The sequence below is a fragment of the Sparus aurata genome, chromosome 14, assembly GCF_900880675.1.
Source record: "Sparus aurata chromosome 14, fSpaAur1.1, whole genome shotgun sequence".
Taxonomy (NCBI): Eukaryota; Metazoa; Chordata; class Actinopteri; order Spariformes; family Sparidae; genus Sparus; species Sparus aurata.
Window position 1 is genome coordinate 23,401,709 of NC_044200.1, and position 72,089 is coordinate 23,473,797.

Here is a 72,089-nt window from a genome sequence, read left to right on the forward strand (position 1 = left end):
ATGTCATGGAGACGATTAATCTTCCAGATTTTATATTTTAAATAATTCAGGAACAAACTGTTGAATGTGGTGTGTGTCGGCCTTCTCTTAATGTTGTGAAACTTTAAAGGCTTTGTTGAAATTAACAATAAATTATGATTTCTGAAAGATTCCTCTTCATGAAGCTACAAACATCACAGTTGGTTTTACCAAATGCCTCGATATCAACACAGCAGAGACATTATTACGTGGATCAGTGACGTCTTTTATATCATAACTTTTACTCCAAAATTTGCGAATTGGGCTTCAGTATCTTGCTCAAGGACACTTTGACGTGCAGCTGAGGATCTGAACCAGCAACCTTCACATTATGTAAAATGACTGAAATGTGAAATGATTAAGTAAGAATTTAGAGTACATTTTTGTTATGTTTTTTTGTTTCTTCTTCTTCTTTGTATTACTGATATTTTGGGTTATTTCATGGATTGCACAGGAGAGGCAAAAATCAGCCTCGGCTTCAGCCTTTTCCTTTTTCGGTTACAGAGTTTGTTTAAAATGTTTTGTTGTGAGAAAATGTTACGTGGAAGTCTGTATGGTAATATTTGCCAGTTGATTGCACATAATTTAAGTATTTTATATTGTAGCCGAAATAAAACTATTCATCATCAAAAAAAAAAACCAACATTACGACTCCTTTCTACCTCCTGAGCTTCAGCTGCCCTCCAACCTGTTGATGTTAAATGTTATTCTCCAGGTCCGACATGTTTTACATGTTTTCTGTTTACTTTTTGCATTTGTTTTTTTCATACTACTTCATTTTCTGTACTTTAACTATGTTTTTGTCACTTGTGTGTTTTAGTTCAGTTTGTACAGCACTGAATTCTGAGAATTTACTTTTCTTAGAATTAATTTTGGAATTTGGGACCAAAAAAAGTCAAGACTCACCTGCTGTCAAAAAATAAAATAAATAAACTAAATAGTTGAGTTAAAATGCATCCTGTGAGGTCACGGTGACCTTTGACCTCTGATTAGCAGAATCAGTTCACTGTCGGCTCGTTTCTCATCATTATATAAACTGAATAATGAATCCGGAAAATGATTAATCAATAATGATGATCACTTCTTGCAGAGCTCCAGACATGCACAGACATGATGATGATGATGATGATGATGATGATGATGATGATGATGGTGGTGACTCCAGCAGGATGACTTCAAAACACATCACATTTTTATATTTTATTTAAGGTAAAAACAGGAATATAAAACATTCCCGGTGTAACGAGGATCGTTTGATCTCTTCACTCTTCAGACTGGACTTTCTCACATCACGGTGACATCACAGGAGAGGCCACACCCCCCCCCACCACTCCCTCAGCTTTACATTGTTTGTTCTGTTTATCGTTGAGAGGGGAATTCACAGTTCAGACCCGGTTTACTGTGTGTGTGTGTGTGTGTGTGTGTGTGTGAGTGTGAGTGTGTGTGTGGGCGTGTGTGTGTGTGTGTGTGTGTGTGTGTGTGCAGTTGCCAGGTAAGGAAGTGATGACGCTGTTTGTTCTTCCTCTCCCTCGACCGCTGACATCAGCGCTCTCGTGGTTCATAAAGAAAAATGTAAAGAAAGCGGAGCGGCGGAACATTTCAGGAGTTTTGTTGTGAATTTCCAATTTAATTAATTTGTACCTGATTCACAGGAAGTTCACAGCACGAGGGTGGAAAGTTCCTGCAGGTGAGTACTTTTACTCAAATACTGCAGGTAACTTTACGTGAGTATTTATATTCTCTGCCATTTTATAGTTCAAATCCACAACAATAATTTTGTTACTTTTAAATATATATTTGTTGCTTGTAGTTTTGTGTTTAGTTAAGATTTTGAGTGCAGGACTTGTACCTGTAACAGATTACTTCTACATTTTGCTGCCGATGCTTTTACTTACAGGACAGTTCACCCCAAAATGCTATGTTAAATGGACAGACCGCTCAAAGTGCTTTACAACACCTGTCATATTCACTGACGGCGGCTCATCAGGAGCGATTTGGCCTTCAGTATCTTGCTCAAGGACACTCTGACGTGCAGCTGAGGATCTGAACCAGCAACCTTCCAGTTACTGAACGACCCCTTTCTGTGTTGATGTTAACATGTTATTCTTCAGTTCCGACATGTTTTATATGTTTTCTTTTTACTTATTGCATTATTTTTTTTTCATTCTGCTTAATTTTCTGTACTTCAACTATGTTTTTCTTACTTCTTCTTACTGCTTCTAAGAATTCTGAGGATTGACTTTTCTTAGAAATAATTTTGGAGTTTGGGACCAAAAGAAAGTCAGGACTCATCCACTGTAAAATTAAAAAACTATAAAAAATAAATAAATTGTTGAGTTGTGTAAAATGTGTCCTGGATGTCACCGTGACCTTTGACCTCTGACCACCAGAATCAGTTCATGTTAGGACGTCACCGTTTCTCATCATTTTATTGACATTTTTATAAACTAAACGATGAATCCTGAAAATGATTTATCAATAATGATGGTCATTTGTTGCAGGGCTTCGTTCAGAGCTCCACACATGCAGAAATGCAGAAAGGTGATCAGGTGGAGCTGGTGGCGGCAGCTGGCAGGACGCAGTAACCCTGCAGGAAGGTGAACATGATGTCGATCTCTCCCATCGCCTTGGTGATTCCTTCGTCTCCCATCTGAAACAAACAGACACACATAAGAAACACAAACTTACACATTTTTAAGGCGTCAGTGGAACTTAAACTTTTTTCATGAGGCTTTCAGAAACTTTGAATCCATGTTTGTGTATAAACACTAATATTTCTGACACAACATCAGGACAATTTTTAAGCTGCATTAGTGGCAACAAAGGTCATTATATTTTCAGATTCTGGGTCATTTTCCATACGGGTTTGTGGGACCAAACCCGACATTTTTAGAAAACTGACCTCAAAATATCTGTGGATTGATTTTCTGATGATGAATATATAAAAATGTAAGAACATCACACAGATAGTTCTCATGTTCAGTGTTTGAAGCTCAGTGGTAGTTTAACAACGTCTCATTCAAACTACATTTGAAAAAGTGACATTTTATTTTGAAGAGCAAACTTCACAATAAAATACTGTAAACACACGACGGAGCTGATTCATGTCTCGATGTATCAAAGTGTTTTTAATGAAGTCGATTCTCACCGCTTGGACTTTTCCACGAAACTCTGCAACGAGGGGATGGTCACGAGTCACATTCTGGAGAGACAGACAGACACAGGAGGTTAGTTCAATAATCTGCTCTCTGGTGTGATGAGACGGTCGATCGTTCTCATGTCTGCTGGTGGTGTGGTGATTTGTACACTTGAGCACAGATCAAATCAAATCAAATTAGTTTTATTTCTACAGCCCAAAATCACAATCACATCGCCTCAATGGGCTTTACAATCTCAATAAACAGCACTGCAGCTTTCATGCTGCTGAATCATCGTTCACTAAACAACAAGGCACTACTCATCTATGACCTCATCACAGAAAGGAAATTTGACTGTCTCTGCCTAACTGAGACATGGCAGCATCAACAGGACTTCTTTACTCTGAATCAAGCCACTCCCCCAGGCTATGTTTACATCCAGAAGCCCCGCTCTGAGGGCCGTGGTGGTGGGCTGGCAGTCATACATCGAGCCGACATCCTCATTAAAAAACTTCCAGTGCTGAATGTCACCTCATATTGAGTGTGCAGCCTTCTCTCTGGCTGGGCATACACAGCTACAGGTTGTCCTCATCTACCACCCTCCAAAAGCCTCCTCCACCTTCCTGTCTGAGCTACTCACCTCCACCTGCTCCATGTCTACATCTACACTCCTGCTTGGTGATTTCAACCTCCATGTGGACTCCACCAGCTGCCCCTTTGCCTCTGAATTCCTGTCACTCCTGGATTGCTTCAACATCACACAGCATGTTAAAGGTCCAACCCATGTCAAAGGCCACACACTGGATCTGGTGTGCTCCACTGGCACAGCTCCCTCCCATCTACAGTACCTGGACCTCGCTGTTTCTGACCACTATGCCGTCCTCTTCACTTCAGCGCATAAGTCAAAACATCACATACAGGAACATCAAGACAGTGAACACTCTGGCCCTGACCAACATCCTGGAAGCCCACCTGGCCTCTGATCACTGCGACTCCTCACTGGATGGGCTGGTGGTCCACTATAATGCTGCTGTCTCCTGGGGTCTTGACTCCCTTGCCCCTCTTAAAACCCGGACTGTCTCCTTTACCCATTCTGCCCCCTGGTTCACCATTGAACTCCGCACCCTAAAGACTACTGGTCGCCGCCTGGAGAGGCTCTATAAAAGATCTGGCCTCACCGTCCTGCATGAAGCCTACAAAGACCACGTTAGGTCTGACAAAGAAGCTCTCTCCAAGGCTAAAGCAAACTACTACACCATCCTCATTGGAGACCAGCAAAATAACCCCAGAATGTTACTCTCCACCATTAACCGGCTCCTTAGCCCTCTCGATGACCCCAAGCTTTCTGGTGCCCCTGACCTCTGCTTCAAGTTCCTGGACTTCTTCCAGGAAAATGTGGTTACCATTCACCAGCGACTCCTGGCATCTGCCACCACCCCACCTTATGCACCTCAGACACGGACTGATCCTCAAACTGTTTCCCTGCCCCAGTGCTCTCTCTCCTCCTTCTCTCCTCTGGACTCTATTTCTGTAGCTAAGTTGGTCTCCCAGGCAAAAGCCTCCACCTGCTCTCTGGACCCCATGCCAATAACTCTGGTGAAGTCTTCACTGCCTGCCCTATGCCCCTTCATGATGGACATTATCATCTCATGCCTAGAATCTAGCATGGTACCGTCCATCTTCAAAACAGCTTCAGTCACCCCCATCCTCAAGAAGCCAGGTCTGGACCCAGATGACTACTGACCGATCTCCAACCTTCCTTTCCTTAGCAAAATCCTAGAAAGAGCAGTTGCTGCCCAACTCCAGCAGCAATTTGAAAATTGCTTGTATTTCTTTGATTTCTTTTTCCTACTGTTGTGTTGCTGTTTTGTTTTATTCTTCTTTTTTTTCCCTATCTTTATCTGGTTTTTCCTTTTTCCATTCTTGTTATTTTAATTGCCCTATTTTCTAACTGCTCTAACTTGTCCATAGCTGCCTATGGACAAGTTTTGCGAATTAGCACTTGTGCTAAAACACTTAAACAATGCATCTGGTTTGTCCAATGTAATTGCTATGTCCATTTCAAATAAACATGAAAAAAAAATAAAAAAAATGTCCAACCATGAGCTCTATGAACCCCTTCAAACTGCCCTCATCAAGATCACCAACGACCTTCTCATCGCTGCAGATTCTGGCCACATCAGTATTCTGATCCACCTGGACCTCTCTGCAGTCTTTGGCACAGTCTCCTACACCATTCTCCTTATACGCTTATCTGACTACCTTGGTCTCACCGGTACAGCACTCTCCTGGTTCCAGTCCTATTTAACAAACAGGAAACAGTTTGTCATCATTGGAGACTCCAGTTCCACCCCAGCTCCAGTCAACCAGGGTGTGCCTCAAGGCTCTGTGCTTGGACCCCTCCTCTTCACTATCTAGATGCTTCCCCTTGGTCAGATAATTTGCAAATGGTCTCAACTTCCATTCCTATGCTGATGATACTCAATTATATCTCTGCACCAAACCATCCACCCAGCTACCCCCACAGTCACTCATCAACTGCCTGCATGATATAAAACTATGGATGACAACAAATCTACTCAAACTAACCAGCAATAAAACAGAGCTCATGGTTGTGGCCTCCAAGGCGCTGCTCCAGAAGGTTGAAGATCTTCTCCTGGACGTGGACGGCTGCACTATCTACCCATCCACGGAAGTCTGCAACCTAAATGCCATCGACAATTCCACGCTATCTTTTCAGTCACACATTAAATCCATCACAAAATCTCCAGACTCTGGCCCTCCCTCTCTGAATCAGTGCCTGAGACCCTCATCCATGCCTTCATCACCTCCCGCCTGGACTACTGCAATGGAGTCCTGTCCGGACTCCCTTCCAAAACCCTTGACAGGCTCCAGTATGTGCAGAACTCTGCTGCCAAGCCCTGGCAACACATCACCCCCACTCTCATCCGCCTTCACTGGCTCCCAGTTAAATCACACATCACTTGCAAAATTCTCCTCCTGACCTATAAATCTCTCCATTCCCTCCAGTCTCTGACACTGCGCTGATCAGGCACACACCAGCTCTCCATCCCTCACACCCAACTACAAACCCTCAGCGACAGAGCCTTCTGTGCGACAGCCTCCACTCTCTGGAACACTCTCCCAGCTGAAATCTGCAAACTGACTTCTCTGGAGACTATCAAAAGAGACCTAAAAAACATATTTTTAATAAAGCCTATCAGCTCTAGATCCAGTCCCATCAAATCAAACAACTTTTCTATTTCTTTATCTTATATGTTTTTTTTTGTTAATCTGTTACTATTTGATGAGGATGGTTTTAAAACCGATTTGATGGAGCTTATGGTAGATAATTTAGTAATCAGAACAAGGTACCTTTTAGTAGTAGTACGTTTTGGCCAGTTATCATAAACCTGTATCCCAGTCAGTGGTTCATAGCTGTAAACCTACTGTACATCTCATCATTACTCCGCTGGGGTAAGGGACCAGAGACAATTACTCAAGACAGATAGCTGTTTGCGTGCTAACTGCTCTTCATGCTAAGCTAAGCTAACATGAACATTAAGGATCAAGGTGTGACGCAGCTGAATAAAAACACTCACGCAGCCGCGTTCCTTCAGGTCCTCACTGACGCGGCTCAGGTCGGTCCTCAGCGTGTGCATGCGGTCGTGGTGGTCGCTCTTGTGTTTGGGCAGAACCTCGTTCAGGTAGAACTCGAGGTAGTTGGCGTGGAGGCAGCAGATGGTCATGTAGTCCTGGAGGACGTGGAAAGGTCAGAGGTCAGGCTGGGTCGAGGCTCAGCGGACGTAAAGCCTCCCGAGTGTTCGATCGCGTGAACGTGTTCTCACCTGGTCGGTTCTGATTCGGGGCATCAGAAAGTGAGTCAGGTCGTTCTCCGGGTTCATGCTGTATGCCTGAACAGACAGAAGACAAGATTAGATCACATGTTGACTCGCCGCAGCCAGAATTTATGATTCAAAGAGTCCAACTCCCTCTTTAGATGAACCACAGGTGTCGATGATGAGATTCAAGAAAATGATAAACCTCATAAATTGCCTCAGATTAATAAAACCTGCCAGATTCATGACCTCAGTGCCACATGAAGACGATTCTGAATGTAAAGACACTGTATGTGTAGATTTAAAGCAGATTTCTCATATTAAAGCTGCAGTACTGGGTTCTGGTTCTACAGTACAAAGTTCTGTTTAATCATCACTGCTGCAACATGAAGAGTCGATGAGTCTCCTGATGGTTTTACTTTTAAAAAATCTTCAAATTCTTTATCTGACTCTTTAAATGATCTCATTCAACATTTAAAGTTAAAAATTCCTGACGACTCACATGCCGAGCCACTTCTGTGACGGTCCGGTACATCTCCGGGTTCTGTAGCGGCGGGCTGAGCTTCTGCTGCACGGGGTGCGCTGCCGCCTGCTCGACCCAGCCAATCAGAATCAGCGGAAGGAGCATGACGACGGCGGGACGGAGGAAGGAGACGAGTGTGGCGAGCTTCATCGTGGAGATCGACAAAAAATGATCTTAATCCTTTCAGACTGAAGAAGAAGAGAGTCGGAGTGTTTTCACCTGCAAAACAGAAACAGAAGAAAATAAGTTTAAAACAAATAGTGATATGTTATAAATTATTATAATATAATAATTAAAAGTTTCAGATGAAGTTTCTGCTCGTGTGTCCTCACCTGTCAGAGGATGCTGCTGTGGAGACGACTCTGTGCCCTCTGCCTTTATACAGATCAACCCTCCGCCCCCTCTGCAGAAATATGGGACAGGTGTGTGTGTGTGTGTGTGTGTGTGTGTGTGTGTGTGTGTGTGTGTGTGTGTGTGTGCACTCCCTGGTGGATTATTAGCTAAAAGTCCACTTTGTTACATAAACAGAGAAACCAGCTGGTGAAAGAAGCTCTCACCTGACCGTCCCAGTTGACCCGCCGCTGTGGGTTCAGTAACAAAGTGTTAAGGAAGCTTTTGCAGGTTTTAAAGATGCATTTTCAGACTTTGTGCAAGTTTTCAAAACAGCGTATCATCTGCAGATAATGAGATCCAGCACGTTGTCTGCAGACGATATCCATTGAGGGAATAAAAAGGACCCGTTATTGACCCCTGGGGGACTCCGCCACAGAGCAGGAGTCCTTTTTGACAGGTATTCTTTACACTGATTCAAGTCAAAATCATTGTCTGCTCCTGTGAGGCCGTAACAGAAACGCCCACTCTGCTTATTGATCAGTGCCAGCACAGCAACAGCCAGTTTCCCTTCAGAAATTGGATAAACAGATTATTTGCTCTGTGGAGAGAGCAAACAATCTGCTGATCCAAAGAGCAACTCAAATCCTCGTGTTTTCACAGATGGAAAAATCCCCTTTTTTGGGGGGGAGGGAAAGAAAACTTTTTTCAGGAGGAAAGAAAACTTCTGAGAGACATTTTACACATGAGAGACATTTTACACATGAAAAAATGAAATTCTTTCAACAGAAAATTACCCCCCACAAAGGTTTTGAAAGGAAAACATGTTTAAATGTGCAAAACTGAGTGAAAAAAATTGGGGAGAAATTTGTGACTTTTGTTTTGAAGAGGGAAAAATATATTTCCTTGCATGGGAGGATTTTTTTCATGTCTAAATATATATATATTTTTCATGTCAAAAGTTCTTTTTCCTTCCAGGAGAAACTAACTACCAAAAATAAATCTTACATTTTGTAATTAATTTTCATGTGCAGAATAAAGCAGGAACACAGTTAAATTGAAACTGTTTCTCCTGTAAAATACTCTTTTCTACACATGAAAAATGATCTTGTCACTTTTTATGATTTCTTTCAGTTTGAAATGACAAAAACACATTTGAGTTGATTTTTCTTTCACTTTTATGATTCTGATCTCAGTGATTTCACAGTGAAATATACAAGATTACTACATTTATAAAAACATCTATCACAAACTGTGGTGTAAAGGTCATAATTATAAATTCATCTATAAAAATAAACGACTCTCACTATTTAAATAAATCTATAAAAATACAACACTGATTATTGTACAACAATGATTGGTCGACTAAAGCTCTACAGACAACACGCTGGTTTCCATGGCGACAGCAGGGACGTGGTCATCTCTTCACCCAGAAGTTCTCTCGTCTCTTCTGAGCGCGCTCCAACACAGCGGACGCCATGGAGCAGGAAGCTGCCGAACGCCACGACATCACAGACAGCCGGTCGTCTAGGCAACGAGGGGGGGACAGATTTTAAAAGTCTAACAACAGACGTTAAGTTACGTTTGTTTTTCATTTAATTTTCAAGGATTTCATTTTATGCGTTCACCTTCATCCGAGCCACAGCCTCCACCTGAACACTGACGCTCCCTGAACCTCAGACCCAGCTCACCTGAGGGGACAGAGACAGGTACAGGTACAGGATCAGGATCAGTAAGGACGCTATTGCAGTTCTTAGTTGTTGCTATTGTTGTTGTTGCTGTTATTGTTGACTGAATTTGTGTATAATATGTTTACAGCTTTAATGATTTTCTTTGTCTGAGGTTTGATTTGATAGTTATTAACAAACTGTCTGAGTTTCTGGACACTAATAAAGTTTTATTTAAATGTGTGTGTTGTGTTTATAAATTAAAATCACGATCACATTTACACACAAACTTTGGAAGAGACGAACATTTCACTGATTTCTGTGTTTTCTTCAATACAAATCAGTGTTGAGAAGCTGAAGCACAAACTGCAATTATTAATCTATGGTTTATTATATTATTATTAATTAGTTAAACTTACAACTTAAATATCATTAAGTAACATGAACTTAATACTTTCACAAATTCTGATTAAACACTAGCAGTGAGGTCTATTTGACATTTTTGCAGAGAAATTTACTTAAAAGCATGAGTTAAAACTTTTGTGAGGATTTTATAAAGACAATCGTGTGTAATCAATATCATTATCAGTTAATCAATTCATCATCAACAATCAAATTGTTCTCAACTATTTTGATAAATTGTTGATTTTCGTCTTTTTATTTTATGATATAATTTAAACCAGATAATTGATCAGAGGAGATTCATCAATAATGAATTATTGGCTGCATGCGTTATAATCAATGATATATAATTACTGATATCAGCGTCCGTGCTGACTCACCGTTGTGTTGGAAGTCGGCGTGTCTCAGGGAGCCCTGGATACCGTGTGGGGGCGGGGCTACGAGGGGCGGAGCTACAGGGGATGGAGGCGATTGCTTGGTCCTGACTGGTTTAGAGGCAGGACTGCTGTTGGCTGGCTTGTGATTGGGGGAGGGAGAGAGGTGGGTGGAGTTATTCTCTGACCACGCCTCTTTCTGTTTGACCAGCACGTTGACTGCAGGCTCCGCCCCCGCTGCCATGGAAACAGCAGAGCCAGACCTCTGAACACAGAAACAGTCGTCTCATTTACCGAAAGTAAAGTTTTTATTACATTAAATAAACGTGTGATGATGATAGTATCACCTGTTTGGACGGAGAGGATTCGTCACCGCTCTTCACTTTTCCCACGAGTATGGCGCCTCCTGGAGGACGAACAGAGAAACAGAGGTAACTAAAGTACATTTACTCGAGTACTTTACACACTTTACTTCACAGAGGGGATGATCGTACCGGCAGCAGGCGTGGTGAGGTCGTGGTGGGTTCTCTGGACAGGCAGCAGCTTCAGCCTCGGAGTCGGTAACCTTCCCTCCTCCCTGCACGCACAAACACACACACACACGCACGCACACACACACACACACACACACACACACACACACACACACACACACACACACTATCAGTTATCGGTTCCCTCTTTTAATAACGTTGTGTGTTTGAACTCAGAGACTCTGAACAGAAGCACTCACTCGTCTGGATTCTCTTCTTCTTCTTCTTCTTCTCCTCCTCCTGTCCAGGCGGTTCTCCTCTCAGCAGGAGGTCCTGCTGCTGTGTGTGCTTTAGTTTGTGTGTTTCTGTTCGTCTCCGCTGATCCGAGAACAGACGACCTCCTGCTGGACTGACCGGAGCGGCTGACGGCGACAGACACAGACAGACTTTTAGACATCAGCTCAGAGAGGTTTACTGTCGCTGCTCGCTCAGCTCGCTTCGTCTCTCACCTGGCCAGGTCCAGCGCCTCCACACGGGAGGAGGTGCTGCTGCTGTGGCGGCTGTTTGGAGCGTGACAGAGGTCGAAGGTCAGGCGAGGGGTCGGGGGGTCGGTAGCCGAGTCCGTGGTGTCTGTCGGCTCCCACAGAGCGTTGTGTTCGGACTGCAGCTGGCTCAGGTGATCTCTGGAGAAGTTAGCTCCCCAGGCTCGTTGGCGGTGCAACAAGGCCTGCTGCCTCAGCTCCTTCACCTGGACAGGACACACAGAGCGTCACTGACCCAGTTTTATAGTCTCAGAACCAAGAATGGAGGGAGGGACAGGTATCCTCAAATCAGCAGGAGGGTAGTTAGTTTACTTAGGCAGCAACTGAAAGCCGAAATGACCAAAAAAGATGCAAAAAAAACAGCTGATTTGAAAAAACTCGTCAGGCATGTGTGAGTCAACCAATCAGAGTGGACTGGTTGTTCAAGAAGGGGAGGGGCCTTAAAGACACAGAGGGAGAAAAGAGCTGCTGTACGAGACGACTGATGTGTTTCTGAGCATTAAAGCATGAAAACCCAAAAGTAGAAGTAGAAACCCAAAATACAATTCTGAAGCTGAACATGAGAATAAAACGTCTCCTTTTATATCATAAACGGTGTCAGACGGGAAACATGATAAATATGGTTTTATACACTGAGGTTAACAGCTCATTTGTAAATAGATTAGCTGTAATCAGAGCTGTACGATCATCAGATCTTAAGTTGCTGCGGTAATAATTATTTCTGCAGGCGTGCTGACTCAGCGGACATAAATCAGCTGTCAGTTCTCACAAAGGAAATCAGCAACGTGACAGCAACAGAAACTAATGTTTATCTGATGCTCCGCTGCTGCTGTTCAAACACATGGCGACTCTGAAAGTGTGAAAATCTGTCAGTTTCAGAACTCAGAACTCTGTCAAATATCACGTCTGAGGACAGAAACGTGTCGGCTGGTGAAGGTGAGCGAGTGTAAAACAGTGAAACACACAGAGAGGAAATGCTGAACGACGAGATGGAAGAGGAGTTCTGAGAAATGAAAAAGAGGTGAAACCACATTTTATTCATCTGTTGCTCTCAAATCAGGTCTGAGACTAAACTGGTTCAAATCCCGGGCAAATTAAAGATTATGCTTTGATCTACAATCATGTTTCAAACATCTGAACTTTCTCCTCCTCACAGCTTCAGAACAGCTTCGTTACTTTAGTTTGATGCATCTGAGGTGAATTATGGATTATTGTTATTTCCCAACATCAGCAGACGGATGTGGACCAATCAGAGCACATCGTTTGGTCGCATTGTCGGCTGTAATAACGGCACCGCTCAACCTCCTGCTGCAACAGGTGGCTGATGTGAATATATTGTCAAGTTTCGATGCTGTAGCATTAGCATTTTCTTTCACTGTTACTCAGAGGCCAAGTTAAGTTCAGTTCCAGACAAATTACATTCTTAATCATCAGGGTTAATTTTATTCATCTATAAAATCATGGAAATTAAAGTGTTACCGTCCAACTCAACGAACACTGATTACAGAATATAAGATAAAGAGAACCCGTGTATTAAGCCAGTGTTTAGCTTAGCTTAGCACAAAGTCTGACAGCAGGGGGAAACTGCTAGCATGTACAGACCACAGCTTTATGGAGTCCGCACACTCTCAGGTGAAAAGTTAAAAACAGCCTCTTTGTCTCTCCTCTCTGACTACGTGTGTTGTATAGAGATGACTGTTGGAAGAACATTATTGATGTGATACGACAGACTATTACGCATGATGGAGCATGTTGTGGTGAATTAGAACAGATTGGTGTGACGAGATTACGGCAGATTAACTGACGGGAAATAAATCGAATGAAATTTATCTCCACCGCGATCAGCTGCAACAGCAAAATGGTGCATTCAAGAACCCATAACGTTGATACGTGATGATAAAATTAATACAGAAGCCGTTCAATAAGGTCTGATTACTTCTTCCTAGACGTCATTACTCTAGTTCGACCACTTAGACGTTTTTAAGTTAAAGGGCAGTTCCATCAGCATTTCCTCAACGGGAAAACATACAAAGTTCGTTGGTGCAGGTGAACTTATGTGAGGTTGCAACCAAAATAAACACTTTCAATTTTAATGTCACAACCACCGATTACTCTCATCATCCATTAATCTTTAATCTTGGTATGTAAGCTAATCATGCTGTTCAACAATATTTGCAATTTGTCAAACTGCTTCAAAAGTCTTGTGCTTCTTGTTTTGCTCGACCAAAAGTCAAAAAACCAAAAAGATTTATTTTACACAGGAAGAACCTGAATCCAAACTCTGAGACCAGAGGTGTGAAGTTACCAAGTACACATATTTTGTTTCTGTACTTCAGTGGATGATTCAGGTTTCTGAACTTTATCTAACTTTTGATATTTCCTCCCTTCATCTGAACACAAATATCTGAACTGACAACAGCCTCGTTTGATGCATCTGAGGTGAATTATGGATTCTTGTTATTTCCCAGCATCAGCAGACTGATGTGGACCAATCAGAGCACATCACGCACGGCAGACGCAGCGAGACGAGACAAAGACGTAAAAGTGGTAAGAAGGCGTAAACAGACAGAGAGGGAGACTGGAATGTGGAGAAAAGGCGTGTTAGTGTCTCGTATCTGCAGAGAGTTTCTGATTTTCTCTCTTTGTTGCTGCTCGGGACGCTTTACCAACCCAACATGTGTCTGTTTGACGTCCTGGGAATGAGACTCAACAATCAACTGTCTTTGTGGTGCGTTCAGGAACAGCTGGGACAAATCCTACTGATTCTACCTTTAACTTTAATAGTCTTTGAATTCTATTAATATGACGTGAGCTTCAGTTAGCTTTGAGCACAAATGTCCATCAGAGGGAGTTACCAAAATTGCAGATTCTGGTAAACAACCTGACCCCGGTCCACACCCTGGATAACCCCGGCCCAGTTTTCACAGCTAACCTCAACACGTCTTTGATCTAGACCTCAACCCAGAGACGACCCATAAGCCTGACGCTGCACGTCCTCACTGACTGTCACTCAGCTGAATGACAGCGACTCAAGAAGGTTTTATGATTTCCTCTGAACTGTTCTGACGTCAGCTCGTCGCCACAGAGTGAAACTGTTCACGGCCAGAGTCACCGCAGGGACGGAAAAAGAACCGGACGGTTACACTTCGCCCACACGTCCATCGACTTACCGAAAAGAGATCGTGCACAATTAAAAAAAGCTGCAGCATCGTTAGTTTGAACCCAGTTAATGTTGTGTTGTGCAACAACAAACATTTAATTATCTCCACAGTCTGACTGACGCTGAAGCTGACTGAACAAACCGTCCGGTCAGAATGTGTCGAGAGGTTTTAACACTTTACATGAGTGAAGGTGGAGGTTTGGTTTCAGAAGTGTGAGGTTGTGCAATCACACAATCACAGTCAGCTGAGTTCATGTTAATTAATAACACACATCTTAACAGCGCAGTGGTCCTGTACAAACTGTTCTACAGTTATATCTATATTCTTTTCTTCTGTTGTTTTGTTAAACTTTTTCTTTTCTATCGTCTCGTTTCATCACCTCTCTGCTTCAGACTCTTGCACTAGAGTTCAAGTTCGTTTTCACTGCTTCATGTTTTTGTTCAGTTACTGGAGTAGAAACACCAGCAGAGGCAGAGAAACAAACCCCAATAACTTAAAGGAGCACTTCACCTAAAAAGAAAAAACTCAGTCCTCCTCTCCTCCATCTGATGATATAAGTATATATACATATAATTTATATATAATATTATATATATGTATATATATATTTTATATATATATGTATATATATATATATATATATATATATATATATACATATATATGTATATATATATATATCTATATATATATAGATATATATATATATATATATATCTATATATATATATATATATATATATATATATATATATATATATATAAGACCACGAGGCTCTGTGATAGATTTTTCCCCCCCATGTCATCAGACTGCTGAACTCTAAGTTATTCTTTATACCTTCAACAATGTCACTTTCACTTATTTGCACTTTCAGTTAATTCTGTTTCTGATATTTATTATTCTTATTGTGGTATTTTTTTGATATACTATGTGTTCACTTGCTGCACAATGAATGACAATAAAGTCTGTCTAAGTCATAAAGTCGGGTGAAGTGTGGTAGTCCACAGAACAGTTCTGGAGCTTCACAGTAAAACAGAGTTGTAGCGTTCTGCTGAACAACTGAAGCAGCTGAGACTTGATTTGAAACATCAGATGTCTCCATCAGCTCGTCTGCTGTGATCACAGTCTGCAGCAGAGAACACATCACTAACTGATCTCAGACCAGACTGAAGATTCTCGGTCGAGCTTGTTCACCAACTTCAGACTCTTTTATCTCAGCAGCTGCAGTGAAGACTTCAGCTTATATTCAGCTTTTCATACTTCACCTGACGTTCCATCAGCATGGAGGGAGGAGATAATGACTGAATTGACATTTTAGGGTGAACTGTTCCTTTAGGCTTCCTGTCATTCATAAAATGCTGTCGACGTGTCCACATACTTTTGCCCAATCAACTAAAATGTAAAACTAAGTCATCGAAGCGTTTCCCTGCAGAGGCTGAAGAAATATACTTCATATTCTGTCGATCCTTGTGATGTTCTGCTGTTTGTCTGAAGTTGTTTGATGCATTCGGCTGAAATCTGCAGATTTCATGCAGAAAAGTGAAAAAGTACCTCATCGTGAAAAACACGTTTGCCCCCTCCTCACAACACTTTCCACAAGACGGGTGGGAAGATACCTGCGAGCCTGTGACTAACAGAGAGACGTTTCCCTGAAGTGAAGCTCTGTGGTTTAACCGCTGACACTCAGCACCCGGGTTTTCCATCAGCAACACACACACACACACACACACACACACACACACACACACACACACATACATACAAATGGGGGGCGCATAAAATTAAAATCTGTCAGTCTGAAAAGTTAAGAAGTGTCACAATTTTGATCCTAAATCAAGAAGCAATCGAATTGAGCTTCCAATTTTAATCCAAAGGGAAAAAGAAAACATGTCAAAGACGACACAACTAGCTTAGCATTAGCCTGCAGCTAGCCTAGCATTAGCCTGCAGCGTCCCTTCCAGACTCTTCCCTGCATGATAAAGATGATCAGCTGACTGTTACTGGAGGAAACTCTGACAGTGTCGGACATGTCAGTGAATTTTCTTTTTCAGAGATCCTTTATTGATTTGTTTGTGAGGAGGGTTCACTCCAGACAGATTTGAGAAACTGAACTTTGTAACAAACTGAATTTCTATCTTTTGTTGTTTATGGCTGAACGACTGAAGGCTGGAGTTTGCTGTTGTTTTATTTTTTGTCTAAAAGTCACCAGGATGAGGTCAAGCTGTTGACGTAAAGAAGAGTTTGGAGATAAAACCGGTGATCTGTTGATCTTTACACATCCAGATGTGACAATGGCAGTGCTGGAAAAAATGCTTCATCTGAAACTGAAATACTCCTCTTTACCACAGAGCTCCAACAACTAGAACACACACACTGTAGTAAGTTTGGACTATGTTTGAGTTGAGGAGCTTGTGAATGACAGCAGTCTTAATCAAACTAGGGCTGCACAAAAAATCGTTAAAAAATCGCGATCTCGATTCACACATACACGTGATCTCATTTCTACACACGGCGATTCTGAAGCATTTTATATCTCGAGCCGAATCACAAACAAATGCTCCTATTTTCCTCCCGGATTTTTTGAAGCGCCCCCAAACGCAGCACTGCCGCTGCCTCCTCCCTCAACCTGTGGTAAAGCGTCTTTACAACACGTGATTCAGTGAAGGAAGCCCGCCTGCAGTTGAGTGTTTTGAAGGAGTGAGTGCGAAGTCCTTTTGGCGGCTAGGTCCGTGGTTTTAGACAGAGGGCTGCAAATTGGGGGTCTGTTTTGGTCCGCTGATTTGCCGCCTCGGAGGGTTCCGCCTCGCCTGCTAGATGAGCAACTGGACAGCCGCTGCATCCGGGAGATGCTAGCTTCTCCTGGATCTCTAGCTGTATGGTTGTGTTAGCTTGTTGTTGTAGCGACAAGCTAGGAACAGTCGTAACTTTCAAATTAAAAGCCCTCCGCTTAGAACCCAGTTCTAAACTCCAATGGGGTGCAATGTAAAGCTCTTATTTTGAAGACAAATTCATTGTCAACTGTTCACACAACATCGAGCTTCACGTCACGTCACATGTTTACGCCTACCTCTGAGGCGGCTTTTGGAAAAGGAGGAGTATTATGCCTCCGTTTTAGAAAGCCGATCACAGCAGCTATCACATATCACCTAGCCAAAGATACGGCCCTAGTACACACTGCACAACATGAGGTATTAAAGGATGCCCTCTCATCTTGGAGACTAACTTTTTTTTTAATTTTGTAAAAATCATTTCTCATCCATTAATAGAACTTGAACAAAACAAAAAAACTTTGCTTTGGTAGAGGCATAGTAGTATGCCTCTTCCATACTACAATGTTTTTTTTTTGTTTTGTTCAAGTTCATCAGTGCAATAAACATTTTGTTAAAAAAAGTCGTGCCAGAGAATCGTGATCTCAATTCTAAGCAAAAAAATCGTGATTCACATTTTTTCCAGAATCGTGCAGCCCTAAATCAAACCCTCATTAAGATCTCTGAAGGTGTATTTCCTCTCTCTTTATGACACATGCTAACAGTTTCCCCTGCTTCCAGTCTTCATGCTAAGCTAGGCTAGGCTACACATGACCTGGTCCTCCCTCTGTGCTGATATGTAACTAACTCATCATCTGACCTGCAGCCTGTGTAATAAAGCCAGTCAGTGGCCCCACCCCCCATGATGATGCGTGTTTAACAGGACTGAACCTGACCTGAGGGACGGCGCCGTCTGCAGCTCCGCCTTCCTCCAGGATCCTGTTGAGAGGAGAACGAAAGCTGGACTCATACTCTGTCAACATCCTGTCAGACAGACAGACGACTTCATGAACGCAATGATTCACAATAATCACAAACACAAACACACACAGACACATACCTGTGTCCTCTGTGCACCTGAGGACGAGGAGGAGGGGGCGTGTCTTCGTCTCTCTGAGGGGTGGGGATATCAGGTAGGGGGAGGGGCTTCTTCACTGACTCCTCTTTTCTGTTTTTGTTGGTCTGGAGATGAGAGCAGCTGAGTCAGGACTTTTATTGTGAAGGAACAGCAGAATTACACTGTCACCCATACAGTGTGTGTGTGTGTGTGTGTGTGTACCATGTGTGTGTGGAACAGTGGGACCCTCTGATGTTCCAGGTGTTTCCTGAGGCGGGGCCCGGTGGGCGGGACCAGACCCTGGAAGCTCCGCCTATACTCCGTTTCCACGGGAACGGGGTTCTTCTTGAAGGGGGGCACAGATCTGCTGCTGGAGTGAAGCAGCTGTCGAGGGGTCAAAGGTCACATACACACCAATCAATTAAATCAAAGAGCAGAGAGCTGAATGAGTCATTAACCACTTTTACAACTCACTACAAGTTTTATCAGTTACTCAACAACCAGCCGCCACCATTGATCAGTTATTCTTCAGTTGAGTTGAACCAGCACACAAACAGTCTGCTGCCCCCCAGTGGACACACAGCTGAACTACAGGTGTGTAACCTGCACTTATCAGACGACACCTAACAGCTGCAGCAGGTTTATTATTATCATACAGTGTCAGCAGCATTCAGTGGTCCAGCTGGAATAAACAAAATGTGGGACCCACTCATCAATACATTGATCCATAATGCAAGGCGTTTTTAATATGGTTTATCTGGGTCAATAAAAGGCTGAAAAAAATCTGTGCTGCAGTTCTCGCTGAGTATCGATCCAGTGATCAGCATTTTTCTGATTACTGGTACTTCGTTATGTTCCACAGCTGTCAGACAGTCAGTATGAGTTTCACAGTTTTGCAGTATTTAGGTGTTTCAGCTGGTCTTGTACCTGTTGTGCCGTCAGCATCGGTGAAGCAGCCGCTACAGGTTTCTTCCAGCTGAACTGTCTGTTGTATTCTGACCTGTGACTTCCCGACCTTTGACCTCCAGTCTTAACCCCCGCCCTCCATCGCAGAGCATGCTCAACCTACAACACAGCATGAAGGCAGCGCTGTCAGCTGATATTGTTAATCAATGTATATTTTACAGGGAGACACACCTGTGGAGGAGGTGCTAACTTGATTTATAACTATATTTCAGCTCACCTCATTGGCCGAGGGCTGCTGTCCATCAGGTGCTGCTGTCACAGGTCGGCTGAGCTGTGGTTGGCTGTCAGGGTTGGAGGGGTGGGGCTTCACTGAGGAGACAGAGGAACAAGTGGTTTGAGACAAAACAAAGTGACTGACAACAGAATCAAAGCATGTGTGAGAAGATAATGAAAGCAATGTTATGTGAAGGGTGCGTACCAGATTTCCCAGCAGCTTCTGGTCCTGGGTCTGCAGCAGGTCGAGGTCCTGCAGGAGGTCCTGGGTCTGCAGCTGGTCGAGGTCCTGCTGGAGTTTCAGGGTTTCCTCTCTCTCCAGGAGGTGTTGCAGGTTTTGGTTCCTTCCTGTGAGCTGAGCGACTTCTGGAGGCTGGAAATAAAGAAGAGGAGAAGAAAACAACATTTAAAGAAACTCTGAATTTTCATTAGAGATATTAATACAAAACAGAAAAACCCTACAAAAAAAAAACAGGTGTTTTTCATTCAGCACCTCAGTCTTTACTCTGTCTGAGGAAATTCTGTTGAGTTTGTGATGAGACTTCCTACCAGCAGGCGGTGCTGTTCTGTGTGCAGGAGGTTCTGGTGGACACAGCAGAGAGCTGCAGGACTGAGCAAGACCACCAGACCCGATCCTCCGCCGACGCTGGAGACCTGGTTCTCTGCTGATACCTGAGAAAGAAACAAGCAGAAATGTTCGACTTTCACAATTACAACAAATATAAGATCAAATTCTTTGTTTTTCTTCTCTGTTTACTTTTGTTGATCATGTGTTCGAAATCAATCTCAGACTTTCAAGTGTTTATTAGAGCTAGCAGGTTTAAACTCTGGATTTCGAGATTTTGTGATGTTGCTGAGTCAAATTCTCATTATATTCTGCTAATAGGAATTTATTCTGCATTCATACAACTGATAAAAAAGGTCAGTTTTAGCTGCTTTCTGGTTCCTTGTATGGGAAAGCAGAAAAATAAAAGTACAAACAAAGACAGAGAAACTGTTTGGAGCTCGTATCCGGGTTCTTACCCATCTGATCAGAGCGCAGACCAGCAGATGGAGCGCAGCGCTGAGGAGACACACTTCTGGACCGGGACACCCTGTAGCTCTTCTGATATTCACTCCGACACTGAAACAAACACACAAACATACAGAGATCGCAGTGACTGGTGGCTCTTTACCCATTCAACTTGTGTGGTTCAACTTTATTCTAATTTATAGGGGAGAACAAAATGTTTCCAGAGACCAGAGTCTGTTTTAGTGTTGATAAAACGATGAAGCCATGAAAAACAAAGAATTCTGTTGATATCACATATATGAGTATCGGCACAAATGTTGTCCAATATAAAACATATTTTAAGATTATATAATTAGGTTATAATGCAAAATATGATGCATGGGGTAGTTTGTAATTAATTCAAAACCCCTGAAGAAGTCATTTGTTAAACTGTCAAATATTCTCCATCTGTTACATATCTTTCGACGTGTGTATATCAGCCGATATATTGATATATTGGTTTGTGTTGCTCGCTAATCTCAGAACAGCATTAACCCCAAAACTCAAGTATCTGTTGTGCTGTTCTGTAGATGAATCAGTGATGAGATAAAGTCACCAGCTTCAGCCCTGAATATCATGAATGACAGCCAATGCTCTTGTTTAGCTAAATGCTAATCAGTATGGATCATATTACAAATCGACCATTAGGTTGATAGCTAACATTTTAAACAGAGCAGAAATGATGAAGCTAGTTTATTATGATTTCATGTGTGGCTGTAACAGTATCAGTCACATGGATGATAGCTCAGACAAACAGTCAATGTGAACCTGATTAGCAGGATTAGCTCAATAAATCAGATTACATCACATTACTCCTGACTCATCAGGCTCGTGCAGGGTTCTGTCCGGTCCACCTGGTCCTATCAGAACCCACCAGTCCGTACTTTAGTCTCCAACCACCCGTTCATGAATATTTCAGTCACCAGTCTGTGAAGCTACGTTCGCTAGCATTAGTTTGTTTGGCTATCCTGTAGCTAATGCTAACACCTGTTGCTTACCTTGAAGCGGACGGTCATGGCGCGCTCACCGCTGACCAAACACCGCCAGAAGTCACTCCGCGGTCATCACGGAAGGAGCTGAGTTCGTTAACTAGCTGGTTAATACGGTGAAAACTAGCTAACTAACGTGACTAGCAGTGCTAACAGCTGCTCCGCCTGCACTCTGCTTCAGTTACAGGAACAAGCTGCCGCCGTTGCCATGGCAGCTCAGGCGTCCCGCGCAGGCGCCCTGGCGGTCAACACTGTGACGTCAGCCGAAGTGGACTCTTTGTGTTTATCGTTTTATTTTTTCATTTTTCATCCATTTCTTCTTTTTTCTTGCACAGCGATGGAAAGTAACTAAGTAAATTTACTCAAGTACTGTTTTCTTTTTTAGAAAAACCAAAAACATTGTTTCCATGAGTAGTTTAAGATTCATATACTGCTGAATTTAGCACCTAGACTACTTACATGCATAATATAAAGTACTTAATGAGGCTAATTGACGGTTTGATGTTTTATTTTTCTGACTCTTCATCCTCCTGTAGTTGATCTTCATACAGATTACAGTTTACAGTATCTGTTTCCCCTGTTTTATCTGTATCCTAATGATGTAATCTGTTACATGTACTCTATTACTCCACAAACCTGCTCCTGAATGAACTGCAGACAGCAGCTAACAGCCGCTTGTAGGGTCCTCACTGATGCATTCACTTGTAGTAGGAAATCACAGCTCTCTGATCATCTCGGACCTTTAAACCACTCAATTATTTTATTGAATGCAAATTGTGTGTTTGTGTGTCCCAGCACTCCCTCTCTCTCTCTCTCTCTCTCTTTCTCACTCACACACACACACACACACACACACACACAAACACGCACATACACAGGTAAAGCAGGTAAAGCAGGTAAATCAGCTCAGTGTCACCTGAGAGGCTGAAAGTGTTCAGTCCGTCAGACTCCATGTTGAGAGCAGAACAGACAGAAGAAGACGGAGGAGGAAGACTAAAGTGTGAGGCAGGTGAGTGTTAAAACAAGGTGTTTGTGATGTTACTGTGAGAGTGTGAGTCAGTTTAGTCTCTGTGGACTGTAGAGGAAACACATGTTAGAATAAAGTCAACACTTTGATTCTTCTGTGGACACAAAGTCCTGATAGGCTGAATAATACACATTAAAACTACTGGAACTAAAGACCAGGAGCCCAGAGGTGTGTGTGTGTGTGTGTGTGTGTGTGTGTGTGTGTATAAATAAGAGTCCTATAACTAAATCAAGAAGTTTAAAATATACGTTCGATCCAACAGAAATAAAAACAGTCGGACTGTGAAAATCCAAACCTAACCCTTTCCAGAACCTGAACCTCTTCTTACAGAATTCCTACAGGAGTTCGAGAGATGTGCAGGATTTTATCAGAACCAGTAGAATAAAAACAGATTTCCAGCAGCACGAGGAAATCCTGACAGAACCAAACACTTTTCTTAAAGGATCCCTCAGAGATTTTTAGAGATTTATGGGAATCCAAACAGATTCTGTCAGAAAAGTTTAAAGTCCGGTTGGACTTGTTGATGAAGATCCGGTCCTCTCTGTTTCACTGATTCTTGTGTTCTGAGCTCACAGTTCATGTTTCACCTCTCAGACCTGAAGATGGGTGTTCAGTCCAGCAGACAGAGAGCAGAACCTCCAGGATCCATCTGTCCGTCTATGAAGAGTGACTGCTCCAAAGCTGAACCACTAACCTTCAGTAGTGAACCTGGACCATCAGGCACAAAGTAAGAGCACTGAGACGACTCATTCAGTGTTTGCTGGTAATGTTTTGCTGTAGAGTAACATCAGGCTCCAGGACTGAAGAAACACTAACATAAAGTCTTTGAAAGTCTCCTGAACACTAACATGTCTGAACTCAGTCAGATCCTGGAGGACACTAACAAATCTCAGCAGGATGAAATAGATGGTGGAACCATGACGTATGTTTGTAGGCTAACCCTGAAGTTAGCATCGCTCTGGCTCCCTCCACAAACAGCCTGTCAGATTTTTGACTTGGATTTTGGATTATTGCAGAAAATAATCTGTGTGACAAACACGAGTTTCTGATACTGACACGTTTTGTTCTGAGAGATAATCTTCACACATCATTTTCATGACACACTAAATGCTGAATTCAAGATGAAAAGTATCGACACTTTGACTTTTCTCTGTGAGCGTCTGAGCTTCTCAACAGTGTCGACCAAATCTGGATGTTTTTAACAACAATCATCAAATCATTGTAGTCCTAAAGAAATGTGTTCACAGAGAGAGGAAGAGGAGTCATGTCTCTGTGAAGAAGCAGCCCACCTGCTGTGTTTGGTGTCAGGACGTCCTGAAGGATCCGGTCTCTACCAGCTGTGGACACTGGTTCTGCAGACGCTGCATCACCTCATACTGGGACCAGTCTGCTTCACCAGGAGACTCCTCCTGTCCCCAGTGTGGAGGTAAGACCCAGAACAACAGCTGGACTGTGGACAGACAGTCAGAGACAAACTGTACCAAGTCACACTGAACATCTCAACATGTTAAAGCTACATTATGGAGAAATTCTCATGTTGTGTGATTTGGCGCCCCCCACAGTTTCTGAGTGCAACACCACTGTAGTAAAAACAAATCCCAGGTGTGTAACAGTTTGTCAGACGTAATATAGGTGCTGACTACAAACACAACTCATGACATCATCACAATGTTACGTGTTGAAGTGAACACGTATGTGAGGCTGTGATCCTACAAGTGACAGAGACACCGTTCACCTGTTACAACACACCTGACCATCAACACGACTCTGAAGCTGCTGCTTTAACCTCCAAAAGTTACATCATGTTGCTTTAAACATCTCAGCTTCTACATGTCATTACATTTATTTAGAGACTTCGGAGGCATTCAGACCAAACACCAGGACAAATTACTAGATTGTCTAGATTACACACAAAGTCAATGAAAAGACCCGAAGAGACTCAAACTTTATATATTCTGATACTGATGGATTGTTATTGATCATGAAAATAATCCCAGATTGTCAAATTCTCTCCAACATTTTTCTCTTTTCAGTGAATGTTGGTCTGCAGGAGGTTTTAGATGAACATAAGATCAGTCTGAGGAGGAGATGTGAACATGTGACTGAAGGAAGTGATGGAACAGGAAGTGATGGAACAGGAAGTGATGGAACAGGAAGTGGAACCCTCCTCAGCAGGATCTACACTGAGCTCTACATCACAGAGGGACAGAGTGAAGAGGTTAATACCCAACATGAGGTGAGGCAGCTTGAGACAGCTTCCAAGAAGAAGACCTTCAGTGAAACTCCAATCAGGTGCTGCGACATCTTTAAAGCCTCACCTGACCAACAGAGACGCATCAGAGTCGTTCTGACCAACGGCGTCGCTGGAGTTGGAAAAACCTTCTCGGTGCTGAAGTTCACTCTGGACTGGGCAGAGGGCTCCGAAAACCAAGATGTCAGTCTGCTGGTTCTGCTGTCGTTCAGGGAGCTGAACCTGATCAGAGATGAGCAGTACAGTCTTCTCAGGCTGCTCCATGTTTTCCATCCAACATTACAGAAGGTGACAGCAGAGAAGCTCGCTGTCTGTAAACTTCTCTTCATCTTTGACGGCCTGGATGAAAGCAGACTTTCACTGGATTTCAACAACCATGAGGTCGTGTCTGATGTCACACAGAAGTCATCAGTCAGCGTGCTGCTGACAAACCTCATCCAGGGGAAGCTGCTTCCCTCGGCTCTCGTCTGGATCACTTCCCGACCTGCAGCGGCCAATCGGATCCCTCCTTCATGTGTGGACAGGGTAACAGAAGTACGAGGCTTCACTGACGTCCAGAAGGAGGAGTACTTCAGGAGGAGGTTCAGTGATGAAGATCTGTCCAGCAGAATCATCTCACACATCAAGACCTCCAGGAGCCTCCACATCATGTGTCTGATCCCAGTCTTCTGCTGGATCACTGCTACAGTTCTGGACCACATGTTGACTACAGACCAGAGAGGAGAGCTGCCCAAGACCCTGACTGACATGTACTCACACTTCCTGCTGGTTCAGACTAAGAGGAAGAAGCAGAAGTACCATGAGGGACGTGAGACGAGTCCACAGGAGCTGACGGAGGCTGACAGGGAAGTTCTTCTGAAGCTGGGGAGGCTGGCGTTTGAACATCTGGAGACAGGAAACATGATGTTCTACCAAGAAGACCTGGAGCGCTGTGGCCTTAATGTCACAGAGGCCTCGGTGTACTCAGGAGTTTGTACAGAGATCTTCAGAAGAGAGAGTGTGATCTTCCAGAAAACAGTCTACTGCTTTGTTCATCTGAGCGTTCAGGAGTTTCTGGCTGCAGTCTACATGTTCCACTGTTACACCAACAGGAACACAGAGGTGGTGGAGGACTTCCTGAGAGGTCAGAGGTATAAACATGACAAATCCCTGGATGACTTCTTGTGGAGCACCATGATGAAATCCCTGGACAGTAAAAATGGCCACCTGGACCTGTTTGTTCGCTTCCTTCATGGCCTCTCTCTGAAGTCCAACCAGAGACTCTTAGCAGGCCTGCTGGGTCAGACAGACAACAGTCCAGAAATCATCCAGAGAGCCATCAACAACCTGAAGAAGATGAACAGTTCTAACATCTCTCCTGACAGAAGCATCAACATCTTCCACTGTCTGACGGAGATGAACGACCACTCAGTCCATCAGGAGATCCAAGAGTTCCTGAAGTCAGAGAACAGATCAGAGAAGGAACTCTCTGAGATCCACTGCTCAGCTCTGGCCTACATGCTGCAGATGTCAGAGGAGGTTCTGGATGAGTTGGACCTGGAGAAGTACAACACATCTCTACAGGGACGACTGAGACTGATTCCAGCTGTGAGGAACTGTAGAAAGGCTGTGTAAGTCCAGATGTGTTAAACATTATGAAGTGAGGTAAAGCTGAAGCCTTCAGTATTAAAGATCAACACTTTACACACATGAATAATATAAAACCTCAACACTATACACGTTTACCAAAACAAGTATTAAACCTGCTGATTGAATAAATGATCATCACCAAGCTCAGAGTAGAAATGACATGAAGTCGTCTTGTTTCCAAAACATTGCACTAAATTATTACCCATAAAATGATAATAACACAATGTTTAGTTGTAATTCTTGTGTTTGTGCAGTGGGAGGCATTAAATGAATGAAATGGGAGATGAAAAGCAGATGGAGCCACAGAATAAAATGCATCAAAGATTGAGTGCAGTTCCAACCTACAGTGACTTCACAGTTCACTGATCATCATGTGAACATGAAGCTGAACCAATATAAATCACAGCAGCCTGTAAACTAACATCTGACACGTTTACGTCTCACTTATTTCAACACTTTTGTCCTAAACTGTCATTTCTGCTTCATTATTTCCCTCAAGGACACTTCAACATGTATTTCTGTTTATTTATATGGCACTTTAAAAGCACTCACATCAGTTTGTTGGACACAAATAAAACAGCACAACAATAAAAGAGTCACAAGAAAAGTATTACAGAGACAATTACAAATAGAATATAAATATAGAGACAGCAGAATGAAGAAAACAGACAAACACAAATATGTCAAACCAAAATCAAACAAAGATGAAATCATCAGAATCAGCTGTTAAAAGACGTTTTATACAGGTGTGTTTTGAGGGGGATTTAAAATGGGCCACTGATTCAGCCCAGCTGATCTCCTCAGGCAGGTCAAAGTCTGGAGGCTCATGTGGAGCCGAGGAGCTCAAGTTTCAAACTACAAACCTTGTGATCGCTGACTGAGCAGCTCAGGCCGAACAGCTGACCTGTTGAGCTACAGCTGCTCATGTTCATGTGCTTTGTGATGCAAAATGTATAGAGTCTGTTTTCATAGTAAAAAGTCAGATTTTATCTGATTTAAATGTTTTATTATCTGTATTCACAGACTGAAGAACTGTGGACTCTCAGAGACTCACTGTGAGGTCGTCGCCTCAGCTCTGAAGTCCAACCACTCACATCTGACACATCTGGACCTGAGTGAGAACAACCTGAATGATTCTGCAGTGAAGCGTCTGTGTTCTGGACTGGAGAGTCCAAACTGTCGACTGGAGACTCTGAAGTCAGTTCATGAGTTTTTTCTCTGCGTTTATTAAATTTAAATCTAGAACAGAAGTTTTAAATTTGCTTCAGTTCATACACACACACACACACAGACACACACAGACACACACAGCTCAGTCTGATCAGTGATGAAGATGATGGAGGATGAAGCTCTCAGTCAGTCAGCTGTGTGTTGATGGAGATGACAGTGGTGATGAAGATCTGTGCTTTGATTACAGCTTTCTATGTGTGTGAGACAGAGCTGCTCGTTTGTGTTGAAGGTGAATCGATGGTGTAGAACTTTTCTGTTTGGTGGTTGAAGTCTGTCGTGTGATTAAAATGACGTCCCAGGCTGCTTAGAGTTCGTACATCCAACTTTCCCACAATTCCTTGGGAACAATCCCATAATTCCTCTGCAGTTTCCTTCAGGTCATTTCCTCAGCCAGTAGGAATGAGATGGATCGGTCCTGGAACTGTCAAATAATTCTTTAGAGTAACTGTGGTCAGTTGTGCACCAGAGGCAGGTTCAGAGTTCACCTGGCTCTTATGCTCACTGTGCCTGCAGCGTACAGAAGCAGGATGTTGGATTCACTTCTGTTTGCAAATCCACTCAACTGGTTTTCTTTTAAGGCCCCCACACACCGCCCAGACGTCCAACTGCCTTATCCGACCACTCTCCGACCACTCCGTTGCCTCTTGTCTGACCCGTTCGGCAGGAAAGTTGCATTGAACACACCGACGTGCTGCCTACGCCACAGTAGCGTGTACGTTCTGCGCTTGCGCGAGATGCAATAAGCGGGTGGCGCTTGTGTTGTGAGTTGTAAACGAGAACCTTATGCATGCAACTCTTTTTACTTACGATCAAAACGAAACTTAACTATTTCCGATAAAAAACAGCTGCATACTAAACATGCAGCAAGGCATTACCAAACTTACACAAATTAATTTGTCCTGAACGGACGTAACAACTAGTCTGGTGCCACTACTGCAAAACATGAAAACGGGGAATGACGGAACGGAGTGCATAGAAAAACAAAGCGCACACAGTATTCCGTCCCTCCCACACACCGCGGTGATTCGCTAGCACACCGCCAATCAGAACGGCCATTCAGCTGGCACACAACCAATCAGAGGATCCAATGGCTCAGACGTCCGACGGCCCTCCTCCTCAGACTTCGCATGCTCAGTCGGATCCGACAACGTCCGCGCGGCTCCGAAAGCTTCCGACAGAGCCGAACACACCAAACATATATGTTCCCGACCTCTTCCGAGTCTCTCCAAACGCTTCAGACGTCCAACGGTTGGGCTGGTGTGTTCCTGCCTTAAGAGCTGTTGGCTGGGATATTTGTAGAAAGAAGCTCAGTGGTACGACATGTTGTCTGAACACATCTGGAGCTCAAAGTGTTCACAGCTGTTCCAAACAGCCAAAGGTGGAGTGAAGAGCTGCTGGAGACACAACAATGGTTTAAATATGGAGAAGACGTGTCACATGTTCAGACAGTCTCTGCTGAAGACGTCCATAGTGTTTCACTCAGCTGTTCATATGAACAGTGACAGAAATAGTTGTGTAACAAATGAACAAAGAGCTGAGAGAGAAGTTCAAACCCAGCCTCCTTTCTCACCTCCACTCAGGTGACCAATCACACAGTGAGGTGTGTGTTAATGTTGGATTGTTGGTTTTAAAGTGACAGACACTGTTGGACACAGACCGTCCTAATGTGACATCAGAAAGGTGTGGCCCCACTCACATTTAAATCTGTCAATAGAAAGTGTTGAATCTTTGAAAAAGGAGCTTTGATGATGTTAAAGTCACGCTGGACAAAAGACACATGGATGTAATTTAATGTCATCTCTGATTGAACACACTGCAAGTGTTGACTGTCTGAAACTCTGAAGACAAACTTTACAACATTGAAGATATTACACTGCTGATGTCAGTTATTAATGTGACACCATTATTTCACACATGTTGTTTTCACATGTTTAAATCACATTTTAATATGTATTTTAAACCTTTGTTCACACTTTCAAAACATTATTCAAACTTTGTGAATCTTAGTGTTCATGTCATCAGGTCTGAAGGGGATCTGACCTCATAGATTTGATGCTGATTGACTCTGAGCGTCTTGTTCAGCTTCATATTTAAAACAGATCTAATATAACATTAAACATTCATCACTGGTTGATTCTCTCTGAACCTCTTAATCATTTGATTCCTTCGTGCTTCTGTGAATAAAAACAGAAACCAGTGTTTTCTTCTCTGTCAGACGATAACAAACATGCTTGTTCAGAACCTTTATGATGACATGTGACGTTTATACTGACTGAAATATTTAAACTCAGGATGATTTTGATCTTAAACAGTAGAATCAAATCTTCAGTCAGTTTCTGTTGGTTTCTGTTTGGTTGCACAACATGAGTTTGTATAGATGGAGCCTCTGGTGGAGCTGCAGAGTTTAAGAGGTGGAGTCACTATGTCTTTATTGAAGCAGCAGCACGTTGTCATTAATATTAATGAGCGCTCTGTTTCACTTTGTGTATCTGACAGTTTTGGAACTGCAGCCTGTTGGGTTCAGATGTTTGGAGCTTCATTTTTTGAACTTGTCCAGCTCTGAACAGAAGTTTAAACACTGAATGATTTCAAGCAGGAACATTGTCTTCTAAACTCACTTCATTTATTCTTTATTCAGATTGTGGAGCTGCAGTTTGTCAAAGATCAGTTGTGATTCTCTGGCCTCAGCTCTGAAGTCCAACCCCTCCCATCTGAGACATCTGGACCTGAGTGACAACAACCTGCAGGATTCAGGAGTGAAGCTGCTGTGTGATTTTCTGCAGAGTCCAAACTGTCGACTGGAGACTCTGAGGTGACTCTCTGTTACTGTTAGACATCTTAAATGTTTAATTAACAATTGAAGCTAATTTATGTTATAAACATGAAAAACATCACTTTGTAAACATCCTTTTGTTCATATTTTCATGTTTCTTGATTTAGTTTATTGTGCAGTCACCAAAGACTTGTGTTTCTTAAAGAAACTGTAGAAAATGTAAATGAATCTTCATTTATATTTTTTGTAAATGGTCTCATCTGTAGACAGAAGATCCTCTGAACTCATATTTGATTTAAAATCATCAAGTTCACTTAACGTTCACACACACAAACACACACACACACACGGTATAATTGTAGTTATTAATGTGTGTCGATGTGAACAGGTGGGTGAATGTTGTGTTGACAGGATGATGTCACCATGATGATGATCCACAATAGAGAGGTGAAGCCACGCCCCCTCTGCTCGACCACCTCGGACCTTATTTCATTTTCTCAAGAAAGTCTCAGTTTGTCATAGAACTTATGAAATCTAGGACTGTGAAAATATGTGATTATAAAGACGACACAGCTAACAGTCGTTAAGTGACGTCTGATTTAACGCTGACTGAAACCTTGTAGAGTTGTCCTGAATATCAGCAGCTCACAGAACTGACCTACTCTCCTTTCACATAACTGCAGCTGTCAGTATGACCACACCTTCTTCTGTGTGGAGGCGGCGGCCATGTTGGTGTTGGTGACGTATGTTGAGTGAGACGAAGTCGTTCACTGAGCGGTTTAACACAAAACTACATGAGATTTTACTTTATTTACCACAAACAGACACTTTCTTGACTGAAATCAGGTCCCATGAGGTCCACCTGAAGGGGCGGGGCTTCCCCTCCCTATAGAGAGGTGTAGTCTGTAGTCCTAACACCAGAAATCTGTTAGCATGTTAGCATGTTAGCACATCCTGTTCCCTCGTCTCAAAGTCTGTGAGTGTGTTGAATGTGTTTTCAGTTAAATGTGTGAAATAAGGTGTGTGGTTACCACAGGCTGAACATATTTACACGTTTTGTTCTCCAACATAAAATCCATCATTAAATGTCCCACAGTTTAATTCTGAAGCTCTTCATGTGTTAAAAACAGTTAGCGGTTGCTAACAAGTGTCTGAATGAGACTACAGAGGTTGTCGGGGACATTAAACGTCTTCACAGCGAACACGGAGACTCATCTACTCACTAGTCCGTCTTTACAGGCCCACTTTAGTTACACACTATTCTAACTGGTGGGAATTAAACAGTTGTGGATTCAAATATCAATGTATGGTAGAGAAGATGTCAGGATGTGAGAAGAGGGGAGATTCCCCTTCACCTGAGGTGTGGGGAGGTGTCAGGGATAGAACAGGTGAGGAGTTCATATGAGGATGATAACAGAAGGCAGCTAGGATGACACTTATTGTCCAGTCAAACATCAGAGGGTCACTGCCTTGGGGAAGGCATGGGTAACACCTGTCATAAAGTATGTAACCACTGTTCTGCTGTATACAAGTCAAGACAATGTGGAAGACTGCAGAGAACACTGTGGCTCTTCTCTCCATGCTGCATGTATTAAAGAGAAACTGTCTCCTGTGTTTATCTGATCGGCTCTTCTGATTGGCCCTTTTAGAGACCACCCATCAAACTATTCAGAACCAATATCGTCTGATAACAATCGGAGCACCTTAATTAGGACACAGTGATGTTGAGCTGCACATTTGAACCTGAACACATCTGATTGGATCATAAATTGATTTTTATCTTCATCATTTATTCTTTATTCAGATTGATGAGCTGCAGTTTGTCAAAGATCAGCTGTGATTCTCTGGCCTCAGCTCTGAAGTCCAACCCCTCCCATCTGAGAGAGCTGGACCTGAGAAGAAATAACCTGCCGTATTCAGACGTGAAGCCGCTGTCTGATCTGAAGGACAGTCCACACTGTAGACTGGAGACTCTGAGGTCAGTAGTGAGTTGGAGTCAGTCCACGCTGGTTTCAGCAGTATTATTCTGAACACAGTCAGTATCAAAGTGAAGATCCAGTATTTCCTGTTTTCCTCAGTGAAGCTGTGAGAGGAGAACGGTGACAGGCTTCATGATTGGACAGAAAGACAGAGAGAGAACAGTCAGCCAATCAGACGAGCCAGAAGCTTGTTGTGATCTGGTGTTGAGTTGATGTGAAGACGACTGTTGTTGTTGTGTTCATGTCTACAGGAAGTAAAGCTGGATTACAGCTGACAGCATCACAGGATGTGTAGAGACAGTCGTCCTCATTCATCACATGTGATCTCTCTAAAACACTGAAGAACTGATCAGCTGATCTGTGTCACAGCTCTCAGGTCTACGGTGGCCCTGAAGGTCAAAACACAACAACATTTCACAACAACATCAAACTGTGGACAGGGACTCGGGTTCTGTCCAATTACAAACAAGAACGCTGTCCCACCTTTTCTGTAATCTGAGATGTAGATGTGTTTTGACCTTCAGGGCCACCGTACAGATCAGTCTGACTGAAGCCTGCAAATCACTGCTCTGATTTCAGAGAAGCATCATTACATTTAGTAACCATGTGGTGTTTGTACAGAGCAGAAGCTGTGCTGAAGTCCACGTTAACATGAAGCTGAAAGGAAGCTGGCTACGCTACACAGCCGCTCCACTTGTGGTCTGAACAGGACTGAAGTCCTGCTGGTCTTTATATCACTGACTGACAGCTGATGGAGGGAGTCTCTGGAAACACTCATGTATCACTTCTGCTCTCTCTCATTCTCTCATCAGGTGGTCGTGATGAAAGGTGGAGTTGTTGAGAGGATCAGCTGTGTCCTGATGATCCAGAGAGGTTGAAGCAGCACCATCAGCTGGTGGGTGGAGAGGCTCTGACTGGGCCGTGTTACTGGGAGGTGGAGTGGAGAGGAGAGCTTCATCCAGCAGTGACTGACGGACCAATCACAACAAGTGGAGATGACTGTCAGTGCTGCAGTCTGAACTGCTCTGTTTTCTTTCTGTCTCTAATTCTCTTATATCCTGAACACACAGCGACTCTGCAGGTTTGTTCTGGTTCTGACAACAGAACTGGAAGTTATTGATGCACCAGAACACAGACACATCATCGGTATGGACCCATAAAGACTTTAAAGTGAAACAGGACATCGCCCGACATCATACCATCCCACAGTTTCACACTGCATACTGCAATGTAGTTTTTATAGTGGTCTGAACAGCTCGCAGCTTGAGCTTGAGCTTCTCCCTCCAGTTATAACCTCCTCTCTATCACAGAAACAGTGTCTGAATGTTACCTGGTCGTAGTTTGTTTCTGGCTTCATACGTTATTTGTACAGTTTGATATTCAACCAGGTGGATGAACTTTATCACAGGTGAATTTAGAAACACTAAGTTGTTCTGATGATAGTATTTGACTTTCTGAACTGTTCTTCTGGCTCTTTATTGAAGTGTGAGCAGTGCTGCAGTGATCTTGTGCAGGTGTTTCCTCTCAGACCTCCACACAGTCATTTAAACATGGTCAGACCAGCTAACAGGAGAGAATGTGCAGTGGTTTGTGATCCAGTACCAGCTTTGTCTCACAGGACTGAGATGCTTCCTGACACTTTACATTCAGCAGCTTTTATTGAGGTTTCCAGCAGATGTTGTGATCAATTATCACACCCAGAAATGTATTTACATACACTCTTTCAATATTCACACCATCCATCTTCACCTCTACTTCATTATTTGATTGACAGTTTCCAAACAACTTGATCTTTGTTGTGCTTAAATGAAATTATCATTGATTTCTGTCAAAGCACCTTTTTAATTTGCTCATTTCAGATGTGATCAACTTCAGAATCTGCTGCAAATCCAAAACATATTTGTGTTGTCTACAAATAACACAAACTTTCCTAATGTTGCTGTTTGACATGTGTCATTAATGTCAGTATGAAGAGAAGTGGCCCCAACACTGACCCCTGGTGGACTCCACAAGCACTGTCCAAACAGGACCACATGTCCTCACCATCTTCAGACTGCTGCCTGTTATCTAGAGAGCTTCTCAGCCGGGTCAGAACCACCCCTCTGATACCACACCGCTCACCTTTATTAATCCATCTGTCATGATCGATCGTATCGAATGCTTTCTTCAGATCAATAAATACCCAGCTGCATATTTCTTTTGGTCTCAGCAGCTTGTGGTTTCTTCAGTCAGTTCAGTGACTGCTGAAGATGTTGATCTGTTGGATCTGAATCTGTATCGACTGTCAGTCAGTAAATCGTGTTTATTGATGAATTTGTTCCGTCTGTCAACAAAGAGTTTTTATTAGATTCAGTAAAGTTGCGGCAGCAGAGAAACAGGCTGTAATCTGTGAAGTGGTGTTTGTCTCCAGTTCTGTGCAGCGCTGTGACTTCTGTTAGCTTCACTTTACTGGGAACTGACCAGTTTGGAGTGATAAGTTACAGATGTATGTTAGTGGTTTAACAGTTCCCTCAATGGTTTTATTAACTCTTCTCATATCAGCGTCATTACAGTCAGTGGAAGTTTAGTTTATAAAGTCATGATGGAAGCCATTAACTACATCATCCATATTGTTAATGATCATATCATTATCAATAAAGTGCTGATGATCATTAACTTGTCTAGAACCATTTCCAATAACACTGTTTAATATGTTCCTTTAATATTGTTTTTATTGTTAATAGATTGCTATAATATTCCTTCCTACCAATTCTCACAATATTACTGAACTTTATATTGTTTATATTTATTTTCTGCCTCTTTGGTTCTATGTTTTATGAATTCTCTATTAAGTGTATTTTTCTGTCTGCAGACATTTTGTAATCCCTTATTGATCCATGACTGTCTGAATGTTTCTGTTTTTTATTGATTTGTTTTATTTGCTTTGTCGAGATTTTCTTCTTTATATAATATTTCCCAGTTTTGGTTCAGTAATTGATGTTAAAGCGTTCATTGACTCGTCTGTGCTCCAGTTTAATGTCCTGCTTTTCCTTCTTGTAGTCGCTGTCACACACTGTAAACTCTGGTAGCTGCTCACTGATCAGCTCATTGATCAGTGATCCACTTATTGATTGTTGTGTGTCACATTAGTAAATGTGTTGTGTGTCAGTGTGGCTCAGTGAGATGTGATCCTGCTGCTCTGTAAACTCTACATTGTGTTGATGAAGTCTTCAGTTGGTTTGTGGCAGGCCCGGTTCTAGACTGCCTTGATTGGGGGGGCAGTAAGAAATGTTGATGGGTCACCAACTGCTACTGTTTTGAGCGCCATAGGGATTATTTTTTTGTATGCCTACCAGTCTATGATGCCAACCCAGAAGTAAGCATCGTAGATTCGCCGTGGTTCCATCGGCAAAGCTCTAACGGGAATTCTTTTTCTGGATTGACGAAGAAAACAAATTCTGTGGCCATCAAATTATTGATGTCAGTCTACTTACATATTTTCTATTTAAATTTGAAGCTACAATGTAATTGGCGTTTTACATTTTAAGCCCACCTCCACCTGTAGTGGCAAATATAGGCAGTGGCATGATCATGCATATAAATTGATTTGAGAAATACACCTTACAGTTGTGTGCTAACAGTGAATATGAGCCTGATGTAAGACCAAGGTCAGATGCTCCCTTTATAATAACAAGGCTGGAGTGAGGGAGCACTCAAGGCCACAGATGGAGGCCTGGGTGAGACACTTTGTAGGCATTAAGGAAGACATTAAAAAATGAAGATGATAGTCTCGCGTGATCATGACGAGGGGGGTGGTCCAAGAGGGGCGTTGGTGACATCGACCCCAGGTATAAAAGGGGGTGGTCCGGGGAGATTTCTCAGTTGTCCGGGGGTACCTAATGGATTTATAACTTCTCTTGGAATAAACACCTTTTTGACTGAAGACCTGCTGCCTCGCCTCTGATTTTGGGACTTAGGTTCTGAGTGGATTTCACCTCTGAGTTGAACTTAGACTCAGAGCTGTTTCTCCTTTAATTTGGATTTTAACCTTTGAGCAGATTTACAGGGTCTGATAGTGGGATAATTTGAGGGATAAGGATGGTAGTCTCCCACTACACACTTCCCCGATGTAGGACAACTTTATCAATGCCCAATTATAATTAGTTATCTAATATTAAATGGAATCTAAACCTAAATATTGCGCAACTGGCAGATAGAACTTTTGACGCACGGAAAGAACACACACTTTTGAGCCCCAGTGATGCTATAAACAACTGCACCAAAACATGGACACATCAATGCACAACCCCAATGCATAAAAAAAAGCTAAATCATCAGAGCCAGCCATTCCATAATAAAAATGTCTTGCCATCATTCGTTATCCATGTTTACCTCTTCTAGATGAAGCTGCACTTGATTTTAAAAACAAATCAGTCGGTTTGCAGCATTGTTCACCGTCAGCCTACAGTGCTCTCAGATTTCTCTCTCTCTCTTTTCTCCGCTCACCCCTTGTGTCGCTTGATGCCTCCATTCATTTTTTTGCTCGCTTAATCTCTGTCAGCTTCTAGTTTTCAATCTCCAACTTCAAACAACCACGCAGACGCGGTCCACTCGATTCAGTCTTGAAATTCCCAGAAGGCATTGCTTCATTTTTAACTTGATGTAAAAGTTCGTGACTGTAGAGGGTAACCATGACTGTGATATAGAGACTTGTATGTGATATATAAATAGTGATCAGATTGTTGTTTTAACAGATGTGAAGGAATTTGAGAGACTATATTGTCATTTAGCCTTTGAATAACGCTCGACAGGGAAAAGGGCTTGTGGTTCCTCTGGCATCTGCACATGTTTAAGATTGTCAGTCTGTCACATACATTTTGCCCCACAACCAAATTTCCCAAATTCATCGTGGTAGATATGAAGGGAGGTTGGGAAATGTGGTGGTGGGGCAAAATGTAAGTTTCTTTATAATCTGTGACAAAGCAATTTTGTAAACAGCGCTATAAAACTAAATAAATAAATCTTGTCTGATTGGTTGATGCTATATTATTGTGCACCACTTTCTCGTGCTTTGGAAAGTCGTGTGATCCTGCCTGGGTTCCCTGTTTCTCCCTGCCAGATGCCAGCAGCCTCAGATTAGCCGCTGTCGGAGGCTCTGGCCCCAGGAAGTAACATTAAACAGTGGCCGGCGGCGCTAACATGAATTTACAGCTTATGGAGTCTCCTCTCATTAACGTGTGTTGTTTAATCCTGTCGGCGGGGGTACAAGAGAGAGAGAGACACCGGCTCTGCTGGCAGAAGAGACGTGTACTGCCAAGAACCGGGCCCGGTTTGTGGTCACTAGGATGAAGCAGATCTATATTAAAATCCCCACAGATGAACGAGACCTTTTGATTTGAAGCTGTGAACATTTCTTCCATCTGTTCCTTGAAAGTTGCAGCATCAGAACCGGCTGCTCTATAAATACAGATCACAGTTACATTCTTGCTGTTTTTCATGTATATTTCTGCTGTGAAACATTCTGATAAGTTTCTGACTGCAGTTGTCGTTCTCTCTGCCACCTTGAAACTAAAGTTTGTGTCCACGTACACAGCCACACCTCCTCCAGTCGGGTTCTCCCTGTTTGTGTCCTTCATTTCAGAACCAGCTAATTCAAAGTCCAAACCCTTCACATGGTCCATCCAAGTTTCTCATATTGCAGTAATGTTAAATCGTTGTGTAAATTGACGTTAATATTTCTTAATGTTGTGGTCCATAAAATAATTAAATAGTAAAAATTTAAAAAGTAATATTATTTCATGTCACATTATGTAAATTAGTTCATAGAGAAATTACCATAAAACATTTAATTCGGCACCAAAAAAAATGTGGGAAACGGAAAAAAAGGAGAGGTACAAGACATAATTATCTTAAGAGTAAAGGAACTACTCATCCCATAAACCATTGCGAATGTAACAGTGACGTCTCTGATTGGTGGAGCTCGCTGTTACCATGGAAATGTTTACCAAACCCGCAAATTTTATGTTAGCTAGTTACTGCTACCACTGAACTCTACGGTCGTTTACCACAGAGCTGCCATGATTTCATTTTCTGACCCGCTGCGTTTATTTAGAGATGAGGAGAAGAGTGTCGAAAGAGGTGAAAATCACGTCACCAGCGAACATGAAATTCGTGGGTTCAGTAAACATTACCATGGTAACAGCGAGCTCCACCAATCAGAGACGTCGCTGTTACACTATAGGATTGTGGGTAGAGTCGTACTTTTCCATGACATCGCGAATAAAACATGTTTTTCTTAAAACAAGGTTGATATCATACAGACTTGTGGCTTCTACAGGATCATATATAATCGTTTCACAATCTCATAACTCGTGGTGAGTCTACTTTGGATGGTTACGACATTATGGCCAATAATAAAAATCCTCTATTCAGAATATGAATGGCATTTTCACTTCCAGAACCTCACTGTTGAGCTCTATTTAGTTTACAGACAACCGCTCCAGAACCAACACAACCAATCAGAGCCAAGGGGCGTGTCTGAGAAGTGTCAATCATGCCCCTCACTCGCGCAGGCGCAGTGCCTCTCACCAATGGTCAATTAGGTTCAAGCTCAAACTGTAAACAATGGCGGAGAGGCAACAGCAGAAGAATGCTCCACCATTGTCCACGTCACAGAGAAGAAGCAAGAAGAGTGGTGAAGAAAAGCAAAGTAAAAAGAAAGAACTGGACCGAGCCAGAGAGAAAACCAGGATAAATATCTGAGTCATTTCAGAGGTGGAGGAGCTGCAGGATCTGTAAGAACTTAAGAGGACGCAGACTTAGCGGCTTTTCTGCTGGACAGGTAAGAACCTGCTTCATATATGTTTAATTCTATGTTTTACCCACAAGGCTAAGATGGCGGCGGTTACAGTAATACTCACAATAGCACATATCGCCGTACAATGTTGTAGTCGAGCTACGTAGCTTGTTGGTAAATCTAGCTGGTTAGCTTGTATACTAACTCCGGTGTTTAGCTTTGTCGTCATGGCTACTGGTTAGCAAAAGTGTCTTTGAAGTGACCACCGGGCAGTTATAACGTTAGTTTGTGTTCAGGAGCTCTGAAGTGGTTGACCTGGTTTAGAGGAATAACGTTACTGCTTCAGAAAGGCAGCAGGCAGAAATGTTGCAGCAGGTGATAATTAGCTGGTAACTCGGTCTGCCGCCATGTGAGGAATACTGTTTGTTACTCGGGATATCTACAGTGATCTGCATGAGGCACTCAGCATTGTAATTTAGTTGTATTGATCAGAAATAGAACAATCAGGGCTCATGTTGTTGTTTTTTGAATGTGACATCTTGGTTATCTGGCGTCCTCTGTTTCCATGGTTACAAGCCTGCTCGTGCACAGCAGGCTCCTCTGTGGGGCTTTGAAGGCAGCAGAGAGGAAGAAGAACTGACCTGGGAGCTGCCATCATTCAGATATTCTGGCTAAGTCCACTTTATTCTCAGAACTTCAGACTGCGGCTTTAAATACAAACATTAAGAAAGAAGGAAACGTTTTTGTTTCGTTGCAAAAAAATTCTCAGCAAGTCCTGTTGAGCAGCCATGACGCTGAAGTTTGTTTCAGCTTCTTATTAAAATGTTCCAGTCCACCTGAAAAGTGTCATATCTCCAGTAGATGGAGCTGTTTGGTTATTTTCAAGCCAGTTCATCAGGGTCGTTGTGCTTCCTGTCGGTCTGCAAACTTCTGCTTCTGTGTCTGAACTGTTTCAACAGATTTCACCTTTACTCCAGTTTCACTTCTCACAGTCACCAGACTCCCTTAAAGAAACGCTCATTTTCTAGCATCACCTCGTCAGGAGAAACTGTATGAACTGTGTGAAATGCTGTATACACACATTCTTAAAGTCAAACTCTCGCCAAAATGCAACTTAGGCTTTTTTTGTGAATGTACATGAGTCAAACCTTTGTGTAAAAGCATAATTACGGCGAAAGAGGCACTTTTAAGATTTACCGTATTTTTGTTTTCGGGTCAAACTCATTTTCAATGGGAGTGCTACGGGCACTTTTACAGGAGAGTTAAGGTGGAACTCCTAAAGCTTAGTTCCATATAAATGCAGGATAATTTGTTGTTTTGTCATTAGCGAAAAACAATATTGACCTTGAAGTTGAAAAAGGAGCCTCATATAAGAAACAATACTAAAATCAAAAGCCGGAAAAGTCACGTGAGATCTCTCGTGGATAGTTGTTGCTGGAAGACAGTAGTTCCACCTTAACTGTCCTCCAGGTTACGTCACATTCTGAGATCGACACTTCTCCACTGGCAGGACGGCGGCGAGCGGAACAAGCTACTGCTAACGTGAGTTGTTCAAAAAGCTTCTTTTTAGTAAACTCTGTGTACACAAACAATGTTCTCAATGCTCGTGTTCATGTGTAGAGACCCTGGTGATACTACCAGCAAAGTTTCATGTTGTGTCGAGACTTCTTACTGTTTTAAAAATAGAGATTTTGATGCTATCGTAAAAGTGCCCGTAGCACTCCCATTGAAAATGAGTTTGACCCGAAAACGAAAATACGGTAAATCTTAAAAGTGCCTCTTTCATTGTAATTATGCTTTTATACGAAGGTTTGACTCATATACATTCACAAAAAAAGCCTAGGTTGCATTTTTGCAAGAGTGTCACTTTAACTGTTCGGACCTGCTTTTTAATTCAGCAAACGTTCCACATGATTGTAAGTGTGTGTTTGTGTAAAGTTGATGATATCGTGTTGTCACTGAGATGTAGCTGTAGATCTGCACACAGATCCGAGTACAAGAGCATAGGCGGAAATCCCGGGGGGGACGGGGGGGCATGTCCCCCCCTCCTGTAAAGCTGTAGAATAATTTGAGACACAATTAATTGTTCATAATTTTTGAACAATGCAGTAGCATTTATTGAAAGCACAATGTAAGCGGTACTCATTATAATCGCGCAATAATGTGCTATTTACATCTTTAAAGATTTAGATCCTATTATTACACATGATATTCATTCTGGAGTTGAACACATTTGACAGTAAAAAATATTGCTGTGTGCGTGTGTGTGTCAGTCAGCCAGGTCAGTTGAAATGGCAGAGAAAAGAAAAAATAAAGACATCCGCTCGTGTACATGTTAATTTGATTTAGATCATTTTGTTTTAAATCTAGACATGTGCAGGTTGACTCAGCCAGTGCTAAGAAAGGTCTTCTGCCTGCCTGTTGGAGAAATAGAGAGACTAAAGCATCAAATTGCAGTAAAAGATGCTGTATAAAAGACAGACTACAACTTTTATTCCTTGTCCCCCCTGGAATTATTCTCTAAAATGTTACTGTTTGTTGTCCCCTCCAACTATGAAATGGGATTTTTGCCCCTGTACAAGAGGTCAGTCAGTCTCATGTGGAGACGCCTTTAATGTCGCTGTTAGTCATCTATCTCCGCTCCTCAACTCACTCACGGTTCGGTACTTTAGACCCACAAAGCTCCGAACTCAGAACCCCGAGGAGCAACAGTGATCATGTGATCCAGACTGACCAACAGGAAGAGAGGCTGAAAGTGAAAGTGTTCAGTCCGTCAGACTCCATGTTGAGAGCAGAACAGACAGAAGAAGACGGAGGAGGAAGACTAAAGTGTGAGACAGGTGAGTGTTAAAACAAGGTGTTTGTGATGTTACTGTGAGAGTGTGAGTCAGTTTAGTCTCTGTGGACTGGAGAGGAAACACTAGAGATGTAACAGTATGAAAATTTCACACCGTGGTAATAGTGACTAAATGTTGAAAAAACACTGATAAACTGAAATAATTTCATCAAGATTTATATTTAAATATATTTATTATTAAAATTGTCCAAATCCGAAACCTTAACAAAACACTGCAAAATCAACATTAAATAATTATAAAAGAATGTATCAAAACTGTGCAAAATATGTCATTGGCTTTTTGTGATGAGGACTCATAAGCAGCCTGTTTTTGAAACGTGTCCTTTAATGTCTGCGTTACAGTGGTAGAATGAGATGTAGTGGCAGCAGCACTCGATTCTCTGTGAAAAAATGAATGAAAATGTCATTATTAATTATTACTGTCACTGTTACTTAATACTTCGGGTGCAACAAACAGATCACAAAACTCACAATTTAGATCACATCACTTTTGTTAGAAACAGGTTGGATCATTTTTTAGATCAAAACAAAAAGGATTATTGTTGTTAAATGAATTTTGAATACTCTATTTTGGCTCTTATCTCTATCTAGACACTTGTTATATTCACCATTTTATATTATTCTTTATATACAGTCTATTCTACAAATAATCCACAAGTATTATATATTTCTGACATTACTTATATATATATTGGCTGTCTGTTTTTCCGTCTGCCTGCTCGTCTGCTGTCAGTGGACTCGGTCAATCTGATTTAAAGTTCTCAACGGGTCGGGTCTTAATTTTCAGGCCCGTTGAGAACTCTAGTCTGATTGGTCAGATGGCTGCTGAGCCTCAGGTAGACGCTGCTCAGGTGAACGGAGCTGAGATGAAAGTCAGTCATCTCAGTCAGTTTGTGATCACTAACTCAGTCCACCCAGTACGTGTTTGTGTCAAATCCTCCTCACTGCAGCTCTGCATCAATATTATGGGAATTATTAGGTCGACTTTAAAAAGTGAAATCTACAGTTAATAAGCGGTTCAGATAACGTGCCAAATCACGGATCAACTTCGTTCTGTTATACCCCTATCTTGTCACTTTACATTAGTGACAACAGCAAATTAGACAGAGAAAACTCGACATGCACATACATCATGCAACCGAGCTTAAAGGAGAACTTCGGTCGATTTAAACATGGAACACATCCGGAACACACGGATGTCAACAAACAGGTAAGTAGCTGCTTGCACAAACACACTATTTTAACTACTTTTTTATTCAGTTTGAGTCATACACGCTACAGTGCTGTGTGCTAAGGTGTCTGCTGATGTTGCATAACTTTTGGTGTGAGATGTGGAGCATGTTAAGATGCTTAAAACACAGCGTGAAGTTCTGACCCCATGCTGTTAGCGTTCAATGCTACATCTCCGTTCACGGAGCTCTGTAATGGCTGGACCAAATTTGTTCGCGTCTTCGGTACTGGCAAGTCAAGGGTAGCTTGAGCAATGAAGCTGCATGTTTAAATCGACCGTAGTTCTCCTTTTCGGTTAGCTTACCTTGCATTCGCTGAACAGTTACGGGTGATGGTCGTAAAGTGAAAGTAAGTAAATTGGATGTGTTGCCGCCCCTCGCAGCTCCTGCAGACAGGGCTGCCATCCTCAACCAGCTGTCCTGAGCATTCTTATAACAACCACAATACGCCCAGACTGCAGATTTGGTTCTCTTTAAAGGCGGAAAAATGCTGTGAGGGCCGCTACTATCACGTCCTCCCTCCGCCATGTCTTCTTCACTACATAACAAGTGCACGTTGCACGCTGCGCATGCGCCGCAAATTTTCCACACCATGGTTACCGACCGCGGCGGGTACCATGGTAATTAAAACTTAAACGGTAACCTTCACCGTCAGGAATTTTACCGTGGTTTACCGTGACACCGGTAACCGTTACATCCCTAGGAAACACATGTTAGAATAAAGTCAAGACTTTGATTCTTCTGTGGACACTGAGGTGTCTGCACACTTACACATTCAGAGCTAATCCTTAATAGTGATAGTTGTTTTCCCTTACTGTGAGGTAAGAGAGATGGCAGATGTGATGTTTACATATCTAGGGGCCCCGGAGCAATTAAACAGCTCTATGTGTGTGCGTAAAGGTTAGCTGGAGGACAGGTCCATATGGAGCAATAAAACTGAATCTATCTCCCATACTAGTTGTTTAGAGCTGACTTAAGGTATACATCTTCATATAAGCATGTAGAGACAATCCGGTCCATTTTAGGCTGTAAGTTCCAAGAAGTGACCTCAGCGGAAGTTAGATAATGTACAGGAGGAGGCAGACTAACTTCTTCTTCTACAATTGGATAGATGGACCCTCAATCCACCAAAGTGACCAGTTGGAATAAGTGGGACGATGCGAGGAATTAGACTTTAAAAAGACCCGCACAAGCGGAGAAGGGTGTGGTATTTTCTAGATTTCCTAGATCGAAGGATAGGATTTCTGTTAGAGCAGAGGGCAAAGCATTGGGCAGAACTTTGTCATAAATTTGAGGAACCCGGGTAACGGCCGTGCCTGGATGGACGCTGGCATTGAGATCTGTTTTCAATAAAGATTGCTCTAACATTCCACCAGCCTTGCTTCCGCAGACTAATTTATCAACATACTATACACCAACACCTTTGATGAAGAAAGCCCAGAAACTACAAGTTGGCGTTGTCGGCAGGATGGCAATTGACAGCTTGGACACGCGCCAGGGGTCCAGAGACTGACTTTCACCCCAACTGGCCAACAAGGTGAGCTTCTTCACTCTAGGGGTCAAACTCATGCCCTGGACGGGACTGTGTGTGTGTTTTCCAATGGCTGTCAAGCTGTAAATTACCAAATAAGGGGACGTGGGCAATAGGTGTTTAGTGTGTTGATACGGTTCTGTCTAAATTTCTAAATAAAGGGAAGTAAAGAGAATAAGGAGAAACTTATGCGGAAGTGATTAGTGGACTAATTGGAAATACGATGCTGATAGTGGTATGGCTAAGCCTACATTATCATAAGTCATGCGTGAGATTAGATCCTGTTTCCCACGCGCTAAGTTGTCTCAAATAAGAGAAGTGAAGAAGAGAAAATGTCAGGAAAACATAGAGAAGTGAAAAGAGATTTCTGACAAAAGAGAATAAGAGAAATGAGTGAAAAAGAGGAACTGCTGTGGCAGCAATGACTGAACTGATGGCCTTCCGATGCAGACACTGTCATAAGACGTCTTCATTAGCTGCATGGTCCAGTCTCAAAGAGTAGAAAAGAGTATAAAAGCCTGGCCAGGTAGAAGAGAAAAGTGATGAAGACCACAACTAAGTTAGAATGAGAGAGAAATGTTATGTCAAACCACACTTGTGGTTGTGACAATAGAAAATTCGACGAGTCCACGGGACGCTCGTGGACTCTTAAATAAACATGTGGTATGGCACTTGGTGGGCTGTTAGAGATGGTTTTCCGTATTCTGAGTCCAACTAACCAAGTTGCAGTAGATGTGCACGAGCTCTGATGAAATGCAGCTGAATAAGTGTTTGTGTTTGTGAGAAGAAGACACAAAGGGGGGTATATGTTTTGTGTTTTGGCACTTGGTGGACTCTAGTGCTTAGAGGCTTACCTTCCGCAGACTTATTGATCAACATACTATACACCCACACCTTTGATGAAGAAAGCCCAGAAACTACAACACAAAGTGTGTGTGTGTGTGTGTGTGTGTGTGTGTGTGTGTGTGTGTGTGTGTGTGTGTGTGTGTGTGTGTGTGTGTGTGTGTGTGTGTGTGTGAAAATAAGAGTCCTATGACTAAATCAAGAAATTTAAAATATACGTTCGATCCAACAGAAATAAAAACGGTCAGACTGTGAAAATCCAAACCTAACCCTTTCCAGAACCTGAACCTCTTCTTAAAGAATTCCTACAGGAGTTCTAGAGATGTGCAGGATTCTATCAGAACCAGTAGAATAAAAACAGATTCCCGGCAGCACCGAGGAAATCCTGACAGAACCAAACACTTTTCTTAAAGGATCCCTCTGAGATTTTTAGAGATTTGCGGGAATCCAAACAGATTCTGTCAGAAAAGTTTAAAGTCCTGTTGGACTTGTTGATGAAGATCCGGTCCTCTCTGTTTCACTGATTCTTGTGTTCTGAGCTCACAGTTCATGTTTCACCTCTCAGACCTGAAGATGGGTGTTCAGTCCAGCAGACAGAGAGCAAAACCTCCAGGATCCATCTGTCCGTCTATGAAGAGTGACCGGTCCAAACATCATCCTCCAGACTTCAGTAGTGAACCTGGACCATCAGACACAAAGTAAGAGCACTGAGACGACTTATTCAGTGTTTGCTGGTAATGTTTTGCTGTAGAGTAACATCAGGCTCCAGGACTGAAGAAACACTAACATAAAGTCTTTGAAAGTCTCCTGAACACTAACATGTCTGAACTCAGTCAGATCCTGGAGGACACTAACAAATCTCAGCAGGATGAAATAGATGGTGGAACCATGACGTATGTTTGTAGGCTAACCCTGAAGTTAGCATCGCTCTGGCTCCCTCCACAAACAGCCTGTCAGATTTTTCACTTGGATTTTGGATTATTGCAGAAAATAATCTCTGTGACAAACACAAGTTTCTGATACTGACACGTTTTGTTCTGAGAGATAATCTTCACACATCATTTTCATGACACACTAAATGCTGAATTCAAGATGAAAAGTATCGACACTTTGACTTTTCTCTGTGAGCGTCTGAGCTTCTCAACAGTGTCGACCAAATCTGGATGTTTTTAACAACAATCATCACATCATTGTAGTTATAAAGAAATGTGTTCACAGAGAGAGGAAGAGGAGTCATGTCTCTGTGAAGAAGCAGCCCACCTGCTGTGTTTGGTGTCAGGACGTCCTGAAGGATCCGGTCTCTACCAGCTGTGGACACTGGTTCTGCAGACGCTGCATCACCTCATACTGGGACCAGTCTGCTTCACCAGGAGACTCCTCCTGTCCCCAGTGTGGAGGTAAGACCCAGAACAACAGCTGGACTGTGGACAGACAGTCAGAGACAAACTGTACCAAGTCACACTGAACATCTCAACATGTTAAAGCCACATTATGGAGAAATTCTCATGTTGTGTGATTTGGCGCCCCCCACAGTTTCTGAGTGCAACACCACTGTAGTAAAAACAAATCCCAGGTGTGTAACAGTTTGTCAGACGTAATATAGGTGCTGACTACAAACACAACTCATGACATCATCACAATGTTACGTGTTGAAGTGAACACGTATGTGAGGCTGTGATCCTACAAGTGACAGAAACACCGTTCACCTGTTACAACACACCTGACCATCAACACGACTCTGAAGCTGCTGCTTTAACCTCAAAAAGTTACATCATGTTGCTTTAAACATCTCAGCTTCTACATGTCATTACATTTATTTAGAGACTTCGGAGGCATTCAGACCAAACACCAGGACAAATTACTAGATTGTCTAGATTACACACAAAGTCAATGAAAAGACCCGAAGAGACTCAAACTTTATATATTCTGATACTGATGGATTGTTATTGATCATGAAAATAATCCCAGATTGTTAAATTCTCTCCAACATTTTTCTCTTTTTAGGGAATGTTGGTCTGCAGGAGGTTTTAGATGAACATAAGATCAGTCTGAGGAGGAGATGTGAACGTGTGACTGAAGGAAGTGATGGAACAGGAAGTGATGGAACAGGAAGTGATGGAACAGGAAGTGGAACCCTCCTCAACAGGATCTACACTGAGCTCTACATCACAGAGGGACAGAGTGAAGAGGTTAATACTCAACATGAGGTGAGGCAGCTTGAGACAGCTTCCAAGAAGAAGACCTTCAGTGAAACTCCAATCAGGTGCTGCGACATCTTTAAAGCCTCACCTGACCAACAGAGACGCATCAGAGTTGTTCTGACCAACGGCGTCGCTGGAGTTGGAAAAACCTTCTCGGTGCTGAAGTTCACTCTGGACTGGGCAGAGGGCTCCGAAAACCAAGATGTCAGTCTGCTGGTTCTGCTGTCGTTCAGGGAGCTGAACCTGATCAGAGATGAGCAGTACAGTCTTCTCAGGCTGCTCCATGTTTTCCATCCAACATTACAGAAGGTGACAGCAGAGAAGCTCGCTGTCTGTAAACTTCTCTTCATCTTTGACGGCCTGGATGAAAGCAGACTTTCACTGGATTTCAACAACCATGAGGTGGTGTCTGATGTCACACAGAAGTCATCAGTCAGCGTGCTGCTGACAAACCTCATCCAGGGGAAGCTGCTTCCCTCGGCTCTCGTCTGGATCACTTCCCGACCTGCAGCGGCCAATCAGATCCCTCCTTCATGTGTGGACAGGGTAACAGAAGTACGAGGCTTCACTGACGTCCAGAAGGAGGAGTACTTCAGGAGGAGGTTCAGTGATGAAGATCTGTCCAGCAGAATCATCTCACACATCAAGACCTCCAGGAGCCTCCACATCATGTGTCTGATCCCAGTCTTCTGCTGGATCACTGCTACAGTTCTGGACCACATGTTGACTACAGACCAGAGAGGAGAGCTGCCCAAGACCCTGACTGACATGTACTCACACTTCCTGCTGATTCAGACAATGAGGAAGAAGCAGAAGTACCATGAGGGACGTGAGACGAGTCCACAGGAGCTGACGGAGGCTGACAGGGAAGTTCTTCTGAAGCTGGGGAGGCTGGCGTTTGAACATCTGGAGACAGGAAACATCATGTTCTACCAAGAAGACCTGGAGCGCTGTGGTCTTAATGTCACAGAGGCCTCGGTGTACTCAGGAGTTTGTACAGAGATCTTCAGAAGAGAGAGTGTGATCTTCCAGAAAACAGTCTACTGCTTTGTTCATCTGAGCGTTCAGGAGTTTCTGGCTGCAGTCTACATGTTCCACTGTCACACCAACAGGAACACAAAGGTCCTGGAGGACTTCACAGGAAAAGAGTCCAAACACAGGGACTCAAAACAAAAAACAAAGTCTTTTTTTGACAAGATTTCTACGTTTTTTGTTGGAAGCGTTGATGGCCATGAGCCCAGTTACCCATCTCTTGATGACTTCTTGAGGAGCGCCATGATGAAATCCCTGAACAGTAAAAATGGCCACCTGGACCTGTTTGTTCGCTTCCTTCATGGCCTCTCTCTGAAGTCCAACCAGAGACTCTTAGCAGGCCTGCTGGGTCAGACAGACAACAGTCCAGAAATCATCCAGAGAGCCATCAACAACCTGAAGGAGATGAACAGTGATAAGATCTCTCCTGACAGAAGCATCAACATCTTCCACTGTCTGACGGAGATGAACGACCACTCAGTCCATCAGGAGATCCAAAAGTTCCTGAAGTCAGAGAACAGATCAGAGAAGGAACTCTCTGAGATCCACTGCTCAGCTCTGGCCTACATGCTGCAGATGTCAGAGGAGGTTCTGGATGAGTTGGACCTGAAGAAGTACAACACATCAGAACAGGGACGACAGAGACTGATTCCAGCTGTGAGGAACTGTAGAAAGGCTGTGTAAGTCCAGATGTGTTAAACATTATGAAGTGAGGTAAAGCTGAAGCCTTCAGTATTAAAGATCAACACTTTACACACATGAATAATATAAAACCTCAACACTATACACGTTTACCAAAACAAGTATTAAACCTGCTGATTGAATAAATGATCATCACCAAGCTCAGAGTAGAAATGACATGAAGTCGTCTTGTTTCCAAAACATTCCACTAAATTATTACCCATAAAATGATAATAACACAATGTTTAGTTGTAATTCTTGTGTTTGTGCAGTGGGAGGCATTAAATGAATGAAATGGGAGATGAAAAGCAGATGGAGCCACAGAATAAAATGCATCAAAGATTGAGAAAATACACACAAACACATAAGTGAGGTAAATACATACGAGTGCAGTTCCAACCTACAGTGACTTCACAGTTCACTGATCATCATGTGAACATGAAGCTGAACCAATATAAATCACAGCAGCCTGTAAACTAACATCTGACACGTTTACGTCTCACTTATTTCAACACTTTTGTCCTAAACTGTCATTTCTGCTTCATTATTTCCCTCAAGGACACTTCAACATGTATTTCTGTTTATTTATATGGCACTTTAAAAGCACTCACATCAGTTTGTTGGACACAAATAAAACAGCACAACAATGAAAGAGTCACAAGAAAAGTATTACAGGGACAATTACAAATATAAATATAAAGACAGCAGAATGAAGAAAAGAGACAAACACAAATATGTCAAACCAAAATCAAACAAAGATGAAATCATCAGAATCAGCCGTTAAAAGCTGTTTTATACAGGTGTGTTTTGAGGGGGATTTAAAATGGGCCACTGTTTCAGCCCAGCTGATCTCCTCAGGCAGGTCAAAGTCTGGAGGCTCATGTGGAGCCGAGGAGCTCAAGTTTCAAACTACAAACCTTGTGATCGCTGACTGAGCAGCTCAGGCCGAACAGCTGACCAGCTGAGCTACAGCTGCTCATGTTCATGTGCTTTGTGATGCAAAATGTATAGAGTCTGTTTTCATAGTAAAGAGTCAGATTTGATCTGATTTAAATGTTTTATTATCTGTATTCACAGACTGACTCACTGTCAACTATCAGCGACTCAGTGTGAAGTCGTCGCCTCAGCTCTGAAGTCCAACCCCTCACATCTGACACATCTGGACCTGAGTTGGAACATACTGACTGATTCTGCAGTGAAGCGTCTGTGTTCTGGACTGAAGAGTCCAAACTGTCGACTGGAGACTCTGAAGTCAGTTCATGTGTTTTTTCTCTGTGTTTTTTAAATTTAAATCTAGAGCACAATATTTAAATTTCCTTCAGTTCACACACACACACACACACACACACACACACACACACAGCTCAGTCTGATCAGTGATGAAGATGATGGAGGATGAAGCTCTCAGTCAGTCAGCTGTGTGTTGATGGAGATGACAGTGGTGATGAAGATCTGTGCTTTGATTACAGCTTTCTATGTGTGTGAGACAGAGCTGCTCGTTTGTGTTGAAGGTGAATCGATGGTGGAGAACTTTTCTGTTTGCTGGTTGAAGTCTGTCGTGTGATTAAAATGACGTCCCAGGCTGCTTAGAGTCCGTACATCCAACTACAATTCCCACAATTCCTTGGGAACAATCCCATAATTCCTCTGCAGTTTCCTTCAGGTCATTTCCTCAGCCAGTAGGAATGAGATGGATCGGTGCTGGAACTGTGAAATAATTCTTTAGAGTAACTGTGGTCAGTTGTGCACCAGAGGCAGGTTCAGAGTTCACCTGGCTCTTATGCTCACTGTGCCTGCAGCGTACAGAAGCAGGATGTTGGATTCACTTCTGTTTGCAAATCCACTCAACTGGTTTTCTTTAAGAGCTGTTGGCTGGGATATTTGTAGAAAGAAGCTCAGTGGTACGACGTGTTGTCTGAACACATCTGGAGCTCAAAGTGTTCACAGCTGTTCCAAACAGCCAAAGGTGGAGTGAAGAGCTGCTGGAGACACAACAATGGTTTAAATATGGAGAAGACGTGTCACATGTTCAGACAGTCTCTGCTGAAGACGTTCATAGTGTTTCACTCAGCTGTTCATATGAACAGTGACAGAAATAGTTGTGTAACAAATGAACAAAGAGCTGAGAGAGAAGTTCAAACCCAGCCTCCTTTCTCACCTCCACTCAGGTGACCAATCACACAGTGAGGTGTGTGTTAATGTTGGATTGTTGATTTTAAAGTGACAGACACTGTTGGACACAGACCGTCCTAATGTGACATCAGAAAGGTGTGGCCCCACTCACATTTAAATCTGTCAATAGAAAGTGTTGAATCTTTGAAAAAGGAGCTTTGATGATGTTAAAGTCACGCTGGACAAAAGACACATGGATGTAATTTAATGTCATCTCTGATTGAACACACTGCACGTGTTGACTGTCTGAAACTCTGAAGACAAACTTTACAACATTGAAGATATTACACTGCTGATGTCAGTTATAAATGTGACACCATTATTTCACACATGTTGTTTTCACATGTTTAAATCACATTTTAATATGTATTTTAAACCTGTGATGGAGGTTTAAAGGTTATAGACTGGCTTCTCTGATTTGTAATCGCAAAGTGTGTGTCGGTTAGAACACAGTCTATAATGTTCTCCCAAGACTTAAATGAAGAATCAAGCAGGAAACAGTCGATCCCTTTCATGGCACTTTAATCCAGTGTAAACAGTGTACACTTACAGAGGTGGTATGAGAGTGGTTCTAGAATAAACCAAAAACAACAACAGTCATCAATAAACAGCTCACAAATGCTTGACCATAGCACACACCCCAAATTATAATCTAATTATCATTAGCATGAGAAATATGACACATCATATACAGAAGTAATATACATGATATTATATCACATATATGTAACTGACAACAAAGAAAATAGCCAGTTGCATTAATATAACATAAATGATCATTTAAACCATCAGCGGTGATAGATAACACTGCTAGAAATACACTCTTAAGTACCAGAAATAATCTCAATTAGCAGACTTATAAACAGACAAAATATAACAACAATGAAAAATGCATCCAGTAAATAAACAATGTAACTTACGTTTCTCTGGATGCACACTGAACCACAAACGGCGGATCAACTGAAACAAAGTGGCAAACTCAACTTCATCCACCTGCTAAACACACTTCTCACCGTCTTCAGTCTCTTCTTCTCTCTCTCTCTCCCAGTCAGCAGCACTAAGCCTGATTGAGCGCGTCAGCGCCCCTAGCTGCTGAATCCACTCAAAGCACCTGCTCTGTCATACAATCTTCAGAACAGCCGCCCCCAAATTTGCTCCCGCAAATTTGTAGTATTTAGGCCATCACTGTCAATTTTCTTCTGGTACAGCATGGAGTCTGATAAGACGGCTTACAGGTCGGACATAGGTGCGGTCCCATACTGTGACCTCCGCTGTGCGAATCGGTCCATCTGCTCCAGGGAACACCTTCTTGATCTTCCCGACAGGCCATGATGCTCGTGGCAGTTGAGGATCGACGATCATCACAATGGTATCCAGCTGAAGAGGGGAGGTGTCCGACTGCCACTTGGATCGGGTTTGCAGTGTGGGCAGGTAGTGGCGCAGGAACCGCACCCAGAAGCGATCGGACAGCACTTGACAGGCCCTCCACTGGCGACGGCTGAGCAGCTCTGAGTCGTGATACACTGCCTGAGGTAGCGAAGGGTCTGGCCGCCCCATCAGCAACAGACTGGGGGTAACCGGGTCCGGATCTGCCACGTTGGATGATACATAGCCGAGGTGCTTGGAATTGAGGATACCCTCAATCTCAATCAGGACGGTGGTCAGAACTTCACCACTGACAACCTGTGACCCCAGGGTAGCAGTCAGAGCAGCCTTGATCGACCTGATTTCTCGCTCCCAGGAGCCTCCAAAGTTGGGGGCACTAGGCGGGTTGAAACAAAACTTTATCTGGTACTCTGCCAGCTGGGCTTGGAGAGAAGGATGAAGGGTTTGAAAGGCTTCTTGTAATTCCCTATCTCCACCTCTAAAATTGGTGCCCTGGTCCGAGAGCAACTCTGCTGGTTTCCCGCGACGGGATATGAACCTCCTTAAGGCCATCAGGAAGGAGTCCGTGTTGATGCTGGACAGCACTTCAATATGGACTGCTCGTGTCGTGAGGCATTTGAAGAGCAAGCCCCAGCGTTTCTCGTTCCGTCGGCCGATTTTAACCTGCATTGGACCAAAACAATCAATCCCCGTAGAGTAGAAGGCTGGTTGATGCAGCCTGAGCCATGCAGGGGGCAAGTCTGCCATCTTAGGGTTGACAGGTTGGGCTCTCCACCTCTGACACTCCGAGCATGAGCGCTGCTCTCTTCTTATGGCCTCCCGGCCACGAAGGATCCAGAACTTCCTCCTCAGCTCTGCAAAGAGTCGCTCTGCACCAGGGTGTTTCAGGTCTTGGTCAACCTGTCGGATGAGCAGCTTGGTCACAGCATGTCTTGGGTCGAGGACTATAGGGTGGATCACATGGTCCTCCAGATCCTGGCAACGCCGCAGCCAACCTCCTACTCGTATCAGTTGGAATGATGCATAGCCAGGCCTGGCTATCAGTCAGCTCTTGAATTTCTGCAATACGGGTTCCTGCAAACACCTTAAAGCGACAAGAGTCCGATTGGATCCAGGCAAGAACAGTTGTGGAGTCTGTCCACATAACCACTCTCGATATCGCCACTGTGAGCTCTCGAGTAAGCACGTCTGCAAGCTGTGCGCCCGTGAGCGCAGCACACAGCTCCAACCGGGGCATGGAGAGCTGACGCTTAGGGGCCACTCTGGACCGGGCTGTCAGGAATGCTACCTCCACATTACCCTCTGTGTCTTCTGTGCGGAGATATCCCACACTACCATACGCACGTTGAGACACATCACAGAAGATGTGGACCTCTCGCTAACTGGCTGCATTGTCCATGGCTGGACTCACGTAGCAGCGAGGCAGTCTGATGTTGTCCAGATATTGTAGCTCGTTTTCCCAGTCTTGCCACGCCGTGAGCAATTCACCGGGTAGCAGAGGATCGTCCCACTCCCGCTTTTTGTCCCATAACTGCTGAACAAGCACTTTGGCCCTTGTAGTATAGGGCATGAGAAATCCTATGGGGTCATATTGGCTGGCCAATACCTTATAGATGTTCCTCATGGTGGGCGGGAGTCGCTCCATCGGCCGTGACTTATACTGCAGCGTATCCGAGTGGCATAACCAACGCAGCCCCAGGGCAGGTTCTTGTGGGTCCATGTTTGTGTGATTTAGCAACTGTTCACTACTCTCTGACCTGATCTCCTTGGGCAGGTGGCCAATAACATTTGGCATGTTGCTGGCCCACTGTCGCAGTTCGAAGCCACCCTCCATTAACAGCACCCTCAGCTTGTCTGCGACATATTTGGCCATGTCTGGAGTTAGGAAGCTCTGTAGCCACATAGAAGTGGTTCTCGATAGACTCACGAACTGTATCCCCTGTGTGGGTGTGATCGTGTACATGCCTCTGTAATGCGTATATGGCACAGCATGGGGAACAAGTAGTCCCGAACGGAAGGACCTGCCACTCATATACACTAGGTTGGGAGTCTCTCTGTAGATCACGCCAGAGGAAGCGCAACAGAGGGCGATCTTCAGGCAGTAACCTCACCTGGTGTAACATTTTCTTTATGTCACTGCTGACAGCAATTGAATGTTCCCTAAACCGCAGTAGGACACCCAGGAGAGATGCACCCAGGTTTGGGCCTGGAAGCAGCAGCTCATTGAGGTTCTTATCCCTATAGGTGTAAGAACAGTTGAACACGATTCGTTTTTTTCCGTTGTGTGTCACCAGGTGATGGGGAATAAACCACGACTCATTGGAATCCTTCACCTGCTCCTGACTAATTCTGGAAGCATAGCCTGACTTCTCCAACTTCATAATCTCCGCCTGATATGCCTGTGCCTTCACCGGGTCTCTGCCGAGATGCTTCTCCGTGCTGCGAAGACTGTGGAGCACCGCTTCAGGCGGCGCTGTGAGTATAGGCATGTTACTCACCCGTAACAGTGGGGTAGCGTATCTGAGGACTCCATCCACCTCCACTCTCCTAGTCTTTGCCTCTAGAAGGTTCATGGCCTCTTGGTCTCTCCGTGACCTCGTCACCAGTTTCTCGTTTCTGTATGGCAGGGTGTCCAGTTGCCAGAGCTTCTCTACCTGATTAAAGAGTTCAGCTGTAGGGGAGGTAGAGGTCACGAACAGACACTGCTGTGGGCGGTTGCACTGTTGGAAAGACTTGACTGGCCCTCGCAGTGTCCAGCCAAGCCTGGTCTTTACCGCAGCTGGGCTCCCCGACGGGCCGAGACGGACAGGTTCAATAGGTGTCACAAGGTGCGGACAGTCGGAACCTATCAAGAGGAGTGGGTGAACATTTGTGAATGGCTGCAGGGGGAGCTTCTTGAGGTGCTTATATCTGCGCTGAAGTCCCTTCACTGGGTAAGAGTGTTCAGCCAGACCTAGTCCACCTGCAGTGAAGGCTCTCTCAATAGTAAATGTCTTTGTTGGCTGACCGGTCGGAGAGATTTTGAACATTACTGATGAGCCATGTAGTGTTCTCGCATCTTGACGAACGGTTCTCAGGGTGAGGCTCTCGGGAGTCCCCTGAAGCTGCAGCCTCTGGACGGCCTCCTGGAGTAGAATTGTTCTCTCTGAGCTATCATCTAAGATTGCGTATGTGTCCAGGGTGTGGTCACCGTTACGTAGTAGCACTTTGCTGACCTTCAAAAGGATCTGATTGCAACCGGCACGCCGATCCAGATACAGAACATCTGTCGCTGACTTCAACTCTGCACTAGTGCCGTTCCCTGCAGTACGCTCACTCTTGCCAGGCCGGAGATTCACTTCATGCAAGGCCTCGAGGTGCTTCCCCTTGCACGTCTTGCATAGGACTCTCAATCTACACTGGGCGGCCTGATGGTGCCGTCCACAACGCCAGCAGCGATTATTGGACTTCACTCAGGTCATCTTCTGCTCCTTGGTTAATTGCTTGAAGTTCAAGCACTGGTCCAGGAAGTGTTGCGTATTGCTGCAGTAGGGGCAGTAAGCTTTGGGCTTATCCATGGTCTCTTGGTGATCTGAGACTTCAGCTTGCCCTGCTTGGGGGGTTGTGTTATTGGCAGTACCATTCATGGTCTTCTTAGTGGCTCTCTTATCCTTATCACACTCCTTCCTCAACCCGCTTCTCCCTTTCTGGACATCCTCTATCTTGTCGAACTGATCTCCGTCCTCTTGGATTTCCAGCTCATAGTCCAGCCACTCCGCGAAGTCCATCAATGATGGGATTCCTGCTTTCCAAGAGTGAAGGTGACGCCGGAAGGTGGCCCGGAGATCCTGGGGAAGCTTCTTCATTAATCTGGCCACGTGAGACCCACACTTTAACTCTATGCGCCCGTCTTCACCTAGCTGCTCTAACATCCCGACTAGAGCTCGAACTCTCAGAGCAAACCTCCTGAATGCTACAGTGTCGCCAGCTCGGATAGTGGGCTCCTCCATGAGCTCTGCAATCCGCCGTAGAGATAACTGGTGGGGCTGAGCGTAGTGTTTGGTCAAGGAAGCCATAGTGTCAGAGTAGGGGAATAAGGAATTGCTATAGGAATCAGCTATCAGGAGAGCCTCTTCAAACTTGAGGTGATCACAGAGCACTTGATACTTGAACATCTCTGTCGCATCAGTGGGAAGAATATTGTCAAGGGCAAGCTTCAGTCTGGAGAACTCTCTGGGGTCACCGCGTGTGAACTTTGGGATTGACGGTGTCGGTCCCCTGTATGTCCTCTCGTTACTGTTAGGCAGTGTCACTGATGAGGTTAGCCGTTGGGGGGGTTGTGGGGGTGCAACTGAAGGCAGCACACTATCATATGGTGGTTCGGACATCATGGATGGAGCTGGTGACAGTCGTGCTTCCAGCTGCTGCAGACGTTCTCTAAGGTTCTGACTTGTTCCAGGTGTTGGATGCAGCATAGGGGTTTGTGACGTTGGGGCCCTGGTGCCCTCTCTTATTACAGGGGGGTGACTCTCTTGTGAATGGTCCAGCTGTACAGGCTGTAAACTGGGAGGTGCTGCACTGCTCCTGTCCATCTGACGTCTCATATCTCTCACCATCAGCTGCAATCTCCTATTATCCTCTTGTATTTGCTGCAACATATTCATCATTGCAGGTGGGCCCTGATATGGCCGTGACGTACTCACATACACCGGTGCTGTGGCTCCAATGTGACTGGAAGATGTCTCTATGAACTCAGCAGGATAATGAGTGGGCTGTAGTGGATGCTGGGTGATGGGTGTCATCTTGGCAAATCCCTCTCGGTTTCTGCTCCAGTCGGTCTCCTCTATTGCAGCAGAGGTGCGTAGTGGATAGCTCCCAGCCTGTGGGTGGGTGTACCCTTCATAATCTTCCATCCATCTTGGTTGGCGCACTCGTCGGCATGGACGTGAATCTTCACTCGGGGGAACATGAGCCATTTTCACTTCGTAATTACCTTATCCGGCTCGAAGGACCATATGTGATGGAGGTTTAAAGGTTATAGACTGGCTTCTCTGATTTGTAATCACGAAGTGTGTGTCGGTTAGAACACAGTCTATAATGTTCCCCCAAGACTTAAATGAAGAATCAAGCAGGAAACAGTCGATCCCTTTTATGGCACTTTAATCCAGTGTGAACAGTGTACACTTACAGAGGTGGTATGAGTGTGGTTCTAGAATAAGCCAAAAACAATAACAGTCATCAATTAACAGCTCACAAATGCTTGACCATAGCACACACCCCAAATTATAATCTAATTATCATTAGCATGAGAAATATGACACATCATATACAGAAGTAATATACATGTGTTATATCACATATATGTAACTGACAACAAAGAAAATAGCCAGTGGCATTAATATAACATAAATGACCATTTAAACCATCAGCGGTGATAGATAACACTGCTAGAAATACACTCTTAAGTACCAGAAATAATCTCAATTAGCAGATTTATAAACAGACAAAATATAACAACAATGAAAAATGCATCCAATAAATAAACAATATAACTTACGTTTCTCTGGACGCACACTGAACCACAAACGGTGGATCAACTGAAACAAAGTGGCAAACTCAACTTCATCCACCTGCTAAACACACTTCTCACCGTCTTCAGTCTCTTCTTCTCTCTCTCTCTCCCAGTCAGCAGTACTAAGCTTGATTGAGCGCGTCAGCGCCCCTAGCTGCTGAATCCACTCAAAGCACCTGCTCTGTCATACAATCTTCAGAACAAAACCTTTGTTCACACTTTCACAACATTATTGAAACTTTGTGAATCTTAGTGTTCATGTCATCAGGTCTGAAGGGGATCTGACCTCATAGATTTGATGCTGATAGACTCTGAGCGTCTTGTTCAGCTTCATATTTAAAACAGATCTAATATAACATTAAACATTCATCAGTGGTTGATTCTCTCTGAACCTCTTAATCATTTGATTCCTTCGTGCTTCTGTGAATAAAAACAGAAACCAGTGTTTTCTTCTCTGTCAGACGATAACAAACATGTTTGTTCAGAACCTTTATGATGACATGTGATGTTTATACTGACTGAAATATTTAAACTCAGGATGATTTTGATCTGAAACAGTAGAATCAAATCTTCAGTCAGTTTCTGTTGGTTTCTGTTTGGCTGCACAACATGAGTTTGTATAGATGGAGCCTCTGGTGGAGCTGCAGAGTTTAAGAGGTGGAGTCACTACGTCTTTATCAAAGCAGCAGCACGTTGTCATTAATATTAATGAGAGCTCTGTTTCACTTTGTGTATCTGACAGTTTTGGACCTGCAGCCTGTTGGGTTCAGGTGTTTGGAGCTTCATATTCTGAACTTGTTCAGCTCTGAACAGAAGTTTAAACACTGAACGATTTCAAGCAGGAACATTGTCTTCTAAACTCACTTCATTTGTACTTTATTCAGATTGTGGAGCTGCAGTTTGTCAAAGATTAGCTGTGATTCTCTGGCCTCAGCTCTGAAGTCCAACTACACCCATCTGAGAGAGCTGGACCTGAGTAACAACGACCTGCAGGATTCAGCAGTGAAGCTGCTTTGTGATTTTCTGCAGAGTCCAAACTGTCGACTGGAGACTCTGAGGTGAGTTCACTGACTCTCTGTTACTGTTGGACATCTTAAATGTTTAATTAACAATTGAAGCTAATTTATATTCAGACATAACTTTGTAAACGTCCTTTTGTTCATATTTTCATGTTTCTTGGTTTAATTCAGTGTGCTGTCACTAAAGACTTGTGTTTCTTAAAGAAACTGTAGAAAATGTAAATTAATCTTTATTTCTATTTTGTTGTAAATGGTCTCATCTGTAAACAGAAGATCCTCTGAACTCATATTTGATTTAAAATCATCAAGTTCACTTAAAAAGGTTTTCATAAGTAATGTCTGATCTCACACACACACACACACACAGTATAAGTAAGGGATAATGCCCAACGAGGTGTCCGTAAACAGGAGTTAATGGAAGACGCGGAGGCCTAAGAACCTAAGAACGGTTGCCTCCGCGAAGTCCATTAACTCCTGTTTATGGACACCTCAAAGGGCATTATCCCGCTTATACCATGGTCACTTGCCAAAGAAAAGAAATTCGGACCATTAATTTACATTTCATGCGTTTTACAAAATATAAAGTTTTTCACAAGCCATAACTCAGTTTCCCTGGTAACGCCTGAGGGTTTGACTAATACCTGGAATAATCATTACTCTCCCGTAAGGTTCTTATGCAACAGAGACGTTGTTCACTCCTCCAGTAAATAGGACGGATCATAGATACGACTTGGCAACAGGAGATATTCTAGTCCGCTCAGCGATGAGCCTGAAAGCTAACGCTATGCTAGCAAGTTTCAAAGTCAATAACATTGCGCACGGTTGACAAACAGTAAATATAATTTGACAATATGCTAGCTAACACGATTAGCTAGCTAACCAGTTATGTCATTGTCCCCAAATCAATAGCAAGATTTTCACGAACAAATGACCGGCCGTGTGTAACGTTACTGTGGCCGCAGCCTGAAGCAGCGAGCTGAACAGTGAACAGGATGTGAGATTATTCGCGTATCAATACGTTTAGAGGGGAAGTGAACTTTCTGCAGCTTGTGTGTTACAGACGTCACCCTGTGGTGTTCAGAGGATAAGACACTGAAGGACTGACGGACTGCACTCAGTGTTGGAAATATAATATACAGATTGATACGCCAGCTAGCGCATTGATTTACAGCGGTGAACAGTCAATTTGACTGGAACTACTTAGTAGGTGTCCATATATCAGGGGTTAAAGGACACCCTGCAGCCAATCAGAATCGAGTATTCCCCCAGACCATGGTATAATTGTAGTTATTAATGTGTGTTGATGTGAACAGGTGGGTGAATGTTGTGTTGACAGGATGATGTCACTATGATGATGATCCACAATAGAGAGGTGAAGCCACGCCCCCTCTGCTCGACCACCTGGGACCTTATTTCAGAAAAAATGTGACAAATACTTTTCTGCTCTGGTTTGAATTGTGTCATGAATCTCACATATGATGTTTGTCAGTTTTAAAGAAACAGTTTCTCAAGAAAGTCTCAGTTTGTCATAAAACTAATAAAATGTAAGACTGTGAAAATATGTGATTATAAAGACGACACAGCCAACAGTCGTTAAGTGACGTCTGGTTTAACGCTGACTGAAACCTTGTAGAGTCGTCCTGAATATCAGAAGCTCACAGAACTGACCAACTCTCCTTTCACATAACTGCAGCTGTCAGTATGACCACACCTTCTTCTGTGTGGAGGCGTTGGTGACGTATGTTGAGTGAGACGAAGTAGTTCACTGAGCGGTTTAACACAAAACTACATGAGATTTTACTTTATTTACCACAAACAGACACTTTCTTGACTGAAATCAGGTCCCATGAGGTCCACCTGAAGGGGCGGGGCTTCCCCTCCCTATAGAGAGGTGTAGTCTGTAGTCCTAACACCAGAAATCTGTTAGCATGTTAGCATGTTAGCACATCCTGTTCCCTCGTCTCAAAGTCTGTGAGTGTGTTGAATGTGTTTTCAGTTAAATGTGTGAAATAAGGTGTGTGGTTACCACAGGCTGAACATATTTACACGTTTTGTTCTCCAACATAAAATCCATCATTAAATGTCCCACAGTTTAATTCTGAAGCTCTTCATGTGTTAAAAACAGTTAGCGGTTGCTAACAAGTGTCTGAATGAGACTACAGAGGTTGTCGGGGACATTAAACGTCCTCACAGCGAACACGGAGACTCATCTACTCACTAGTCCGTCTTTACAGGCCCACTTTAGTTACACACTATTCTAACTGGTGGGAATTAAACAGTTGTGGATTCAAATATCAATGTATGGTAGAGAAGATGTCAGAATGTGAGAGGAGGGGAGATTCCCCTTCACCTGAGGTGTGGGGAGGTGTCAGGGATAGAACAGGTGAGGAGTTCATATGAGGATGATAACAGAAGGCAGCTAGGATGACACTTATTGTCCAGTCAAACATCAGAGGGTCACTGCCTTGGGGAAGGCATGGGTAACACCTGTCATAAAGTATGTAACCACTGTTCTGCTGTATACAAGTCAAGACAATGTGGAAGACTGCAGAGAACACTGTGGCTCTTCTCTCCATGCTGCATGTATTAAAGAGAAACTGTCTCCTGTGTTTATCTGATCGGCTCTTCTGATTGGCCCTTTTAGACCCATCAGACTATTCAGAACCAGTATCGTCTGATAACAATCAGAGCACCTTAATTAGGACACAGTGATGTTGAGCTGCACATTTAAACCTGAACACATCTGATTGGATTATAAACTGATTTTTATCTTCATCATTTATTCTTTATTCAGATTGTGGCGCTGCAGTTTGTCAAAGATCAGCTGTGATTCTCTGGCCTCAGCTCTGAAGTCCAACCCCTCCCATCTGAGAGAGCTGGACGTGAGCTACAACAAGCTGCACAATTCAGACGTGAAGCTGCTGTCTCGTCTGAAGGACAGTCCACACTGTAGACTGGAGACTCTGAGGTCAGTAGAGGGTTGGAGTCAGTCCACGCTGGTTTCAGCAGTATTGTTCTGAACACAGTCAGTATCAAAGTGAAGATCCAGTATTTCCTGTTTTCCTCAGTGAAGCTGTGAGAGGAGAACGGTGACAGGCTTCATGATTGGACAGAAAGACAGAGAGAGAACAGTCAGCCAATCAGACGAGCCAGAAGCTTGTTGTGATCAGAGGCCTGTACTGCGAAGGGGGCTCAACATAGCCAGGCTTTGTGCTCATGATGCACCTCAACAAAGCCCCAAGTCCCCAAACAGAGTTAAACGGTACTGCGACGGTGGTTATCAACTTACTTTGTCAAGTCCGGTTCTCTGCTTTGTGCTCTGCGCGCGTACATGTAAAAGGGGGCGTTTGACGTCATATTATTCTACTTCCGTGCGAAAATGGATCGATCCCGGGCCACATATTTTACTCAAGATGAGCAGATTCTTATTATGCAGGACTATGAAGAATTCAAGGACACAATCACGGCAAAAAGTAACACTGTCGCCGCCAGTAGAGCGAGGGAGGGCTGCTGGCAGAAAATAGCTGACCGTGTAAATGCGTAAGTTAACAATGATTAATATTAAGATAAATATTATATTAAGCCCTTAGTGTTTTAATTTCTGAAAGCTCAACATTGTGCAACTTTTACATATTGACCCTCATCCATTTAAAAAATAAATACACTGAAGCAACAACTATCTTTTTTCATTTTTGAATGATGTCTATATTGTTTTCACATTTGACTGATCTCAGTAATAGAATGCGCGTGTGTGTTTTATTGAAAGCGAGGCTGAGTGTGCGTAGGCTCGGTGTTTTTTTTTTTTTTTTATTACTGTGTCGGGATGAACAAGCAAATGTAGCGACTGTCCCTGTACAATGACAATAAAGAGCTTCCTGACAGTGAAAATCGCTCAAGCCTGTAAGATTTGTGTTTGGGTGTACACTGCCCGACAACGGGTGAAACATTGATCAGTTCATCAGTTTATTCATGGCCACATCAAAGAAATAATTAACTTTACTCATTATCTGTGACAAATAAATACTAGGTTGGCCTAATTAATATTTCATATTGCATTTTATTAAGATGTGGAAGCAGCAGTCGGACATGGCAGCAAGTTAGAGCCAAATACAAAAACATCATTCAAAGTGTAGCCAAGCTGCCCCATCATTTTGTCAGTGTGTGTTCTTGCTCAGATTTTCTGCATCACCAACTGAATGTAAGTAGGTTCCCATGGCAAAAAAGACGAAGGGCTACACAAACAGTTTGCCCGACAGTGAGCGCACAGCTTCTTCCAGTGGCATTCCTGACACTCGGCTCAATAAGTGAGCAAATGTACCGTATTCCCTCGGCTGAAAATCTATATCGCTCATAGAGAATTTCATCAGGAAATGCCAGCGGATCAGCGCGATCTCGAAGAAGCCGCTCACGTCGTAGTGCTGCCCGAATTATTCTTGCTCCCAGGTCCACCGGGTTCTCAATGAATGGTGACGCCATCTCCGAATGAGTTACACAGTGAAACAGCGGCGCTTTTATAGCCGATTTTAAGCTGAAACTCTGAACATAACCTGGTTGGGACCAGGTTATGAGCTAAGCATAAGTTACCATGGTGATCTAGCCGGGTTAAAAGAGAGCCACCTTCGTAGTACAGGAAAGCCTGGCTTTAGACTCAACATACCTCGCTAACCCACTAAACTGGCTTCGCAGTACAGCCCTCTGGTGTTGAGTTGATGTGAAGACGACTGTTGTTGTTGTGTTCATGTCTACAGGAAGTAAAGCTGGATTACAGCTGACAGCATCACAGGATGTGTAGAGACAGTCGTCCTCATTCGTCACATGTGATCTCTCTAAAACACTAAAGAACTGATCAGCTGATCTGTGTCACAGCTCTCAGGTCTACGGTGGCCCTGAAGGTCAAAACACAACAACATTTCACAACAACATCAAACTGTGGACAGGGACTCGGGTTCTGTCCAATTACAAACAAGAACGCTGTCCCACCTTTTCTGTAATCTGAGATGTTGATGTGTTTGGACCTTCAGGGCCACCATACAGATCAGTCTGACTGAAGCCTGCAAATCACTGCTCTGATTTCAGAGAAGCATCATTACATTTAGTAACCATGTGGTGTTTGTACAGAGCAGAAGCTGTGCTGAAGTCCAGTAACCACAGCTGATGTTTGACTGTCAGTCTGTGTATGAACATGTAGGAGCTTTAACATCATATATTCATCTGTCCATCTGTCTTTTGTTTGCTCCACATGTTTTACAACAGACTCCATATTTACATATTTGTAATGTTTCAAAGCAGATGAAATATTCAGGTGTGACTGAGACTCTGGTTTTTAACAGCTGTCAATCATCATTAAAGTGTTTCTGCAGCCATGATGCGTTCAGGGACTCTCTGCAGTTTATTTCACTGTGTACTTGAGTGAAACCTGCAGAGTAAACCTGTGAGCTTCACTCCAACACGTTAACATGAAGCTGAAAGGAAGCTGGCTACGCTACACAGCCGCTCCACTTGTGGTCTGAACAGGACTGAAGTCCTGCTGGTCTTTATATCACTGACTCACAGCTGATGGAGGGAGTCTCTGGAAACACTCATGTATCACTTCTGCTCTCTCTCATTCTCTCATCAGGTGGAAGCTTTATCATCATCAACAATAAAGGTGGAGGTGTTGAGAGGATCAGCTGTGTCCTGATGATCCAGAGAGGTTGAAGCAGCACCATCAGCTGGTGGGTGGAGAGGCTCTGACTGGGCCGTGTTACTGGGAGGTGGAGTGGAGAGGAGAGCTTCATCCAGCAGTGACTGACGGACCAATCACAACAAGTGGAGATGACTGTCAGTGCTGCAGTCTGAACTGCTCTGAGATCAGCTCCACTGTCACCAAGTCCACCATCCAGCTCCATGTGTTGGGGCCACTAACTGCCCTCCCTACTGCCCCCTGGATTTAACAACAACACAAACAAATCCATCCAGTCCAAACACACATTTACAACTACAACATGTTTATACTTTAAATATATTTGTAATCAACTATTTTCACACATTAAGTTACAGCTCAGTATCTGTGTGTCACTTGTGCAGCCTGACGTTGAACTTGAGGGGAACGTTTTAGACGTGACACCAGTTTGATCATCATATTTCCTGCAGCATCAGTGAACTCCAGTTTAACGTGCGACCCTGCTGGTTTACACATCACGTGATCAACACACACATGAAGTCAACCTGTGGAGCTTTTTCCCTCTGAGGTCAGTGTTGAAGCCGTTCTTATCACCAGCGTTCATGTTCTGGAGCTGCTTTCTGCCAGCAGATGTCACCGTTTCCATTGTGTCGCCTCACTGAGGTTTAACTGAACCATGATGTGAAGGATTTCTCTCTGACTGCATTTGCTATCAAATTAAATGGAATCAGAAATGAGTTCAGCTTGATTTAAAGATGTAATATGTAACATTTCTGCATTAAAATGTGTAAAAACGACTCGACCTTTGTTCTGTATGTTGTTGAGTTGTGTTCTTACATCACAACAATGTTCAAACCAGAGAAATCCACAAGTTTACTGGAGGTGTTGGTGTGTTTTTAAGACACGTGAGCGCTTTATAGTTAAACTGTGGGACATTTACTGATGTATTTTATGTGGTAGAGCAGAACATGTAGATATCTTCAGCCTGTGGTAACCACACACCTTATTTCAGGCTTTAAACTGAAAACCAACTCAACAACTCATCAACTTTGAGACGAGGGAAGCAGATGTGCAAAAACACAAACTGACTTCCAGGTTTTCGGACTCGTTACTACACCGCTCCATTAACAACTTTATTTATAAGTTAAACTGCATTAATTTAGTTGTATCTCATAACTGAGTGTGTTAACAGCATCACAGATATGCCGGCTGTCAGTGATGGAGGAAGTATTCAGATCCTTTACTCCAGTAAAAGTACTGATACAGCTCTGTAAGAGAAAAAAGGATCCTCTTCAAAGTTAAAGTCCGGCACTGAAAATGTTGCCTCAGTGAAAGTCTGTCAGTTTCATCAGGAAATGTTCTTAAAGTCTACAAAATAAAAGAACTCGGAGCAGAAAAAATGTGTCCTGTGACTAAAAGGTGAAGCAGCAAATCTTCACATCTGTGGAGCTGAAAACCATGAAATGTTTTTATAATAAAGATTAATATAGTTGCTGGTTCATCGTCTGTAAAGTGACTGTGATTAACTGACTCATTGTTTCAGGGACACATCTACATACGTTGGGCCAGTTTGTATGTGAAAATGTGACTTAAAGTACTTTAAAGGGGCAATATGTAGTTTTAGAGAAGAAACACAAACTCACTGATTATTAATGAGTTAATAACACAAACTCAGAAATACATATTTTCTCCATCAGTGAATAAACGAGCTGCTCTCAGAGGAAAATAAGATCCCAGAACACCGTGTGAAGCTAGAAAGGTGGCAGGGTCCGCCACATGTAAACACAGTGAAGCAGTATAAACTGTGTCGTCCTTTAAGGTCAGTTTGTTGATTCAGTTTGTTCAGTCATGAACACAAAGAGAGTTTGATTCTTTAGTTTGTTCAGGCAGAAAAACTCTTCTTGTGTCTTCTTTAAAACTACAGAGTGTCTTTATATCAGCAGAAAGCCTCCATGTGCAGTTCACATGTTATTTGAGTGGATGAAGCTCATTGGTGCTTCCTGAGCCTCGGCCCAGCTGGGTGTGTTTTATAAACCCTGTTTGAATTAGAGTTTCTTGGTGTTGTAGAAAAGTCCACGGACAAGATGAGTTTAATGAGCTGTGTGTGTCAGTCTGTGGAGGAGCTGCAGTGATGAATCTCTCTCTGACACATTTCTCATTATAATAACGCTGATCAAAGTCTGATTATAATATATATGAACAGGAAACAACAGTGGTATAAAGGACACAGCCTGTGTCAGGAAGTTTGGGGAAGTGACTGAGCCAGTGGCGGTTGTACCAACCCGAGTGTGTTTGCAGAAATCCAAATGATTCATGAGGAAATATTCACATGAGTGGAGAGTTTTTACATGGTGTGTCTGAAGGAACATCTCGTCTCACTGTTGAACTCTTTTAAGTGGCTTCTGATGTGTTTTAAAGGATTTAGGAGAGAAAACAGAAGGAAAAGTCCCGCAGCAGCACCTCACACAGCGGGAGATGGAGGAGCTTTAAAGGCTTCGCAGCCAAAACACAAAAAGCTCAGAAGCTTTATTTGACTGACACATGAAGAGACACTGCTCAGCTCTCACTACGAGTCCATCTAACACTTTATAACCTCCTCCAGGTGTGTTTCATGCTTTTATTCTAGAGAGAAAACACAAGTGACGCAGCTTCCTGCTCCTCAGGTGAGCGGCAGGCTGGGTTGAGTCTCCACGGTTCTCATGGTGTGTTTAAGTACCTGTCCTGGTTGACGTCAGCAGAGGACAGAGGTGGAGTCACAACAGCCGAGCAGGTTATTTCACACCTGGCGACGCGACATGTGACGAACCTCTGCAAAAATACACCTACATCTCTGTACTGCGGTCCAGACAGCCGTGGTTCATGTTAGCTTGGTCAAATCAGACGCACCTTTTTTTTCCAGTGCGCGAATCTACTAACATTTACGGTAATGGTACTGAACCCGCTCTGACTGTGGGTCAGACTGCAGTCTCACAGTCAGAACCATGAAACATACGAGACTTTTACAGTCATTATTCCCGGTAATAAACTGAAGGGATCACGAAGGATCCTTCCGGATTTCAAAGTAAAAGACGACGTGAGAAAAACAAACAAACATTGTTTCCATCAGTAGTCAAAGATTCATAACCTGCTGAACTTAGTACTTCCTAGACTACTTACATGAATAACATGAAGTACTTTTACTGTGTACTTTTCGAGTAGACAAGGGGGCACTTCACAGTGTGCGACCCAGCAGTCTGCCCAGTGTCTGCTATGTGTTTGCTATGTTCTGAGTGGCCTTTTACCTTTTTTTTTTATGTGTGAATGAACTGTCAGTGAATCAGCGATGCGGATGGGAACAGTTGCGGGTCTTTTAATCTCTTTTTACGCGGCAACGCTACTACTTTTACTTAGCGTCTCTTTCTGTCATGGAGCAGAACATGGCGCACCGGGGAGGGCTACTCTGAGCCGGGAGTTTCTGCTATCCCTGCGGACTTCAGCAGCTGGAGAGATATCAGCCAGTATCCCGAGGGAGATATGCAAGCCGATCGTAAGGACCAGGAAAAGGGGAAAAAGAGGTGGTCTGCGGCGGAGAATAAAGACTCTCAGGCTGAGCGATCGGCGCAAATGACCCCCACTCCCTACAGTTTTGTTGGCAAATGTTCAGTCTATCAAGAACAAGCTAGATGAACTTGAAGTATGGGCCAAGCTCAAGAAAGAAATCAAGGAAACCTGTCTCCTCGCCTTCACTGAATCTTGGCTCAGTGACTCGGACCGGGATGAGGACTTCTCACTCAGCGGGTTCAGAATTCCGATTCGCCTGGACCGGTCTCCGGAGATTACCGGAAAAAGCCGAGGAGGAGGAGGAGGAGTGTGTTTTTACGTCAACGAGAGGTTCTGTAATACAGTGAAGGTCAGAGAAAGAATGTGCACAACTGATCCAGAATTGTTGACAATCTCTCTTCGCCCCTTTTATCTGCCGCGTGAGTTTCAACAACTGTTTTACACACTGGTGTACATCCATCCGCGAGCCAACGCTACTGCCGCTGCTCAGCTGATCGCTGACGTAATGAGCAGGCTGGATGCTGTCTGCCCAGACGCACCAACATTTGTTCTTGGTGATTTGAACCATTGCAAACTGAACACGGTCTTAAGAACACATGAACAGTATGTGACCTGCTCCACTACACAGAAGAGCACTATAATCGATCTGTGCTATGGTACAGTAAAAGGAGCATACACATCAATGCCAATGCCCTCACTGGGAGCTTCTTATCACAACGGAGTGTACCTGATGCCTGTATATAAACCCAGCTTCAGACGTGTGGACAGAAAGGAGACAACTGTCAAGAGCTGGTCTGAAGACGGCATTACCTCTCTTCAAGCATGCTTTGAGTGCACGGATTGGCAGTGTTTCTATGATGGTTGTGATGATATGAATGATCTATGTGATGCTGTTTCATCATACATCAATTTCTGTGTAGACTCTATAATTCCATCTAAAACTGTTGTCATGTACCCAAATAACAAACCCTGGGTGACTAAAGAACTCAACGCTGTAATCAATAAGAAGAAAAAGATTTTTTACACTGGTGACCCTCTGGAGAAAAAAGCTGTCTCCAGAGAAGTGAGGAACGAAATAAGGAAAGCCAAAATTCAGTACAGGGACAAAATAGAGGAACAGTACTGCAGTGGTGACCTTAGAGCTGCCTGGCAAGGGATAAAACAGATGGCATCCATAAACCAGAACTCTGGCCAAACCAGGCAGCTCACAACTATTAGTGGTGTAAATGATGCTGACCTGCCCAATGCTTTTAATTCCTTTTTTTCTCCTTTTGAAAGGTCTGATTTTTTATGCAAGATCTCTACATTGAGGATGTCTTTAAAACCTGAAAATGGAATTGCCATCGCAGAAAGGAAAGTTGCTTCTCTGTTCAAAAAGGTGAATATCAGGAAGGCAGCCGGTCCTGATGGCATCTGTGGACGCACTTTGCGTCACTGTGCAGACCAACTCAGTGAGGTGTTCACAGTACTCTTTCAGATGTGCGCAGGGAGTGGGTACCTGCCCCAATTATGGAAGACATCCACTATTATCCCAGTGCCAAAGATAAATCATCCAATAGATTTTAACCACTTCAGACCAGTGGCACTGACATCTCTTGTGATGAAAAACTTTGAACAAATCTTAAAAGAAAATGTGGTCTCCTTAATTGATGGCAGATTAGATCCACTGCAGTTTGCTTATCAAGCTGGGAAAGGTGTTAATGATGCAAAACTTTTCATTTTAGATACTAAAGCACCTTGAAAAACCCAAATCCCATGTGAGACTTTTATTTGCTGATTTTTCTTCCGCTTTTAATAAGATGCAGCCCCACATTTTAATTGAACGGCTAGCCTCTTATTTTATGCTCCCAGATCAGATCTTATTGTTGTTCTTAAACTTTTTAACAGACAGAGTGCAGCGTGTCTTTGTTAATGACCACATGTCTACCCCCATCACTTGTAGCACTGGTTCCCCTCAAGGCTGTGTGCTCTCAACATGACTTTTTATTACATACACAGACAGCTGTAGAGCTTCACAGTCACTTGGTCAAATTCTCTGATGACACTGCTCTGCTGTCTCTTCTTCAGGATACACAGCTGGATCATGGCTTGGCTCGAAATGATTTTATTAAATGGTGCGATGATAACTTCTTGGATCTCCATGTAAGGAAAACAAAGGAGTTGATCATTGATTTTAGAAATAACAGTGCAGAGCCTAAAAAAAGCCAGATACATGGTGAACCAGTCGAGATTGTGGAAACCTATAAATACTTAGGAACCATATTTGACTCCCATCTTAAATTTGACAGAAACACAGAGTCACTTGTCAAACGGGGACAACAACGAATCCACCTGATGCGGAAACTAAATTCTTTTAGTGTTTCTAAAACCATTTTATGTTCCTTTTATTATTCTTTTATTGAGAGTCTCTTAACGTTCTCTTTCGTTTGTTGGTTTAATGGTCTGTCAGTGAAGGACAAAAACAGTCTTAATCAGATCGTTAGAGTCTGCTCCAAAATGATTGGAGTCCAGTTATCAGATCTGAGTGTGCTCTGGAAAAAACGTGTGGTCCAGAAAGCAAAATGCATCCTGAAGCAGGGAGACCATGTCGTGTCCAGTGAATTTACTCTGATGCCCTCAGGGCGACGCTACTCTGCCCCCCTGAGGAAGACAAATCACTACTCAAATTCTTTTATCCCTTCAGTTATTAGGTTGATGAATGCCAATTTTAATGAGTAGGGTTGTGCTTGTTATTTATTTATTTACTTGTATATTGCACAGGTACATGAAATCGCTGTTGGGAACCATGAGTTAAACTGATTTACTGATAACTGAGAGTTGTGTGTCTAATGAATGATTGTTGTATGTCTTGTTCGTTTTGTTTTGTTTTGTTTTTTCTTTCTTTCTTTTCTAACTTAATATAACTGGGAGCTGTAAACTGAATTGCTCGTATGGGATAAATAAAGTTTTCTGAACTGAACTAATACTTTATCAAAATCCTTAAATAATGATGTCGAAAACGTTGTAATTTAGTTTATTTTAGACTAATAAAGAAATGATTAATGCCGATCTTTATTGTACAATCAGTTACAGTTTCTGCCTGATGCTTAAACACTAAAAGTGGTTGCTATGCCCAAAGCATCACAACCTCTAACTTTGGTGACCATGCCCTAAACAACAGCACCAACCCTG

At 43.2% G+C, this 72,089-nt stretch overlaps 3 protein-coding genes across 4 annotated transcripts; 2 read left to right on the forward strand and 1 right to left on the reverse strand.

Moving 5' to 3' along the window:
- Nucleotides 1–9,007: 9,007 nt before the first annotated feature.
- mdm1 (Mdm1 nuclear protein) lies at nucleotides 9,008–21,763 on the reverse strand. Of its 2 annotated transcripts, none has more exons than XM_030439739.1 (16): nucleotides 21,560–21,763; nucleotides 20,534–20,633; nucleotides 20,060–20,182; nucleotides 19,716–19,883; nucleotides 19,515–19,606; nucleotides 19,259–19,396; nucleotides 18,554–18,715; nucleotides 18,335–18,456; nucleotides 18,171–18,258; nucleotides 11,273–11,511; nucleotides 11,024–11,185; nucleotides 10,785–10,867; nucleotides 10,638–10,696; nucleotides 10,297–10,555; nucleotides 9,476–9,538; nucleotides 9,008–9,374 (listed from the first exon to the last, which is right to left on the reverse strand). In XM_030439739.1, the coding sequence occupies exons 1-16, from the start codon at nucleotides 21,575–21,577 to the stop codon at nucleotides 9,265–9,267; spliced, it is 1,986 nt and encodes a 661-aa protein (XP_030295599.1). In that variant the 5' UTR covers nucleotides 21,578–21,763; the 3' UTR covers nucleotides 9,008–9,264. The 2 variants fall into 2 exon arrangements, with proteins under 2 accessions (XP_030295599.1, XP_030295600.1); XM_030439740.1 differs by lacking the exon at nucleotides 21,560–21,763 and adding an exon at nucleotides 21,436–21,527.
- A 3,386-nt stretch (nucleotides 21,764–25,149) lies between these two features.
- LOC115595362 (protein NLRC3-like) lies at nucleotides 25,150–35,094 on the forward strand (the record flags this gene model as incomplete). The annotated part of the gene is made up of 4 exons (XM_030439757.1): nucleotides 25,150–26,438; nucleotides 27,481–27,654; nucleotides 32,265–32,438; nucleotides 33,252–35,094. Coding segments are annotated over 4 exons (1,647 nt in total), but the record flags the coding sequence as incomplete, so codon positions are not given.
- Nucleotides 35,095–48,879: 13,785 nt separating this feature from the next.
- Nucleotides 48,880–59,624, forward strand: LOC115595363 (NLR family CARD domain-containing protein 3-like). The gene is made up of 4 exons (XM_030439758.1): nucleotides 48,880–49,587; nucleotides 50,666–50,839; nucleotides 55,441–55,621; nucleotides 59,582–59,624. The coding sequence occupies exons 1-3, from the start codon at nucleotides 48,965–48,967 to the stop codon at nucleotides 55,442–55,444; spliced, it is 801 nt and encodes a 266-aa protein (XP_030295618.1). The 5' UTR covers nucleotides 48,880–48,964; the 3' UTR covers nucleotides 55,445–55,621; nucleotides 59,582–59,624.
- Nucleotides 59,625–72,089: the final 12,465 nt, after the last annotated feature.

What these genes read in the sequence shown, in the direction of transcription:
- mdm1 (XM_030439739.1), bottom strand. An exon ending in CAGACGGCGCCGTCCCTCAG is followed by an intron (nt 11,512 to 18,170) that starts GTCAGGTTCAGT and finishes TGTCCTGTCCAG; the next exon opens with GTGAAGGAGCTGAGGCAGCA. An exon ending in AGGCTGTGGCTCGGATGAAG is followed by an intron (nt 9,375 to 9,475) that starts GTGAACGCATAA and finishes CTCGTTGCCTAG; the next exon opens with ACGACCGGCTGTCTGTGATG.
- LOC115595363 (XM_030439758.1), top strand. Translation starts at nt 48,965, where the DNA reads ATGTTCCACTGTCACACCAACAGGAACACAAAGGTCCTGGAGGACTTC. An exon ending in AGGAACTGTAGAAAGGCTGT is followed by an intron (nt 49,588 to 50,665) that starts GTAAGTCCAGAT and finishes CTGTATTCACAG; the next exon opens with ACTGACTCACTGTCAACTAT.